Source organism: Rhinolophus ferrumequinum, chromosome 22 (genome assembly GCF_004115265.2).
Source record: "Rhinolophus ferrumequinum isolate MPI-CBG mRhiFer1 chromosome 22, mRhiFer1_v1.p, whole genome shotgun sequence".
Taxonomy (NCBI): Eukaryota; Metazoa; Chordata; class Mammalia; order Chiroptera; family Rhinolophidae; genus Rhinolophus; species Rhinolophus ferrumequinum.
Genome location: NC_046305.1, coordinates 15495581 through 15567669, shown reverse-complemented (window position 1 = coordinate 15567669; position 72089 = coordinate 15495581). Strand labels below are relative to the sequence as shown.

At 43.1% G+C, this 72089-nt stretch overlaps 1 long non-coding RNA gene across 1 annotated transcript; it reads right to left on the bottom strand.

Annotated features, from left to right (window-relative positions):
- Nucleotides 1-46829: 46829 nt before the first annotated feature.
- Nucleotides 46830-65159, bottom strand: LOC117014931 (uncharacterized). Its single transcript, XR_004421649.1, has 4 exons — nt 64782-65159; nt 53130-53283; nt 48202-48385; nt 46830-46955 (listed from the first exon to the last, which is right to left on the bottom strand). It is a non-coding gene; the product is annotated as an uncharacterized LOC117014931 (long non-coding RNA).
- Between the last annotated feature and the right edge of the window lie 6930 nt (nt 65160-72089).

Here is a 72089-nt window from a genome sequence, read left to right as displayed (position 1 = left end):
CAAGTTTAACTGATTTAGCCTGAATCACCGTGCAGATGGATGAAGATTATTCTGGAAGGCAGACAGATGACTTTATCCAGAGTCAGCACGGAGCCAATAAGTTCACACTTAGGGCACCCTCCCCACTGCCCCACTCTGCCCAATCAACTGCCAGCAAATGTCTCTTCCTTTACTATTGTAGCAGTTCCACCATATTCAATATTCACATGCTTTTAATACCATGGCGGATCTAATACAAAGCAAATCAAAGATGTTTAATCCTTGCTCTTGCAGGAGTTCACAATTCAACAATTTTTAAATCATTGGGGGATCTGTTTATTTTCTAGATCTCACCAAGCTGCATTCTTATAAATAGGGATCATAGGTCCTTCCAGTTGGGTCAGGATGAAAGGCCACCTCCACTGTGCTCTCTGGGCGTTTTATTTCCTGACCCCACACATACCCCATTGTCTTGTACTTACCTAGCTGTCTCACCTGCTGCCCTCCTCTTCCCCACCACAGGCTCCAGGCCAGGAGCCCCACCGCCTGCAGGCCTTACATGCAGGGATGGTTCATCCATGTCTGTGGAACAGATGTATGCCCCACCGCTGGGTGTCACGACTCTGCTTTCCTGGATGTGTCCCAGGACAAGAGAATGGCAGCACTTCCTGTGAGGAGCTGGTGGGTTCTGCTGAGGAGTCTGGATTCTGCTTCAGCCCATGAATCAGTGGTCGGCTCTTTCAGGGAGCAGCCATCTCCAACATTCAGGGCCTGTCCCCACTGCTCATGTCAGAGGGTCTCGGGGTGGCATATTAAGTAATCGTGAGCACAGAGTGGAGTGGGGAGGAAGCTGACTCCAAGGACTGACTCCAGGGGTGATTTTGGCCCCCAGAAAACTGCCCTGGAGAAAGGACATCTTCAGTCAGTGCTCATTGGTCAATGATGTCCTCCTTATCCCCCTCGAAGCACTCGAAGGAAGGCTGCTGTCTGCTGCAGCTTCTCTTGCCTCCCAAAGTCTGACACCAGACCGCTGAGGAAACAGCATTGTACACACTGAGCTCCCTTGGGGTGGTGCTCAGAGCAAGAATTTGGGAACACAAAATATTTCCTTAATCCCTGGGGTGACGCTCCTGACTGGTAGCAGTGGAGGAGACATCTCAGCAGGGGGCCTGTGATTTCCCCAGCCTTCTGTCCCCTCCCTTCTGGCAGGGATACTAGTAAAGCCAGGGGCCAGCCCTCTGGACTGCTTCCTCCAAGGGACTGGTGGCTATTCTTGTTGGCCAAAGCCACGACCCAGTGCTCAGAACTGCCGTGAATTCATGTGTGAGAAGAGCATGTCACTACAATAATCCTAGGATTAGCTCCGCTCATCGAGCAGTGGTTCTGCGCCAAGCTCAGTGCATGGCTTCCCTTATTTCATACACCCCTACGAAGCAATCACTCTGATGCCTGAGTTACTGATGAACAGGGCCTATGGATTTCTCCGTGTCCCACACAGGTTAGTACTTTGTAGAAGCAGAAATTCGAACCCAGCATAGAGCAGGTGCCCACGGAGCGTCCTGTTCCCATGTCATAGCACTGCCTCTCTGACGCTTGATAAGGGAGCCTTGGGAGATCAGGCCCAAGGAGTCACCAAGGCAGCAGGATGGAGAGGGAGCAGAGTCAAGAGTTCACATGGAGAAAACTGGAAAGGTTACGTGAATGCTTTATCCAACAGAGGCTCCAAACACGGTGGTGGGCTCCTGATTAAGCTTCTTAAACAAAACATTTCTTTCGGGAGACCCAGGGATGGGGTGCACGGCCCTCGCAGGCTCTCCAGGAATCTCTTCTCTCCTTTTTCCTCTCTCTCTCTCTCTCTCCTCTCTCTCTCTCTCTCTCTCTCTCTCTCTCTCTCACACACACACACACACACACACCACGTTCACTGACATCAAAGGCACAGACAGCCTTCTTTCTGTTCCCTTCTATTTTCTGGATTTCCAACAATCTGCAATGTATCCCAGAGAGAGTTCAACAGACTGAAATTGTAAAACTAAAGTCAGCGGCAAGACCCAGAGCGGAAGCTTCAGAAGAGAAAAATCTTTGCTTTTATTACTGAAAAGTATCTCAAGAGAAAAAAAAAATTCTTTCTTTTCAAGCCATCTGAACCAAGCCCAGAGCCAGTGAACCGGACAATACAAAACATCAGATGTGAGAAAGAATATGGCCAACTGTAAAGAGCCACACACCCCAACTTACCCCCTCCACCTTAGAATTGACCACTTCTCCTCAGCCCCCACTGCAGGTGACAGATTTTTAAAAATGATTCTTACAACTCTTTATTGCACATATAATACTTAATATCATTCTCTCCCTTTTTAGACCATAAGCTACCTAAGGGGTGAGTTTGTACTTTCAATTCCTTCACATGGTGACTACAAACATAGGAACTCAGTTGTCATTTGCGAAATAAATCCATGGCTTTTTTTTGTTTTGAAGGGGGGTGCTCCAAGTACCAAGCTAAATAGAACATATTGCTTCTTCCTATACCCGAAATCTGTATTTCAGTCATCGTGAACTTGAACTGTCGTGAACCTAGAAGCTCTTCTTTCAAGGCAGTGATGAAATGAGTCCAGGTTTGGAAGTCAGACAATGCCTGGTTGGGGTTTGGGTTGTGTTTTTTTTTTTAGCAGAAAGTCCTCTCAAGAGGCTTTATTATTGTTTTTTAATGACATATATCCACATTGTGACTCACAGCTAAAGAACTTTCAAACAGCAAGTGTGGCAAAGAGGGGTGGAATAGGCACCCCTTTTTCAGATGCCACATCAGCATCAGAGAGGGGAAGTGACTTGCCCAAAGCCACACAGCTACGGAATAGTCGAGATGGGCCTAGCCTGAGAGTTTTCTGACCTGGAATGGTGGTTGTTCTTTGGGTTTTGGGTTTTGGCTCTGCAACTCACTTAAAGGTTACTTGACTTTTCTAATCTTCAGCTTCTCGTTCGTAAAACGGGAATTGTAGGAACCTCAGGGAACCATCGCAAGGTAGAGTATTATTCTCAACACAACCACCACAGTGATTCTTTGAAACTATATGTTAGACCATGTCATGCGCCCGCTCAAATCTTTCCAATGAGGTATCATTTTGTTCTGAGCAAAAGTCAAACTCCTTCCATTGGCCGGCAAGGCCCTACAGGATCTGAGCCCCAGGTACTGCTTTCCTCTGCCCAGACATGCTGGCCTCCTTGCTGGTCACTGAACAGTACCCACTGCCTTAGGGCCTTTCCATTGGCTGCTCCCTCTGCATGGAGCCCTCTTGTCTAAGATACCCATGTGGCCAACCTCCTCAGCTGCTTCAAGTGTCACCTTCTCAGTCAGGCCCACCACCACCACCACCACCACCTGATTTAAAATTGCGACCTGAATCACCATCTTGATTCACTGTACTGTGACCTATTATTTGTCCATGGCACTTATCCCCTTCTAACATGTTTTCTACATTTTAGCTTGCATAATGCCTGGATTTATATATCGACCAGGGGAAATATACCTATCGGAAAAGAAAATTGCATTACCAGTTTAAAGTTCAGCATTCTCAGAAATGGGATTGTTGAATTATATGGTATTTCTGTTTTAAAATTTTAGGGTTCTCCATATTGTTTTTGATAGCGGCTGCACCATTTCACATTCCCAACAACAATGGACAAAGGTTCCCTTTTCTCCACATCCTCATGAACACGTCTTTTTTTTTTCTTTTGATAATAGCCATCCTGACAGGTGTGAGCATAAAAATGATACTGAAGAACACAAAGGTCAATATTTCCATGCTAGTGGCTGGAAATATCAGACTGTAGATGTTTTCAAGCCAGCAGACATGTTGACTTTTGGTTGCGCCTTTTCTTTTCTTTTTCCTATGTCAGTGTAAAGGGAATTCTTTCAAAGTTAAGTGTGTGCCGGTGCACAAATTCTGCTTGTTGACAGTTAACATAAGTCACAGTAATGACTCATGTCTCTACTCTTGGAAATGCAGAGAATGCACAGAATGCAACAATCTTGGATAGAACCAACCATCAGGACAAGTTTCCTCTGACTGTCAAATCCAATGTCCCCTGTAGGGTGGAAATGCACCCGCATGGCCCTCCTTTCTTTAAACCTCCAAGCATTAGGGCATGGCTCTCTCATCTCTTATCATTTTTTTTTCCCCCAAATCAAGCATCCTGAATGCCGCAGAGAACAGCCCCAGCAGTTGATGACGGAATTGTCTTTATTGTCAGTCTGGAGTTGTGCCATTCTGTTTTTCTGTAAAATGCTTTACAGGAAGGCACGCTTATCACGTCACATTAGAAAGTCAAATGGCTCTTTTATAAATTCTATACTTCCTTGATTGGAAATCATGCCCAGATGCCAGCTCTTTTACCATGCCAGTAATATATCTTCTGCAGAAAATGTGAATTTTCTTAAACTTCCGATATGCCAAACCCTCCCCCCAAATTAGGGTACAGCTGGGGTTGGTGTAGCCATGGTGACAGCCAAGTGTGTTTTGTCTAGCTAGGGTGGGATTCATACCCAAGTTTAAGTACAATCAAGTTCAAATGGTAAACAAGTGTAAAAATTAGTCCTATAGGTCAGAGGCAAGGCTGCAGTCAGGATCCCAAAGCCCGGAGTGGGACTTATGACCCAGAAGAGAAAGTGTGTGGCATGGAGGAATAATTATCTCAAAAACTAGAGAATAATGCAAAAGTTAACGAGTGAATGGGTCAAGCTACCTCAAAGGGCCAGAAGCAGGGCAGAGGTGAAGGCAAAACCTACTGGGCAGTTATTAGCAACTGAGAATGCAGTTTTTAGGTTTGTTTTCTTTTTAAAGAAACTTACTGAACACCACACAAAATGGATCAAAGACTTAAATGTAAGACCTAAAACCGTAAAACTCCTAAAAGAAAACAAGGAAAAAAACTTCAAGACATTGGTCTTGGTAATGGTTTCTTGAATATGACACCAAAAGCACAGCCAACAAAAGCAAAAATAGACTAGTGGGACTATATAAAACTAAAAAGTTTCTGTACAGCAAAGGAAACAATTAACAGAGTGAAAAGGCAACCTACGGAATGGAAGAAAATATCTGCAAGCCATATATCTGATAAGTCATTAATGTCTAAAATATATAACAAACTCCTTCCATTCAAAAGCATAAAACTAATAACCTAATTGTAAAAATGAGTAAAGGACTCAAACGGACATTTTTCCAAAGAAGACACACAAATGGCCAACAGTTATATGGAAAGGTATTCCAACATCACTAATCATCAGGAAAATTCAAATCAAAACCACAATGAGGTATCACCTCACACCTGTCAGGATGGCTATCATCAAAAGAAGAAAAAAGATGTGTTCATGAGGATACGGAGAGAAGGGAACTTTTGTATATTGTTGCTGGGTATGTGAAAAGGTGCAGCCACCACGAAAAACAATATGGAGGACCCTAAAAAAATTAAAATAGAAATACCGTATAATTCAGCAATCCCATTTCTGAGTATTTATCCAAAAGAATTGAAATCAGGATCTTGAAGAAATATATCTGCAGCATTATTACAATAGCCAAGATGTGGGAACAACCTAAGTGTTCACCGACAGATGACTGGATAAAGAAAATGTGGTATGTACACACAATGAAATATTCAGCCTTAGAAACGCAAGAAATTTTGCCAGATGTAATAACATGGATGAAACTTGAGGACTACGGTAAATGAAATAAGCCAATCACAGAAGGACAAATACTGCACGACTCCACGTATACGAATATCTGAAATAGCCCAACATATATGAGTAGAAACAGAGTAAAACGTGGTTGCCAGAAGCTGGGTGGGGGGGGGAGCTGCTAGTTAATGGGCAGGGTATGAGGTCTCAGCTGCGCAAGACAATTAAGTTCTAAGTGTCTGCTGTACAACACTGAGCCTATGCTTTACTGTATTGAACACTTAAAAAATTGTTTTAAAAAACACTTTGAAAAAGGGTAGGTCTCATGTTAAGTGTTCTCACCACTACCCCGTTTCCCCGAAAATAAGACCTAGCTGGACCATCAGCTCTAATGTGTCTTTTGGAACAAAAACTAATATAAGACCCAGTTTTATATTATATAAGACCAGGTCTTATCTTATAATAAAATAAGACCGGGTCTTATATGAATTTTTGCTCCAAAAGACGCATTAGAGCTGATGGTCCGGCTAGGTCTTATTTTCGGGGAAACACGGTATATAAAAAGAAAAAAAAATGTATGGATTTTCTCATCACGCCTGCATGATGTTTATAGAAAATCTGAAACGATTTTAAGCACAACAAAGAAAAAGAAAAAAGGAAAAACCATTCACAATTGTACTCATTCCAATCACCAGAGAAAGCCACTCATACTGTTTGAAAAGTTATACACCTCTAGAAAGCAGTGTCATCATGAGCAGTATTGCGATTTCTCAAACACTTATTATGTGCTGGCCACTGATTTAATGGCTTTACATGTAATTACTTCACTTAATTCTCAAAACACTCCTGTAAGGGAGGAACGACTATTAACTCCATTTTGCAACATGAGGCAACTCAGGCACTACGTTGGGGTCCCGTTACAACTCTACCCGCTAATAAATGGTGGGGTCAGGAATCCAAACTAGATTGTTTGAGCCTCGTGCTCCCACATCAAATAATTTAATTTTAGAAGAAAAGGTACATTCACATGGCTCATAAATCAAGAAAATGTGAAAAGGTATAAAATAGAAGGTCTTATCCCATTTTCCCCTCTTCATCTGCCCCATGCCCCCAATGTCCTGGGGAACCACTTTTAAGAGTTTTGGGGGTACCCTTCAAGAGTTTCACGTGCAAATACAAATATGTCCTGCACTTTGTTTATTTTTGATTTGCTTTTTTTTTTAAAAAGAAAATAAATGTTAGTTTTAGGTTCACAGGACAACAGAGTGGAGAGCACAGAGATTTCCCATGGTCCCCTGCTCACACACGCACAGCCTTCCTGATGATCAACAGCCCCACCAGGGTGGCACATTTGCTACAATCGATGAACCCACACTGACACGTCATAATCACCCAAAGTCCCTAGTTTACGTGAGGGGTTTTCTATGCAGCGATGAGATCCGTTGGTACGAGTGCAGGCGTGTCTATAGGAGAGGGACCACATTTGGTATGAGTGCAGGCGTGTCTACAGGAGAGACCCCACATTTCACAACCGTGCTGGGCTATGGCTTCTTGGGCAATGACTGCTTATCTATTGCATGTGTAATCCAGTGTGGATCACAGGTACGTCATAACTGAGGCGTGGCTCTCTGTAGTCAGACAGACCACAGGTCTCTGGGCTTCAGAGACTCCCTGGGGGCCCCAGAGGAAGAACTTCAGACTCTGCTTTGAAGACGCATTGACTTTCTGGTTCCTTCTCATCTCTGGGCTTTCACACAGGCCGGACTGCTTGTCTCTCACTCTTCCCCTGGCTAACTCCAGCTCACCTCAGCCTAAATGCCACCTTGTCAGAGATTCCCTGTCTCCCCTAAGTGATATTGCTTCCCTCTTTTACTCATTCTCATAGCTCCCTGGACCTTGCCTTTGTTGGACCTACGATAACCCTAATTCTTGGTTATTTATGGGATGATCTGTCGACCATTGCTCCATGATGCCGTGACCATGTCTGCTTATTCCACTGTGTCCCTGGCACCCAGCCCAGTGGCTTAAAGCTGGTATGTAATTGATAGACATGTGTAGAATAATGAAGTTCAGATCGTTAGGCAACTGTCTCCTTGTCCTTCAGATTGATTCCACCTTTCATAAAAATGCTTTAAAAGTTTAAAGTCTTGCTTGCATTGTGTCAGATGTGAGAAAAGGCCAACACCTTGAATACCTCTGGATTTGGGGACAGGACACTTTCAGACAGAGAGGCTAACCATTAGCAACTGGACTGGAGAGAGTGTTTCTTTATATGTTTTCCATGGACCCTTAGATTGGCCGACAACTGAACAAGTACCAGGGCCCTAGCCTGCCATAGTTTCCAAACATCCTTTGAATACCGTCCCTCGTCCAGGTCACAGCTCAGTTCTAAAGATTGGGAATCACCACTTTATATTCTGGGGCTATGACTACTAATCTCTGCTAACTTCTGAAGGGATGAATTAAGGGAGGTGACTACACAAGTTACGGCATTCTGGGGTGGTGGTAGGAAAGACTGGGAGGAAAAGCAAATGGAATCTTGCCTCCAAATTACTATACTGTTGCCAGAAGAGGGAGAGGAGTGACTTTCAATTCCTGGGCAAAGGTTAACCTTCTAGTAAACAACTGAATGGAAAGTTGTAGCTGTCATGACAAGCTGATGAGCTATGTGCGATACACAAAGGAATTCCAAGAACAAAAGGAATGACATTTGTTGTTATAAAAGTTCATGTTTCTGAATATTGGGGAAACAGAGAGATCACCAAAAATGTTGCCAAATCTCTTGTGCATATTTTCTGTATAAACTTACTCTGATTCAGGATCAACAACATTTTCTTTTCCCAAAACCTTTTCTTTCATAGAAAGAAAACTGACTCATGAGCTACGGCAGAAGAGGTCAATGATTTTGTTTAATTACTTCTCCAGAGGCCTGAGGAGAAACTCGGATAAATAAAGAGATGGTTTTCTATAAGAGAGCAAGCATGCATATATTAACACGTGACCTCCCCTCCCACAGAGGCCATGAACGACAGAAGAGGGAAAAGAAAAAAGCCTTGTTACGTTTTGCCTCCTAATGAGCATTTGTGTTTCAAAGATTAAAAAGCGACTTATTAGTAGAACTCCACAGGGTCAGGAAACTTCACGTGAAATAAGATTTGATATTGATAAACAGTTGCTTCCTTCCAGAATGATCCTTTCACTATGTATGCAACTTCCTTACCCCTGTGCAACCTTTCCTTCCTCATCACAAGTCGCAGAATACATATGACATGACATTAATGAGGTCTTTATTAATTATCTACTAATTATCTACTAATTATCTACTAATTAATTATCTACTTGTAGATAATTCTTGCTTTATTACCATTTGTAGCTATGGGGTTAGGCAGAGGCAGTATGTGGATATGACTGAGAACAGATTTTGGGGGCAGGCAGATGTGTGTCTCCTCCTAACTGTGGGCACTTGGGCCACTTACATAACCTCCCTGAGATTTCGTGTTTCCATCTGTAAAATGGGGTCATTTGCATGGATTAAATGAAACAATGGATATAAAGTGTTTACTGCATCACCTGGCGTGTAGTTACCATACGAGAAACGACCGTCATTATTACTGTTAGTATTATTGGGCACTACAGAGAAGACGTGGTCCCCACCTTGGACAATTCTAAAATCCAGTGGCACGACAAGACTTGGGCAAGTACTAGGATAACTGGAAGGTACTACATGAAGCCTGCTGCAGATTATTTGAATGGGCTGGCGGTGTATCTTGCCACAACATTTGATAATTTTATGCAGTAGCGGATGGAACAGGATCAGACTTTTCATTACGACTGCAAGATAATTTCATTTCTCAGAATTATTAAAAATTTCGCCTTCCCTGAAAATTGGGGGTGGGGCCCACCTGACCCCCTTCCTTACTTTTTGTTTGATGGTTGATGGCATCATTTTTTCTAGTCAACTTCAGTTTAGTGCAATGTGACCTGAGCCACTAGTTCATGGCATCAGGTAAGATGCTCTCTGTTGGATGTGTTGGGCGTTATAGGAACAAGCGAAATACGTTCAGAGACCTCTCTGAAAATAGTATAAGAAGATAGTATATTCACAAAGCAAGAAGAGAACACTCGGTCACTTCTAGTCCTCTGGGAAGCAAAAACCAAGATCAAGTGTGAAGTATAAGAGATTGGGGGTAACACTTATGAAAGATGAAGGGGAGAGGGAACAGGAGTAGGTAGGGAGAGGCTTCAGTCTGTGATGCAGGTCTAACAGCCTTGAAAGGAGAGGGGGTAGGAAAGAGGATTGGAAATAAGAGCTTCAAATTGCAGTGTAGTCCGACAAAATCTCAGCCTGCCCAACGGGGTATTCCCAACTGGCAGCAATGATGACCAGGCTCTAGAGTCCCCACCATACTCAGTCACTGCCTGGGAGCTTTGTAGTGAGTGAGGGCTCGGGTTGAATGTGGCAGTGGGTTCCAAAGGTACTTACCTAGAATCTGTCAGTGAACCACACTCATTCCAGCAGGTTCTGCTAGAAGGCAGATCTGAGCGGTGCACCTCTATGGTTGTCACAGACGTCTGCAAAATGGGACAATCAGAGAAAAAGTAAGAGCTCTCTGAGATTAAAAGAGCAATTACTGAAAGTAGACCTTCGACTGAAGGCTTGAAAATTGTAGTTGAGAAAAATCTCTCAAAACACAGAATAATTTGAAGACATTAAAAATATATGACATTTTAAAGTAGACATGAGAAGAGCAATCCAAGAAAGCCATTATACTATTAATAGGAGTCTCAGAAAAAGAGAAGAGAGAGAAGGAAAGAAATTATATTACAAAGGGAAGAGAAATTCCTAGAACTGAAAACTGAGTACTGTATTCAGCACAATAAACTAAACAAAGACCCACACCTGGATACATAATTTGATCACATTATTTAACGTTACCAAAATAACTAATGGAAGGATTAAAAATAATATGAATACTAAATATTGGGAAGAGGATGGGAAAGAAGAGGTTAACGGGAAATAAATTTTCATTTCTCATGAGTTAATTGATAAAAGTGATAATCAGGATAGAATTATAATTATAGTAACTATACTTGTGGAAATAACCAGCCAAAGAATTAAATACAGAAACAATTAAAAGAGATGAAAATAAATCAAGAGCTGGCGGGGGTAAATATCAGTGTTAGTGAGTTTTCCTGTATTATTTGATTTTTACCAAGTACAACTATTATTTGATAAAAACTAAAATTAAAAGAAAAAAAACTCTTAATGTTGTATTATTTAAGGCAAGAGTGGTTGCCACAGCAATTTTGTAGCATGTACAACCTAGGAGAGTGGATTGTAAACTCTTTTAGATCCTCTGTCACTTCAGTGGGGCAGAAAACTGTGTGATTCATATATTCAGTATTTCCTCTGCTGCACCCTCTTCCTTCTCCCCCCAAACCAAACTCTCCCTCTCTCTAACACCACCCCCCCACACACACACAAAATGCCAGAATGAATAAGAAAATTGGCATGCTTCTTAAGCAGACACAAATATAGTAGTCACCCTTTTTAAATGCCTGTCATAATTAAATTATTATTTCATGTCCAAAATGAAAATGTGCAGACATTGGCATATTGTGAGCATTAAATTTGGTGACATAACAATTAGAAGAGAATTCTATAGCCACTGATCTGGACATCACCCAGGGCTCAAGCCTGTTCCTTTCCCTAGTCCTCTTTTCAGGCTTTTCAGGGCTCAAAAAAAAAAAAAAAAAGAAGAAAGGTACAGTTTTAACCTCACTTTTGGTTCAATAGTCAATAGGGAAATGGCTTCAAACATATAGAAAAACTGAAAGAATTAGACAGTGAACACCCATAAACATACTACTACCTAGATTCTATAACCATTAATATTTTAGGTTATTTGCTGTATGGCATATCCATCCAAATGTCTGTCCATTCATGTATTCATTCAAGCCCCTGTTTAACAGCATTGTATCTTAATGGGCTAATAAAGATATATTTTTAACAATAAACCCAAATCTTTTATATCAGTGTTAGCAAAGAACCAACTGACAGAGGACTCAACAACAACTAGTGGTTGCACCAGACTCTTTTGGTTAATGTTTTGAATAGAAGAAGCTTTTAAATAAAGCATTTGTTTCGCACAGAAAGTAACCAACCATCTGTTCTTTCTGACGTGTTCTTTGACTCCTATCGTTTCTAACTATGTCTCTAAAATAGGTTTTTCAGAGAACTGCTTTTGGAATGATGGGGAAGAGTTCTCTGGAAAAATTTTCATTGACTGAAGTGACCCCAAACCAGAGGAGTACATGGATGGAGCATTTCCTAGATAATAATAATAACAATAGGTTTAGGAAAATGTCCAAAATCGGTTTCCCAATTACCACAAAGATTTTCCCATCCCGTCACCAAACCCTGGAGGAGTCTACGAGTCTAAGTCCCTAAGAGAGAGACTTCCAATCTTTAGAATCAGATCAACATTTCAGCCCCTGAGGGCTATTGGGATACCGAGATAACTTACATGCCCCAAGTTGCATTCCATCCTTATTGACTAGATTTCATTGTGAGATTTGTGGTTCTTGTTCAGGTCCCTGAATTCAAGATTCAAGCAACCGGGTTATTGCTGATTTGCTTACTTCTTGAAAGGAGATGTTGAGATAGTGGCTGTCACATTTTAGGTGCAAAAGTAACGAAGCAGAAGAAACCTGATGACCATTTTTGAAGTGGAAACACAAGTAGTTTATATTCAACTCTAAACTATGGGTAATCTGTTCTCGGTGCCATTTGTCTGTGTTCCGACAGGGTTATTCATTTCGGCATTACATCCTCATGGGTGAGTAGGGATGCAAGAGTGTGCTTTGGCAGTACTAGAAATTACCCAAGTGGTTGGAGAAAGCTTGTTGAAAAATAAAAAGGAGATTGAAGAATAATCCTGGCAGGACGGGAGGGAAGGTCTAATCTGTATTGTGAAGATCATAAAAAGAATTTTTAGGACATGTCAAAGAAGAGGAAGTCAAGATGAAAAGTAGGTGACAGCATAGGAGAGAAGCATGAGCAACACTTAAATAAGTTAATATAGACTGAATGGAGAGTGGGTATCTCTGAGTTCAGCTGGGAAATTCTCACGTAACCAGGTATGATGTGATAAGGCCTGGCCTGGCTGATAGGATATAATAAAGACAGGGTGAGTACAAGGGACAGTAAAATAGCTCAGGAGAAGCTGATCTGACCCCATAGCACATTTGCTTAAGCCAATCAACACAGCCCATCACTGTAGCAACACTGTAGTCACTGGTTCAGAGATGGCCGTGTTTTCATTGAAATGTTTGGGAAGGAAAGTCCTCTCTCCTGGATGGTGTGCCCTCTGGATGTGAAGCTTGGAACTGCTGCAGCCATATTGCCACCATGAGGGAAGACAGTCTTAAGATGAAGCTGACCCGTGGAAGGCAGACAAATCAGGCTACTGAGGACAACACTGGACAGTGGAACAACCTCCCCTGAAATCTGAATAACGCCTGTGCTTAACAAAGTTGACCTCATCATTAAATAGCTACAAACTGATAATGGTGTAGGTAGAGCCCAGAAGACATCGCTAGTCTAGGTAATAGCGCGATTTTTACCTCCTTATCAGAAAATAATCTTCTATCACATCCTCTGGCACACAGACAACACCCAATTCAAATATAAGACGGAGGGAAAAAGAAATCTCATTTCATGCAACACGTATTATTGCTGAAAACCCAAGGCTAGAAGCAAAGGTAAGATATTCCGTGTTTGTGTTAGCAGAGTGCGGGTGGTGGTGGTGGCGGTGGTGGTGGTGCAGTAGTGGCCTTGAGAGGTAAGGAGTTGAAGTAGAAAAATATATGGTTATATCTCTCCACGTCATTTACTCTTGTGACAGAGATAAAATACCTGAGCAGGTAGGAACAGTGATCAGCAAACAGGTTTTCTCACATTTTCTCTGCTGCTCTTTCAAATTCTTTCTGTTCCTGACAAAAAGAGGGGGAAGACAGTCTATTTCTCTTCTAATTTTTCAGGGCAGAGGAAACTATCTAAAAGGGAAAGTAATATTTGATCGTGTAATATTAGCATTCCGTTCTGATGTTGACTTTTTTAAGCAACCACTGTATTCCCAATAGCTTCTTTCTATTATTGGTAACTCTGCTCTCTTTTTCATGTGGGGATAATAAACCAACATGGTCTGGCTGAGATGTTCAGAAAATCAGCAAATATGAACTATCTGAGAAATACTCAGGTACTAGCTGGGTAGAGAGAAGAAAATACAACCTCAAAGAAATAAAAACTGCATTTTCCTTAGTCTTCATTTCCAGGGCTTGTGTGCAAGGCTAGTGGACAACTTGTCAGGGAGTGATACCCAGGAGCCCTGCTAGTCCTAAACAAATCTCAGAGATCAAACAACGCACCATTCTGGCTAACAAACAAGGTCATAAAGTGAATACACTGATTTCCAAGCGACCATTATATGTAAGAGGGAGGGAGATTTTTTTCTTTATGAACTAAAGACATTAGCTTTTATGGCAGCTGATTTTCTTCTGAGAGCAGTAGTGTATCCCATTTATCAAGACAGTGTATTGCCGCGAGATATCTGTGGTGTTACCGGGAGGCTGAGAGTTATAAATATGGTGCAAATTAAAAAGAATGGCCCACTAATGGGGAGGAATAAATGAGGTGAACAGGGTGACTGCAGAAAGGAAGCAGCATCCTCAATGCCTGTGTCCTGTGGCGAGTTCCTACATAGACGCACGAGAGTAAACAGTAGAAAGGTCAGGGATTAGCCACCAAGTCAATATCCGGTGACTTCCACGGCTTAGCCCAGAAGAACACGGGTCAAGGCTATCACTGAAGTCATTTATGCACAAAGCACACAAAAGAGAGAATCTCTGCCCTCCTGTGATTTATACTCTATTTAGGAAGACATTATGCACAAGAAAGATGGGATGGCACGCCCAATATTGACACGGAAGGGCTGAAGGGGTTCCAGTCCGGGTGTTGTAGGAGCTCAGAGGACTGCAGTGGGCTTGGGTAGTTGGGGAGAAAGAGGTGGTTTTGAGCTGGGTGTTGCAGAGAGAGTAGTGCTGAATGGGTTAGTGGGGGGAAAATGTGTGAAGGGAAGTCAGAGAGGGAGAAGAAAAAGACAGATGAGGTGGCCCCCTCATTGATTCTGGGACATCCATGGGCCCCCCCTGCATGCACACAAATTATTCCCTCATCTCTGCTTTTCAAGCAACCATTTGTTTACCAATGATTGGAATGAATAAAAAAGACAAAGTGCCAAAGAAGCCTTCTCGAAATCCTTCAATCCAATAATTCTATTGCAGCTCTGGCTTTCTGTTACTTCTATGTGTATAACCGCTTTCTTGATGAAGAAGATAAACAAAAAAAGGACACCATAGACGCTAATCATGACAGTAGATGTTCGGAGACTAAAACGCAACCTGTTCTTCTCAAGAACATCATCATCTGAGATCTGAAATCTCTTCAGCTCCAATACAAGATATTTCAAAAAGAGTTTTCTGGACATCTGCTTAGCAGGAGACTCCAAATCAGAAGTTAAATGAAGAAATTACTCATTAAGCACCAGGACAAATCCATTCCCATGTCAATCTTGGTGGTCATCTGCCATATTGCAAACACAGGCCTCAAAGTCATGTGGACAGATGGGAAAAAATGATAATATGGGAAACGATGACTACATCTGCTGGAAATGTCACAGATCCCGGAGGTCTTTCCTGGAATCGCTGGTTTCCATCTGCTTAACGAGCAACACCTCTTTAGGAAGGCAGTCATTGGTGTCATCTGGACTGTAGAGTCCTCGTAAAGATGAGTTCGATATCAACTCAACTGCCTTTTAAGGCAATAATCTCCTCATCACTTGAAATGCTGCAGCCATGTATACCAAGCTTACGTCATGATCTTATCCTATTTATCTCCTTCCTTACCCATAGGGCAACCTCTGCTGACCTCCTGTCTTAGAGAATGACACTAGTGTCTATCCAGTGACCTAAGCCAGTAACACAGACGCTTCTGTTTTTTCCCTCACTGCAATTCCCACTCCTTCCATTTCTACTCTCTTGGTATTTCTCCTGTCTGTCCCTTCCACACCATCTGTATTGCTACCGCCATTGTTCAGATGCTCACCATTGTGCTGCTGGTGTATTACAACAGTCTCCTAACTGACCTCCTTTGCTCTTCCACAACCTACTCTCCACAATGAATCAGGAGTTATTATTCAAAACCACAGTTCTGTCCATGTTACTCCCCGAGTGTGAGTCTTGCCTTTTCCTGTATGCTGCTTTTTGGCTTCCTGTCTGCTTCCTGTTCCTGGGAGCCGCACTCACCTACGCTTTGCACCTTCCTGTAGTAGCAGCTGAAGCCACTTTGCAATGTCTCCAGCCCTTGCAGAGAGAGCTTCATGTGCTCCCCCAAGAGACTACAGCATGGGCCAGCACCCCCTCCTCAGAAGTCTGGGTCCTGGCCCCTAGAAACCCTTCCTCCAAGCTTTCAAGTTTTAATAATTCCAACCTCTTTCCTTGTTCCCCCACAGAGGTGCAAGCTGCTTCCTGCAGGTGCTGTTGAGTTCTTTTGTACATTTTTAGTTACCTAGTGAACAACAACTACATCTGCTTAACAATTCATTATATTAAATTTACTTAGTTAAAATAGCTGGTGTGGTTTCCATTTTCTGAGCACACGCCAACAAACGTTACTGAACCAAAGAAATCCTTTACCGTGAGGGTGTCAAATTCAGGTTTCTTCCCATACAAATAGTGATGGATTAAAACATAGTTTACAAACATGGATCCATCACAAAAAAGTTTACCCCCAAAACGTGCACTGAACCTACCGTGTTTTTGCAGGTAACTTTATTCAGTGTACCTTCCCTCTCGAGGGCTTCAATTTGACATCATCGTTTCAGAGAACTCCCAGCTAGTCAATGTTGGTTACTTCCGGCAGGGCCTCGGCCAAACCTTTTATTACTTGTCTCACTCTGGCCCAACCATACTCTTACCTCTCACTCCAGTCCCACTGTGACTGGGCCCACCGTCCTGACCATCTGATGTATTCTCTACTGGTTTGTCACTTGTATATGTTTCCTGCCCTTTTCGCCCCCAGCCTGAGAGCAGGATGCTTTCATCTGTTTCTGTGAATCCCCCCACAGCTCAGTAAATGTTATACAAACAAACAAACAAACAAAAAAATGAGGGAATGAAGTGAATAATCAGGGAAGGGAAAACCCATTTGCTTTGAGTTTCCACTATTTATTAAGTGGAGGCCTTGGTCATAACAGCACTTGATAAATATTGCTGATCATTCATCAGTATAATGTATGACCCTCGTTTCTCGTGAGTGCTCCTGTTTGGCTACTATTATTTGGATCTAGATATCTTATAGGAAACACTATTTTAATTTGCACGAATTGGTGGCAGAGGCAGTCATAGCAGGAAGAGCATGAGTTAGGAGTCAGAAAAACCCAGATTCAAATTTTGAATTTGCTACCCACTACCTGTACGACCTGGGGTAAGTTACTTAACCTTTCAGAGCCTCAATAGCCTTGTCTGAAAGTTGGAGTTATAATAATAACGCACACTTATTAAGTGTGACATACCAGATGTGTTCTAAGTGTTGTACATATATTAACTAATTTAATCTTCACCACAACCCTCTGAGGTATTTACCGTTGTTACCACCCTCTTAGAGACAAGGAGACCAATCTCAGAGAGGTTAAATAGCCTGCCTACGATCACCCCGCTAGGAAATCTTGGGGTCCAGACTACAGCCAGGCAGTCTGGCTCCACAGCCCAGTTTTCTAACCATCTGCTCTATTGTCTCTTTCGTTTTGTGATTACCAAGAATCTCATTCAATGAGCTAATATATGTTGAGGGTGTGGCCCATCTAAACGCTGCATAAATGGTGCTATTCTGGCACCTGGGAAAGGAATTCAGAAAGAGTTTGGATTCAGTCGCTTCGGCGCAGATTAGATTTACCACTGAAGTGACCTGGCTGGTCCGATGGTTATTTTTGTTACGAAGAATTTGGCAAAAGCCTCTGCCTCAAATAGTAGCAGAATAGTTTCCTGCCATCCTTAGTGGACAACTTGGTGACAGGTATTGGGTTCTATCAGGTTTATGCTGTGTTCTGTTGCTAAGGAAAAGGTGTGGTCGTCAGATAAAAAGGCATGAAAATGGAGCCATGCAAAGGAGGCTTCCTGAACTGCGACTAACACAGCACGATTATCCCTTTACGCCGCTTTCTGTTTCTCCCCAGTGCCTGTCGCGACCTGAAAATATATTGATTCATTTGTGGGCTATCTGTCCCATAGAGCCAAAACTTGACCTGTTTATTTCCCTTTGCCTGAAGCACTGTCCTGCTCAGAGTGCGTTCTCAGTAAGTACTTGTTGAACGGACAACGGACAATGTCTTCAGCAACAGCTTCCCAGCAAACACAGAAAAATTCTTCCTATACTATTGCTCATGCCCTTTTCTGACAGGAGTTGATGAGATCATCTTAAAATCCGACCAAGGGAAAGCAGGTCCAGATACAGGGCAGAATCAAAACTTCTGTTTCCTTTACTGCTTGAGTACAGGGTGCAGTTTTGGACAGGACAGCCAGACAAGAACTCAGAAGATACAACGTGTGAAGGCATCTGAGGGAAACATGGAGGTGGGCTGATGCTGGCACCTTGAATAAGGCCTCTGTTGAGAAATGCCTTTCAGAATTTAGTATCAGGAAAAACGTGGTCTCTCTCAAAACACAAGGAGGACTAAAGAATTCTGTGCTGTCCTGTTTTTGCTTTGGCTGCTTGGAAGCTTAGAACCACACGTAATGCTCAGTAATAATAGTGACATTGGCCTAGGCTATGGTTTTAGAATCTCTCTCTCTCTGATATAGATTTCTCTTTTAATATTAATAATTTACCGTATCTTTCTGATATATACATAATGTTTCTATGTTAATAAATGTATATATGTTTCTTTTATTGCAAACCATCTCAGATTTAGAAGGTAAAATATAAACAAATATAAATACACCAATAAAGAGAGAAGTCGTAAAGAAAACCAGGCACAGCAGGTCAGGCTTGGGGCCCTGGAAGAATCTCCCTTTCCTAGCCCCCTGCATGGCATTCATTTCTGTCCCTTCCTACACGGGCGGACATGTTCCCCAATCATGTCCCTATCTCTGCTTTGGCAATCATCTCCTTCTACCTCTTTTTCTATGTCACCCGTACCAGCCACACATCCAGCAAGTCTTTTCCTGTGTTCTTCTGTTTACACTTCGTCAGGACTCCCCATTGCCCAGCAGAGAAAAATCCATTCAGCCCTGTGAACTCTCCAGCCCCCTTCTATGTCATGTCCCCCTCCAAATTTATGTTTGGTCAATGTGATTCTGTTTCTAAACCTGTATACGAGGTCGGACAATTACGTTCGTGAACTCATCCTTGAAAAAGTGCTACATACCTCATTGCTGAATGTCTCTATGGTCACCTTCGAAGTACTCCCCTTGGGAAGCTATGCATCCATGCCAGCGCCTCGTCCACCCTTCAAAGCAATTTTGGAACTCTTTTTCTGGAAAGGCCATCAGAGCTGTCGTCATATTACCCTTGATGTCCTGAATGTCATCAAAATGTCTTCCTTTCAATATTTCCTTTATCTTCGGGTTAAAAAAGAAGTCATTGGGGGCCAGATCAAGGGAGTAGGGAGGGTGTTCCAATACAGTTATTTGTTTACTGGCTAAAAACTCCCTCACAGACAGTGCCATGTGAACTGGTGCATTGTCGTGATGCAAGAGCCATGAATTGGTGGCGAAAAGTTCAGGTTGTCTAACTTTTTTTTTTTAAAGAGTTTATTGGGGAAGGGGAACAGGACTTTATTGGGAAACAGTGTGTACTTCCAGGACTTTTTTCCAAGTCAAGTTGTTGTCCTTTCAGTCTTAGTTGTGGAGGGCGCAGCTCAGCTCCAGGTCCAGTTGCTGTTGCTAGTTGCAGGGGGCGAAGCCCACCATCCCTTGCGGGAGTCGAACCGGCAACCTTGTGGTTGAGAGGATGCGCTCCAACCAACTGAGTATCCGGGAGGCAGCTCAGCTGAAGGTGCCGTGTTCAATCTTAGTTGCAGGGGGCGGAGCCCACCATCCCTTGTGGGACTCGAGGAATTGAACTGGCAACCTTGTGGTTGAGAGCCCACTGGCCCATGTGGGAATCGAACTGGCAGCCTTCGGAGTTAGGAGCATGGAGCTCCAACCGCCTGAGCCACTGGGCTGGCCCCAGGTCGTCTAACTTTTTCATGCAGCCTTTTCAGCGTTTCCACATAGTAAACTTGGTTAACTGTTTGCCCAGTTGGTACACACTCATAATGAATAATCCCTCTGATAGCAAAACAGGTTAGCAATATCGTTGCATCAAGTTCACGAACTTAATTGTCAGACCTAGTCCAATGCCTACTGTGTCCTGGAGTTATAGAGCCATCAAGCTTAGCTCCCTCTGTGAAGTCCCCCTGACCCCCTCAAGTTAACCCCTTTTCTATCCTACCTGTGTCCCCCATTTATTCCTTTTTCATTTTGCTCCAATCCCTGCTGTTGGACGGGGATTGCTGACACTGATGGATTATTTCCTCTGTGTGACTCTGAGTTCATGGAAAACAGGAGACATTGTTCATTCATCTCTGTGTCTCCAGGGTACACAGGCGGGCACGCAGTGGGTGCTGATATATTTATATGTGTGCACGTGTATATAATAATTTTTTAATTGAGCAAATTAGGACACGAGAGGGAGAAAGAGCCCTCAAAACAGGGCTTTTCTCATAGTATGTGCTCACGAAATCTTTGTTTATTGGAAGAGAAAATGAGGTTTAGAGATACCCAGTACTTGGGATAGGGAAAGGGAAAAGTGGTGGATGGGATGGGTACGTGAGTGACAAATGTACGGATGTGAGAGGAAAGCTGACTGAGCAGCTGAGGTTTGAGCAGCAGGGCATGCGTGACCGCACGCCTGTGAAGCACTATTGCTTTAAAGGTGTGGACTCTGAGCGGAGGAAGCCTGAGGTCGCGTCCCAATCCCAGTCCACTTACCAGCTGTGTCACTTTGGGCAAGTTACTTAAACTTTCTGAGACTCAGCTTCTTATATAAAATAAGAATGAAAAGTACCTCGTTCACAGGTTATGATGCATTGGCAATGAGACGATTCCGTGGTGTGTAAGGGACACAGAAAGGATGCTATACATGTTACCTCTCAGTGGCTAGGTACTTGCAGATTCATCTTCTAATTCACAGAAAGAGAATTAAGCTTGTTCATAACGCATGCTCCGCTTCCTTCCAGAAAGGACTCAAGGAGCCGCTCCCCACCTCACCCCCAGCAACAAGGCTGTGGGTGCAGTCCACTTGACAGTGACTCATGGGTTGTCTTACGACAAATCGGCTGTTGCCTTGAACTGTTATGTAAATCCTATACTGGCTTTAGCCTGTTGCAGGGTAGAAGATGTTCAGTGAATAGAGATAAAGAACTACCAGGCCACCTTGGAAGCAGAACGGAGGAGGTGTCCCAGGTGCTGCAGGGTACTGGTTTAAGGAGCTGGGAACAGGCGCCTGGAGACAAGGAGACGCAAAAGCTATGGGACAGGGAGGGGCCACCAGCATGCAGACCATGGGGCCAAGGAATCAAAAGGATTTGTCCTATTCAACTTCGAGATGTAAAGAAGAGCGAGCCTTAAGGAGAATCTTAAGCAAGAGGGTGGGAGGTCCCTTGACCTGACGGAAATCTGAGGCACGTGGCTGTTCACCACGCCTGTTACGAGGAAGGGAGCCTTTGTTCAGGGGATGACACTGCCGAGCAACATAAGTGTCCTTTCCAGACACTGAGCTGCCCAAGAGGATATGGCGTTTCTGACAGGTTGAGAACGACTGGCCCAGAGGATGCTATTGTTCCAACTCTTGCCTTGTTTCCTAGTTTCTAGATGGTTCATTCTCTAGGGGTCTGTTCTTGTAGCCTCTACAAGGTCTACCCAGTGGTAAGAACACTAAGGTATCTAATCAATGTCTGCTGGGTGACAGACAGACACCTCCCAGTTCCTCTACCTGACCGGACATACTGATTCAAGAAGGGCAGCAAAGCCTCCTAATCATGATAATTATGGATAATCATAGCCCCTGGGTGCTTAATGGGTTCTATGTCCCTTAAATCAGCTTTTGAGGCTTTAAAGGTATACCTGACATTGCTAACTATGAAAGCATCGTCACCGTTATTCGTACGTGTGGAGTGTGCTTGCTACACAATGTTCAGTATCTCATGGACCCTGCGTCACTCATAAGATGGGTGTTCTCATTCTCATTGTAATGAGGACTCAGGGGCTCAGAGAGGTTAAGGAACTCGCATAAGGTCACACAGCTAGTAAGAAGCAGACAGTCAACTGGGCTTCTGATTTCTGTCCTTGCCCTTGGATAAGTTTCCTCTCATGAACACTCCCAGAAAGCCATGTCTACGGAGGAGAGGAGCAGGGAAGGGGGATGAGGGTAGGTTTGTCTTATCCTTCAGCAGACTTTCCAGGTGTATACATCAATCCTGGGCTGCTCTGCGCATGCGCCCTTGCTCTCCAGGTAGCAGGCGAGCACCCTCCACCACTGGTCTCAACGGCGACAGAACAGAGAATGAGAAGGTGGGCTCCGGCTTGAACCCAGCAGGGCTGCAAAGGGCAGCACCTGTGGGGAGGGAGGAGAAAACACCAGAAAGATGGGACGGAGGCAGCCAAGGTGATCTTACTGATTCAGTCTCAGTGTCTGAACCTCAAAGCGGCCTCCTAAATCTGGACCAAATCTCCTTTCAGCTACTGTCTCCACTCCTTCCTGTGTGGCTGCCACAGCCACACATGGCCCCTGGCTTAGAAATGCTACATATGCTTCTCCTAATTGATACGTGACGCGGCATCTCACAGTTACAACAGCAGCACTTTAGGGGCTGTCTCTCCATAGAGGGAAAGGCAGATGACAAGCGAGCTTTTGTCTTTCATATGCCATCTAGACTGTGACATGCCCCAGTGGACAAGTCAGGCGTCAGTGGTTCTCTCCCTTCAGTGAGAGATGTGACATGTGTCAGGAAAATGAGCTGGCTCCCTGTTCATTTTGAAAGTGTGCTTCTTGCCCAGTGTCTGGGATGGCTACCAGGTGGCTCACTTTGCCTGACGGGTGTATTTGCCTGAAGGGGAGGCAAATCCCCCAACGCTGACCCCAGGACAGGTAACTGGATATTAAAGGTCCCAGTCTTGGCTAGACACCGAATTTATCCTGTGGCCTTAAGCAAGTTGCTAAACCTCTCTATACCTCTGCTTCCTGGATTATAAGACAACAGTTCTGGAGTTTGTCAATAGTCTTGGGCAAGAGATAATAAAACGAACTGTGATACACACCAATAAATATTCATCGAAGCTGACAATGCTGATGTTTTTGCAAATATTAAAATGCCCTAGGAAGAAAAGCTTGTCTGATTCTTCTGAGTGATTTCCATAAAGTTGGGCTGGCTCCCAGACGCTATCATGGAACTATGACACAAAGAGACTGGTATGTGCAACTTATTCTCTTAGCTCATCCTGCTTTATTTATATTTAGATGGCTGTCTAAGGGAATGCCATCAATATCCCATTAGTCATGATAAGGGGTTGGGGGTGGGGAAGGTGTCTCTATGTCAGGGTGAGTCCTTGACCTGCGGTGTCAGTGTCATGGCAACACCAGCACGGCCCACCAGCTGGGATGTCAGAGGAATGGGCTTCATCCTGCTGTGGGACCTGGAGCTTCCCAATCCAAGAGTCTAGTGAACTCCAGAGGCTGAAGGTTAGGCCTCACAAATTAAGGCAGAGCTGTACTCCTTGAGGACAAACGTGTATTACAAGTTCAAAGCCTTCCTTCCCCATTTTCTTCAAGTTCAAGAAAGCCTATTGCTGCTGAATTTGAGTTAAGGATTTTTCTCCAAGGCTGAAGTTAGCCGTGCATTCAATAATCTTGTACTGAGCACATCGTACGTACCGTGAGCAATGCTCTCTTCAGCACTGCAGATACGAAGGATGAACAAGGCATGATACCTTCAGTAATCATCAGGACATGCAAATCAAAGCCCCACCGAGACACCACCTCACCCCTGTCAGAACGGTTATCATCAAAAAGACAACAAAGAAGTGTTGGTGAGGATGGGGAGCAAAGGGACCTCTCACGCACTGTTGGTGGGATTGGAAAGTTGCGCAGCCCCTGTGGAAAAGAGTATGGAGGTTCCTCAAAAAATTAAAAATGGAATTACCATATAACCCAGCAATCCCACTTCTGGGTATTTATCTGAAGCAATCCCAAACACGAATTCAAAAGATGCACCCCTATATTCACTGCAGCATTATTTACAAGAGCCAAGATATGGAAGCAACCTAAGTGTCCATTGATAGAGGAATGGATGAAGAAGACGTGGTACATATAAATGATGCAATATTCCTCAGTCACAAAAAAGAATGAAATCTGGCCATTTGCAACAACGTGGATGGATGTAGAGGGTATTATGCAGTGAGTAACTAAGATAAAGACAAATACCATACAATCTCACTCGTATATGAAGTCTAAAAAAAACAAAAAAAAAATGAACAAACAAAACAAAATAGAAACAAACTCATAGATACAAAGAACAAACTGATGGTTGCCAGACAGAGGAGAGTATAGGAGATGGATGAAAAAGGTGAAGAGGACTCAGAAATACAAACTGCCACTTACAAGGGATGGTATAAGTCACCAGGACATAAAGTACAGTATAAGGAATATAGTTAATAATATTGTAATAACAATGTGTAGTGTCAGATGGGTACCAGCCTTCCACGGTGATTCCTTCGTAAGGTACATAAATATCTAATCACTGTGCTGTACACCTGAAACTAATATATTGTATATCAACTATAATTAAAAGATAAATTTTGCAAAATCCTTAAAAAAAAAAGACATGATGCCTGAATTCCAGGAGCTTACAGTCCAGTCCCGAGGACTGACCAGAGACAGACAATCGTAGTACAGGGTGCACACGCTATGGAGAGGTAAGTCCAGGCGCTGAGGGAGACAGACGAGGGGCATCTGAATATGGCGGAAGGAATGACTTCTGCTTAAAGATGACTGATCAGCCCACATGGTTAACTTCTCTCTCTCTCTAAGAGATCAGAACCAATGATTATAATGGAATAAAATTATAAGTCTAAACTCACAATGATGTGAATAAGGGAGAAGGGCCTTCAGATAAGAGACTTTTAATAAAGTTATGGGAGAAAGTGGATGGAGGAGACGTACTAAAGAAGCAGGCTGGAGGAGCAGCTGCCCAGAGCATTGAAAGGTCAGTGGTGACGGTGGGGAGGCGGGGACGGGTGCAACTGAAAAGTGAGGCTCCGCAAGGCTCGGAGGTTAGAACTCAGGCCTGACAGAACCGAGGGCTCCAGGATGACGGGCCTCAGAAAAGAGGATTCCCCGAAAGCCTTTCTGAGACAGGCAGCCTCTGAGACCACCTCGCTCCCCTCTAGCATATTCAGCAGCTGAGTAGCAGTCTCCAGAAGAAATGAGGCTGTGCTGCAAGCACTGACTGGCCCCAGAGAGCAGACCTGCACCTTCTAGCACTTACAGGTCCTTCCAAGGAAAGCAAGGCGTCTACTCCATCGTTCTAACGTGGTAGTTCTCAAATGAGCGTTTTGCCCCCTCCCAGGGGACATCTGGCAGCATGTGTAGGAGGCATTCTTTAGTTGTCTGGGAGAACAACCACTTGGGGGAGGTGCTGCTGGCATCTGGAGGGTGGAGGCCAGGGTCGCTGCTAAACATCCTACAATGCGCGGGAGAGGCCCACACGACAGAGTCTTCTGGCCCCAAATGCCAACAGTGCTGAGTTTGAGAAACCCTGCACTCCAGTTTATAACGCCACAGCCACAGGCCCCAGACAGTGCTCCACAACCATGTCAGCATGTCGCATTTCGGTCACCATGGATCTACTCAACCGAGGGCCTGGCCCTGTGGGTGCTGTGGGGACGCTTCATGGCAGATCCATGAGATGGGCACTGGAGCACCGGAAGATGGGGGTTTCAGTGGTGCTCCGGCAACTCTGAGACGGGACAACCACATTTTTAAAAAAGACAGCATGGGAATTAGGACAGAGCAAAGAAACAGCTCCTGTCACGGGGCTATGGATGACAAAGGGTTGACCACAGTACCCACTGATGGCCAGCAGAGGGCAGCTGGGGCAACAGAGCAGGAGGCAGGGAGTTTCCGCCCTCCAATGAGACAACTGCGACGATGACAATTCAACATCAGAGTTCAACGGGAATTCAAAGCAGGAGACAAAGAAGGCATTGCTCACTGACTCCAGGACAACACGAACTTCACATGGTTGGGAGATGAGCGCATGGAAGAACCGGGAACCAGGGGTGATCGCCCAGGGCCTGCAGACCTGGGGATCCGGTGGGAGAGTCCAAATCATTGCCAGGAACTGGCTCACCACAGAGCAAGGGGGAAAATCCTCTGAGATGCCGCCAGGTGAAACCTGGGTGCCGGCAGGGTTCGCCTCCCCTCTAATTGGCCACTATTTTGCTTTTTCTAGTCCCATATGTGGTATGGCAATTAGAGGACAGCTGAAGAGATTGACCTGTGGGGCGTGCAGTGATGCGAGTGCATCTGGAAGGGGTACATTCAGAGCAGGTGGGAAAGCAGAACCTGGCTTTGGCTGCAGGCAGGCTTTTCTATGTGCAAGTTCCTGTCCGCCAGTCCCAGCTGGGCCTGCAGAGCCACCGTCACACTCCCGTGTGTTCTGTCTGGAGAAACCTCCTTTACAAGTCACTCTGTACGTACTTTTTGCTTTGTAGAAATCAAGCAACAAAGAACAGTTAAGATACATCTAGGGGAGTTTTCAGGGAAAGCCTGGAGGTATTCTGGGACAACGAAGGTGCAATTCTGGCCATCGACCAACAAACAGGGCCACCCGCTTATATTCATGTTTATCATCACTGATGATAGTTACTGATTCATTCCCCAGGTTTATTTCATGGAAGTACGATGTAGAATCAAGTGTGACTATCTCAGAAGTCTCACTTATTCACAGTTACCTAGCCAAGGAGGTGATGAGGAGAAAGTTGAATGCCCCGGGAATTTGGCCTGCGGCAGATATAACATAACCCCTCCCATGCTTGCAGGATACAAAATGCTGACCTAAGCTGGAAAGCCCAGAAAACCGATACACAGAATTCAAGTACAACATTCTGATGTATTTGCTGTGCTTTTAAAAAAAAAAAAAAAAACAAAAGCACAAAGAAAAAACGCGTTTTGCCTGATACGTATCAGAACCAAAAACAAATAACACTCCCATACACATTCTGTAAGTACAGGGCACTGTCCTAAGAGCTTTATTTGTTCTGCCATTTAATACTCAGAACAGCCATTTGAGTTAGTCTGATGCTAACAGGTGAAGAAACCAAAGTTCTAAGATAGCACTGGAATAACCTAACAAGTTTTGTTTTTGTTTTTTGGTTTTTTTCCAAGTGCCTTGTATGTCAGGAACTGAGTTAGACTCTGAGGGAAATAAACAAAATGACACAGTCTCTCTGCCCTGCCATTAAGGATATAGATACGTACGCTGACAATTACATACTAGACATACTATAATGGAAGTGGGCCTCCTGGCATCTGACAAGAGGACAACGTCACAGTGAGGTGACAACAGCTGAGTCTTGAAATAATCGGGATTTTCTAGTTCTTCAGCCTACTTGATGCTGTATGCCTCTACTGTTGCAAAGTGATATCTCCAATTTCCGTGGAAGCTCCCTGCAGGCTAATTAGGGTCCAGTTTATAAGTTTAAAATACGTAGCACTTGATAGTCTCTGAGGCATGCCAGCATCTACTTCCTGCTGGTCAAATTCTGTGTCCCAGCAAGGACATTTTGGGGATCTGAAGACAGGGCAAGACTGATAAAATAGTTGACCAGCTGGATGTCACCACTGTTTCTTCTTATCCAGAGGCTACATTCACCTGAAACACCACATGGGGCAACCGAGCCACTGATCTCTTCCACTTGCCCTAAACTGTTGTCACTTTGGGGGCTAACGTGGCCCTCTGCCCCTAGGTGGGTGGTTCTTAGACCCGCCCCGCCCAGCCCACCAGTGGCCTTGTCTGACCTCCTCACTGGAGGCCATTTCTGAAGAACAGTCAAGGACGCCAGACTAACATCAGGGCATTAGGCAGTTCCATGACGCCAGGAGCTCTGCTAAGACTTCTCCAGCTTCCACATTCCCTTTCAAAGCTGAAAGGGAAAGTCAGGGCTATATGTGAGAAAGCAGATTTTAGCCCTGGGTGTCCCATGGTGACCACTGCTGCCATCACAGAGCCAACTCATCACTGTGTTATTAGCCAGAACAATATTTACTGTCACAGCACATAGCAAAGCATGCTTCTCACGCCACTGGATTACTCTGAATAAAATGTTAGTTCATAATATGTGCTCTAGTTTCTTTCAAAGACTTTAAGTCAAGAATTGTTGGTGAAGAAGTCAGTGGAAGAGCAGCAGATAGTAAAGGTGGCTCGCGGACTCTGATTCCACAGAAATCACAAAAAGCTCCCCTCCAGCCCCGGCTTTCCTGGACCTTACAGAATATTAATGTAATGGGTTCATAATAGGCAATATTGTTCATTTTAATTAGGATCCCACAATTAAGTTGGGAGAGATCTATTAGGTCATCTGGCTTATCAGCCTCCCTATCCCCTCTTCAATGCAGAATTGTTCCCTGGGGTCTACGTGCAAATGCATGGTTTGGTCTAAATTTAAATGGCTTCAAGTATGAGGCTTACGTCATTCCCCATGGGAAACTATTACACAGCCTAATGGATTTCGCCATGATTATTTTTTTCCCAGAGATTCAACCCAAATTTCTCTTTGCTTGAGTGTGTCACATTTTTCCTCATTATATATCCTCAGATTCAGAAAAATCACAAAAAGGACACTGAGCATGACTAAGTCTCTATTTTTCTACTCTTTAGCCATAAAGATGGACTCTCGGTCCAGACAACTTTCTTCGTTTTGTATTTAGAGGTAAGTTGGGAAATTCCTAACCCTTTTTACCCATTCCTAACCCAAGCAAGAGACTCTCTTTTCCTCATAAAAGGACTCCACAGACTCACCAAGCTGGGGACAATTTGGAGTTCCCGTGGTGGTGGCTATTTGGCATGATTCATGCCACCCTGCCTTGTCTGACCCCCATATAAACAAGCATACATTTGTCAAGGCTTGAGATATCCTGTATCTGTTGAACAGAGGAAATGTTTCTGCCTTTTGGGGGATGGAATCTAAGACTTTACCTTCATGAGCACCATTACCAACAAATTAACATATTGCGTTTCCTTGGATGACACCCAAAGAATCTTAGAACTTCAAGCTGGCTAGGTGAACAAAGAGATTCAGATTCTTTACACATTATATTCCACATAGAGGCACATGCCTACACAGAGAGAAGCAGCAGAGCAGCACAGAAGAGGGAAACAAAAGAGAAACAGGAGCAGAGCTGCAAAAGAAAACACACCCCACGTTCCCAATCCCCTATTTATAAAGGAGAATTGAGTCCCCGGCACGGCAGGACTGTCACTCTTTAGAACTTCTTAATTAAAGAGGAAGGCCTCCCTGGTGATTTTTCTTCCTTGGGTTTGTTTTTGGCTATTATTATTGCTATCCTATGAGAAAGACAGCAGTGCCCTGCTCTCAGAGGTCATTCTTCTGAGTACCACCCGATGCTGGAAAAACACTAATGAAGTCAGAGCACAGCCAGGACTGAATTGCAGCTCCTCACTGTCCTGCAAGCAATGGTCCCTAAGTGCAAGTCCCTGGAATTATTACATGAGGTGGCAACTCAGGTTGAGTGAGATGGATGGGAAGGAAACGACTCTCCAAGTGTGACTGAATGACTGAAAGGGCCTAAGTGTACCTAGGGGACTGGGCCTCGATGTCCAGTGACAGGCTCATTCGTCCACTCATTCTTTCATTGTTTCCACTTTCATTTCTCGCATGCTGCTCTGGAGCCAGGCGCTGTGCTAGGTACTAGGGATAGCTGTCCTGGCCTGTTGGAAGGAGGTGGCAGGTCACACATCAGCACGTTCACAGCAAACAATCACCCTTTCACCTTCGTTTGTGTTGGAAGTAAAAGCCAAGTTAAAATCTTTTAAAGTGGATTGCACAATCCTGTAAAGATGTAACAAAGTGAGGGAAAATAACAAGGAACACTTGTCTGCCCAGCATCTAATTTTATCAAAGCTTAACATTTTGATCTATTTGTTTTCGATTTCTCGAAATAATAAACTATTACAACTATAATCAAAGTCTCCTTATACAGCCGCCTGTAAGCCACAGGTAGCCATCATCCTAAACACCCTAAATTTGATGTCATATCATTCCCATTCATATTTTATACTACTCTTCACATGTCTTATGTGTGAATCCATAAATAATAAAGTCCTATGAAGCAGGACTGCTTAACACGCTTTTCAACTTTCTATAAATTGCATCCTATTATGCTTGTTCTTCCGTGAATTTGCTTATTGACATTCAACATTATGTTTTTAAGATTTGTACATCTTAGTACATGTAATTCTAGTCCACTCATTTTAATTCCTACATACTATTCCACTGTATGACTATAGCATAACTTATGTATCGACCCTTGATGGTCACTTAGGTCATTACCCCCTTTTTTGTTGTTGTGTTACTACCACTGCTGCAATCAACATTCCCCATACGATGTGACAGTTTCATTAGCTGACATGTCTAGAAGTGGATTCTCTGGCTCACAGTGATTATAACACAGTAGGATGGGACAATTTTCACCTATCTATATTCTTGTTTATACTTACTTACTATGATCAGACTTCAAACATTTTGGTCAACATAATGCTATTTTATGGTTGCTTTGAGTTTTAGTTAGTTCCTGGGTAGCTGAATCATCTTGCCCTGAGTTTATTGGCAATTAATAACTATTATCCTTTGCTTTGCCTGTTTCCCTTTCTTAAAAAAATTTTCCTTATTGAGCTGTAGTTCTTTTCGAATTCTGGATACTAGGCCTTTACCAAGTCTCTGTGTTTTCAATATTTTCTCCTAGTCTCAGGCTTACCTTTCATCTCTGTGCCTTTAATCTTTGTTTATGATTTCATTCACTAAAAAGAAGTTTTAAATTTAATGTTAGTGTAGTCCAATTTGTCCCTCTTTTCCCTTATGGTTTTTCTTTTTTATGTATTGTCTAAGGACGCATCCCCTAGCCCATAAGTCAAAGACGCTTTCCTGTATTTCCTTGTAAAAATATTACATTTTTGCTTTCCAGTAGAGCTTTTTAATGCACTTGGAATTGATTTTTGTGTGTGATGTGTTTTTATTCTTCTCCAGATGGAGAACTAATTGTCCATCATTTTCCTGCTTTGACATATTAAATTTTCACTTACATATGCGTTTTTGTTGTTGCTGTTGTTCTCTAGTCTGTTTTTTTCCTACTCCTGCACCAGAACCATCTCTCTTAATTGCTACAACACTATAAGAAGCCTTGATATTTGGTGAGGCAAGTTTCCTACCTCATTCTTTTCTCAAAATTTCTTTCATTATCGTCTATCCTTTGCTCCTCCATATAAATTGTAAGGTCAGCTTGTCAAATGCCATGAGACGAGACCCAGAACTCTAGACTCCGAGCTAGTTTATCTTTGCTCTGACCGCGATTACTGTCCTGAGCCTTAAAGAAATGCCAGACATATGCCAAGTGCTTTATATACATTGACTCATTTAAACCTCATAACAACCCTACGAGGTTAGTAATTATTATTACCTTGTTCTAGTTGAAGGGACTGGGGAGCGATGAGATTAAGTAATTTGTCCACGGTCCCCAGGTTATTACCAGGCATAGGCAGAATCCACCTGATTAAACCCCTGTTAATCATATGCCACGGTTTACTTGCACCTCCCAAGACGTACAAAACATTTTTCACTTACTGTCAAGGCAAGCAAATTAAAGTGACTATCCTCTTTATTTTACCAAGGAAGACACTAAAGCAAAGACAAGGAATGCAATGTGTCTAATATCCTATACGGTGTCTAGTGCAGAATGGAACTTAAGTCGCTTGACCTTCTCTGTACGAAAACCCCTTCTTGCGCGCCCACCACCCTTATTCCTGCCCACCAGCTCTTGCCACTGTCCCTTCCAGGTCAGACAACTGCAAGGCACAATCAAGAGGCTACGGCGAAGCGCTGGTCTCCACCGAAGGCTCCGTCGCCCTCAGTGGGCCACGCGCTGAGCAAGTGGAAATCAACTCTACAGATGAAATGGCTTCCTCGGCCTGTGGTTTCTGGGGTGGTTAGGAACACTTTCATTTCCAGGAAGTAGCAGAAAGAAAAGAGCTCTCTTACCTGTGACAGTGCTTGCCAAATGGGCACCGACCTGTGCAGCCTGAAATCCTCCTGCCACTTTCCACTCTGCAGTGGGTCTCTGTCTGGCATCGTCCCCGCAGACTGAAAACAGTATTTCCCTTGGGCCGGGGGGAAACTGCTGCCGGGAAGCCGAAAATACTGTTTTCCTCCCAGTTGCTGGAATCCCCGGATGTGAAACCCAAGTGCAGGTTGGAAGAGCCAATTGTATTTATTGGAAAAATCTGGGTGTGAGTGGACCAGCGCAGTTCAAACCTGTGTTGTTCCAGGGTCATCTGTAGTTAAATAAGGAAACATTGCTTAGGAGAAGAGAGGGTTGGAAGCAAAAAGAGGGTTATAAGGAGATACGCATTGACCCAGGCTGATGGTGGGAAGACAGACCCCATTCAGCAGCAGCTTTCCTTAAAAGTCTTAACTGGGGCACGAAGGTGTTCAGTGACAGCCTGGGGTCGTTGTGTCCTTATCTGTGAGAGGATGCCCACCGAAGGGAGGGCGGGCTGCTCAGGGAAGGGACTCAGTGGGGTCTGGGAGAAAGAACACAAGCCTATGAACGGGCTCTCGCCCTGCTAGGGATCTGGGGGCACCTAACCTTCCCGGAGGCTCCAAGGGAGGAGGTGGGAAGGGCAGCAGAGGAGAGTCACAAAATAAACCAAGTGTACTCAGATTCCTCCAAGGATACTGTGCATGCCTGAGGGCTTGGTCTCCTCCCACTTTTTCCCTTTACGTCATATATGTGAACTTATTTAAACTAAAAAATAACCCAAAACACTTCACCCATTTCCTTTTGCCCCCACCTCTGGCAACCACCAAACTATTGTCTGTATCTATGAGCTCGTGATATATATATAATTCCATTTATAAGAGCGATCAGACTACAGTTATCTTTCTCTTATTTCACTTAGCATAATGCCCTCAAGGCCCAGCCATTTTGTCACATCACTTTTTTTTTTTCCACTGTCTTGAAAGAAGCTTCGGCAAATCACATCATTTCTTCACATGTCAGTCCTTTATCTCCAAGGTAAGACGGTAGTACTGCCCGCCCTAAAATGGGGCAACAGATGTGAAGGCTACCAGAAGGTACTATTGAGTTAGCACCTAAAGCGATTAGAGGAGGGTGAGGACTGGAGGGGATTTCAGATGGAGGCTCTCCAGTGCTCCGCGCTCTGCCTCCACAGCTGCAGGGACTGAGGAACCCCGTAAGCCAGCCCCACACCTCAGAGGAATTACGATGCTGGCTGGAGGCCGCAGAAAGGAGCCTGGCCCAGCCCTGCACTCTGGACGAGCCTGTTTCCTACTAGTTGGATGTTAATGAGGTAATTATTGTGTGTGTTTATGCACCTGTGCCTTAGTTGCACGCAGCCTGTGTTCCTTCTCCAAGCAATGTGGTTTCCTCTGCTGTTACGTTTCTCCAGCAGGAGGGGGGGGAAAGAAAGGGGAGGGGACGGAAAGAAAGCCGGTTTTCCTTTCTTTAATTCTGGCTTTAGTTTCTGACTTTATCCCTGGTAGTAGTATTTATAGTTTTAACCACCATAATAGTAGCAACTAGTGACTGTATTTCCTGAGTACCTACTCGGATCTCAGGCAATCTTCAAGTAAAGTTTTAAACCATTCTCCCGTGTGCTTGCTTTTCTGAATAATCTGTGAGCAAATGAGACGACCACCTGGGCCTGTGGAGTGTGTCACCAGGGCCACACCATAGGCAGGTGGGGAATCCTCCTGGAGCACTGGGACTGGTGTTCTTTGAGCTCTGTACATTGTGGGAGCTGTGGCCACAGGACAGGTTGCCAATGAAGAAACATCCAGAGCTAAAGTCAAAAATATAATGTACTCAGTCATCTAGCCAGGAATTATCCAGCAGTAGCTCTATGCAAGGAGCATCGCAAGGCACGACATAAAGATATACAAGGTGGGATCCCTTCCCTCAAGAACCTTCCTCACTGGTAATGGAGAGATCTCACACACACACACACACATACACACACACGTAACCAGATACCCTAGAATGTAATGTCTAATAAGTGGCACAAACCAAGCGCTCTAGGCCTGTCTGAAGAGGCGCGAGGGATCTGGGGCTACAAACCTAGTAAAAACCAGAATCTGTCACCACTTAATGCTGACAAAGCATTTTCAAAGCGTTTAGGCCATTTGATCCTCCCACTAAGGCAGTGTGGTTACGACTATCAGATGCTGCATACCCTGTATGTAACAAATGTTTTGTAATGTCCTCTTTACTATTACAAAATGAAATTAACGGAAAATACAACTTCAATACACACAAGATTTTTTTAAAAGATAATTATCTACAATAAAAGGAGAATTATTCAAAATTTAAAAACCTGGTGATGAAGCATGGGTTCAGGAACTCAATCCAGTTCTTCTGGTATCACTGCCATGATAGTTCCAGAATCCTCTAAAGTTATTTTTTAATTAAAGACAATTAAAATTAATATTTACGGTGGCCAAGACATGGAAACAACCAAAATGTCCTTTGATAGATGAATGGGTAAAGAAGTTGTGGTATATATACATAATAGAATACTATTTGGCAGTAAGAAAAGATGAAATAGGACCATTTGTGACAACATGGATGTATCTTGAGATTATAATGCTAAGCGAAATTAGACAGAAAAAGTAGACTGATATGTGGTATATAAACCGAAAACAACAAAAGAACAAGATGACTGAAAGAACAAAGACTCATAGACATAGAAAATAATTTAGGGTTTACCAGAGGGTAAAGGGGGAGGGGAGAATGGGGCTCTAGAAGAGGGTAAACGGGGTCTAATATATGGTGATGGAAAGAGAACTGACTCTAGGTGGTGAACACACAATGTGAGATATAGACAATATATTACAGAATTGTACACTTGAAATCTATGTAACTTTACTAACAATTGTTGCCCCAATAAACTTTTATTTAAAGAAAAAAAATTAATATTTAAGAATTCCCTAATGTCATCATTTTTCTCTCCTCAGAAAACAGGAAAACATTGTTTGTTTGTTTTAAATCACAGCACCCCTTCCTAGCAAGCCTTGTCTTGCTGTATCGGTCAGCTCTACTCAGTAACAAATAACCCCGAATTCTCGGTATCTCATAGTGACGCTTATTGTTCACTCACATTACTGAGGGCTGTGGGTAGGCTGCAGCTCTGTTCCAGTGCATGGCTCAGCTCCAAGCTGTAAGTCAGGTGCCGGCCCTCACCATGTATCCTTTTCCTTCTGGGTTCCAGGCTGAAGGATCATGGAGTGTGCTGTTCCCAAGGCAGAGGGAAAGAGCCAGAGAGCTGCGATAACCCACAATGCCTCTGAGAGCTTTTGCATGAATGATCTACACACAGTCACATGGCAATGATCAGAGATGTATAGTTCTCTTATAGGGAAGGGGAGGAGAATAATTTCAAACTGCAGTGCAGTCTCCCACTGCTCATCAGATTCATTATGGTACTACAAGCAGTCCTAATAGACTTAAGTAGGCACATAGAAAAATGTTTTCGCCCTCTTTCTTGAGACTGAGAGTCACAGATTCAACCACTGACAGAGCACAGTGGGAACTGTGGCAAAGAGGCCATTCCTCATTTAAAGGAGCTGCCACTACCAGCCCCAGTAAGTGGCATGATATGGAAATGAAAGCCCATGTCCTCCGAGTTTCAAAGAAGTCAGATAATGTTGGCAACTATTTTCATTTTAAAAATAACATTGCTCTGCAGGCCAAATAAAACATCCAACATCCAAATCTGGACCAACACTTAAAAGTTTTCCTCCTCTGCGTTAGGGAAATTTTAGGGATGTGGTGAACTGGGTGGGGGCATTGCTCTGCCAGCAAGGGGGTGACAGATTTTTTTCTTATGTGTTTCAATGACTCAGAGAGAGTCAGTGTTCACCCGACCCAGAGTCACTCAGACTCCATTGGTTGACTTTGAACTCAAAGTCACGGTCTCACTCATGGTCTTCAGTTTTCCTGCTCTGAGCTTGACTCTGAGCTGTGCCGTCTCCCAAGAGACGCCTTTCAGGCTGATTGACTTAAAAATTAGAGCTCAGATGGTAAAAGAAGGGGGGAATAATAGGGCGAGAGATTGCACTCATTCGCCTCTTTAAATTTTAATATGGAGTGTGATTTGTTAAGCAGGGGCGGTCCCGAGGTAGTGAGGGACATCAATAATTCAGCAGAGGCTGTCAAGCTGCAAATAGCCCCATGGTGCCCAGCTGATGCTCCTGGTTGTGACACGGGCTCTTTCAGGCTCTAAAATAAAGGGTCAGGTTTCTACCATCCAGCCCATTTCAGTCCTGTCCTTCCTCATCTCCCAATTCCTAATGGAACGGGAGACCCTGTACTGGAGGCTGTGACCATGTACAGACACAGAGGCTAACAGTCCATAATGCTATGGACAGCTCGAGCGTGAACGTTCCCTGGGAACAATGATGGATGCAAGAGCTTTCTCTCTTGGAAGGATCTTTAATACCACCCCCCAATCAGATGCATTTCATGCCTACCCTCCACCCCAAAAATGAATGTCACTCCTCACTATTTGTCATATTTCATTTCTCCCCTTCTTCAAAACCATTCTCAAACTGGGCACTGGCTACCCCAGATGGTGGCATCCTTTGGCCAGGGGCAGATGGATATAAAGGGATCCAGCCTAAGATACTGGAATATTTAAGCCCTGAATCACAGAAATCCATACACCTTCTCCCACCAACATGCACGACTTGGGCAAGTTTCTGAAGTCTTTGAGCTTCAGTTTTCTCTGTAAAAGATGAAAATGCCTACCTCACTTCAGGATCAAATAAGACAAGACACATAACATGAATATATTGTGCTTATTTTTACAACTTTCTGAATGGATTTCCAGTTGTCTCCTTCCCCACCTACCTGTCCTGTGTGTGTGTGTGCCATTTAAGACCAGATGTCGCATGGGTGAGACTGGGGGGTAGTCTGATTGGGGGGTAGTATTAAAGATCTTTCCAAGAGGGAAAGCTTTTGCATCCATCATTGTTCCCAGGGACCGTTCACGTTCAAGCTGTCCATAGCATTATGGACTGTTATACCAAAGCACCAGTGACTCAGCTTCTGTCTTTAACCATGAGGAATAGAAATGGATGAAATTAATGTCAGCCAAACGGTACTAGGGGCTGTCTTGGGCCTTTGTCTTAGGAAAGCAGGTGACAACCAAACTCAGTGTCCACAAACTTAGCTTTCTTTGGAAGACCCACCAAAACATCAGTCCCCACGGGCAATTGGCAAAATCAAGATGACAGTCATTTCCTGTCACTGTTGCTGGGCACACACAGAGCTTTGGACCCTATGGAGCCTCTTCACCTAGCAGGTCAGGCCCAATAACGTGGCGAGAGCAGGAAAGGGGGCAAGTGTTAACCCAGTGGGTTCTGCTTAATGCACCACATTTTCTGGGATGGAGTTCATAAAACATTAGCAGTTGATGCTATTAGCCAGCAGTAGGTCTGGGAAATACTGTTCAATGGTTTTTCCATTTCTGAGTGAGAGAGCTGAAGATTAATGCTGTGATAAGAAAAGCTTTGTTCCTGGCAAAGGGCACGTCTTCTCCCCCAGGTTGTGTGGCCACTCGCTTGGGAACAGGAGGCAGAAGCAGAGCTGGGGATGAGGGTGGAGCAGAGGGAAGCATTTATCTCTTGGAGCAAGATAAAAATAGTCTACAGTTTTTAATCATTTCTATATTGCAATTCCCTTTGACCCAACATAGAACTTCAGTAAAGTGTAAAGTCCTTATGTCACTCTGACAAGTGGTGTCATGTAGAATAAAGAGATGGAAAAAACATCAAGGAGTTTTATGCTCCCCTATTCACACCTTCACCGGTCCCTTCGTCAAGGAGGCTGACTCTTACCTACTGGTCCGGGATTTCCAGGTAGTGATCGGTTGTGACATGAATGGTGGCCAATAGCAGGGCCAAGAATGGCAGTTAGAAAGCTCAGGAAAGACGGACAATCAGCACTCTTGTTTCCTCACACACACATGGGAGGTAACCAGCACAGAAATGAGGGGCTGGGAAGAGGCCCAGGGAGGGCAGACAAGCTGATGCTTAAGTTCTACCTTCATAGTCATAGGAAGAAAATCAACATTTGAAGGATGGAATAAGCATGGGATGAATATATAATAATTTTACTTCTCCTGGGAAAGTCCTCTCTCTTCAGAAATATCTGGACTGGCCTGTCACAATGCCTCCCATTCCGTTAAGTGTAATTTTTTGGTTTACAAACCCCTTCCACCTGGACAAAAAGTACATCCCGTTTTTGACGTACAAGTTAAGAATGGTGCAAAGGCAGGCACAAATCCCTCGGCCCGCCCAGTGTGTAACATCTCCTCTGCCCCTATGTTAACCACATTCTCGCCATCTCCTTCCTTAGTTAGTACAACTGCTAAGAGTCCTTCCTCCCAGACTCTGGGCTCCCAGACTCTGACTCTGCCCTGTTCTAGCCCCTTCTTCACAGAAATGGTCTCTGTTAAGGCTAGTCCACATCTCACTCCACTGCTTCAAACTTCAAAGGCTTTCTAAGGGCCACAGGGAAAAGGCGAAACTCAATGACACGGGCTGCAAAAGTCTCTGCCCACCTCTCCAGACTTATAACTCACCCTCATCATCACCCCCACTGTGTGAACCCTTGGCAGGTCCTTAGTCCGGCCCCACGTCTCTGTACCTACACCTCCGGCTGCCCAACGGGCCTTTCCTGTTCTCTCACCTCCTCTGGACAAGCCCTACGAAACCACCTGGTCTGGATGTGGGGTTCCTCCCACAGATTCCCACGGCATTGTGCACACAAGTCTGTGACAGCACGCGTCACTCTCCGTCGTTATTGCCATGGCTGTTTCACCGTCCCTATCTCCCGCTAGACTGTATATTCCTCGAATGTTATATTCACTTATGTCTCCCTGGCATCTTGGCACGGCGTAAGGTGGTCCCCAGTAAGTATATTTTCAATGAGTACATTCATTACTTTGATGAGAAAACGAATACTCAAAGGTGTTGGGCTTACTGAAGGTCACTCAAGCTATTTATTACCAGGGTCAAACAGGCGTCGGCAGTTTTCTAGCTAAGATATTAGTGTTTTCTTTTTAAACAGACACAAAACCCGTCATGAAGGAAATGGGTGTCTACATGAGAAAAGATACCATAAGTGGAGTTAATATAGATATGATTAATTGGGAGAACATATTTGCAACATGTACAATAGGCACTTCTCTATATAAATGCGTAGAAAAGGGACTGAAAGCGGCCTGTTGGACTCATAACATGATTATCTCTGAGGCTCGGAGTGGGGAGAGGCCTGGCGGTGAAAGGGACTTGCATTTCGATTGTTTGAATCTTTTACAATACGAAAGTACCTATGAATTATTTGTGTGATTTTGAAAAAGCGAAGGCAATCAAAACTCAAATCAAACATCTGTTCAACTGTATACAGGGAATGTTTTCCAATTAAACCACACTTAACAGAAGCTGGTTTAAAAGCTGCAATACCAACATAAGAGTTTATAAGGAGGAAGGTTTCTTTCTAGTGACTGGACTACCTGTATGTATTATCAAAAGAATATTTTTTCTAATAAAAATGTGTAAGAGACTACTTAGTGAACAGAAGCGATGTGTTAATGATGAAATCAGAGCACACGAAGTCAGATGTACTTGAGGGATGTTTTAATCTGAGCCGAGGTTTTAACTCCAGGGAATTATCCAATTGACCCTAACACTTGGGTCTCTAGGCACAGCCTCTCTTTCTGATAATAGCTGTCTCTCACTGTTCTGAAGAGTCACTTGAGAATTACTAGCAAACTCTCACTCTTCCACTGTAATTTTGAGAATCTACATTAGATCTCCATTTCCTCTTTATACAAAGCACTGCATCATCCGTGTCCACCCTCTTTTTAAACAGAGTCTATCAGACCATCTTCCATCTCTTTTTGGTGTCTTTAGTTTCCTGGCAGTGGACAGAAGGTCATTTGCATTCCCACAGTAAAAATAGAATAGAGTGGGTAACCTCAGAGGCATTTTCTGCTGAACAACTGAGTCCATTCATGGTGGAGAAAGAGCAGGAAATAGGACAAAATGAAGAAAGGTATTCAAGACCAAAGGGACAGTATGTGAAAAGGCAGGGAAGCAAGGAAAAGATGGCAAGAGTCTGATTGAACATAGAGTGGGGTAGGTGAAAGACAGCCCTAAATTCTTTGGCACTCCCCATAAAGGGTGGGGCTTATGTGTGCCTCTGGGTGGGCTGTGTGCCTGCTCGGCCAATGGAATACAGCACAAGTATCGCTGTGCCTGTTTTCAGGAGTTCTCTTGGAACCCTCTTGCAATCCAGCCACTGTGCTGTGAGGAAGCCCAAGGAACCCCACCAACAGGCCCGAGTGGAGAGAAACTGAGGCTCCTTGGCCGACTACCCTGGGTAAACTCCCCGCTGACAACCCTCTTGTCAGCCGTGTGAGTGAGTCACCTTGGAAATAGAGCCTCCGTTAAGACATCCCAGCCGATGCCACATGAGCAGAGCTGAGCCCTGTCCAAATTCATGAGCAAAATTAATGATTGCTATTTTAAGTCACTAAGTTTCCATCAATACTCAGAAGAAATAGGTAACTGAAGCACGGAGGTACAAAGAGGGGAGAATCGGATGACTTCCAGGTCGCCAGGCTTAGGTAACAGGGGGAAGATTCCTTTCTCAAAGGTAAGATTTAGACGGAAAGCAGGTTGGGCGAGAGGGAGGGATAGAGGCGGGAATTGCAGGGTGATAATAAGTTCAGTTTGGGACCCATCGTGCTTGAGGGGCAAAGGGCTTTTCATTAGAGATGGGTAGGTGGACACCAGCTGAGGTATAGAGCTCAGCTGGAGACAGACAGACAGGGATCTGGACCGGAGCTAGAGATTTAAAAGTGATCATTGGTGGAGGGAGAATGCATGATCGCGACTACAAACACCTAGGGGAGACACACACAGTGAGATACTCGCATACACAGAGAAGAGGGCTCAAGGGGAACGATCACAGTTAGGGGGTAGACAAAAAAACCCCAAAACACGTCTGTGAAGAAGCCTCAGAAGAAGCAGGAATAGGGAAGTGGGGCAGAGACCTCGTTCTTTCTGCTCCAGGTGAGCAGGGCTTCTGATCACAAAGGGAAGGCTTCATGGAACCACCCAGGTTCAATTCTTGACATTGGACCCAGTTCAATGTCAGGCAAGCCTTGGCCTCGGTGCCCTGCTTTCCTGCTTATAGGGGGGTGGGGTGGGGCGGGGATAAGCTCAGGCTGAAACTAGGAGCATTACAACCAGCAAGCCAATTTTCCCTCTTCTCTCTAAGCTAGTTTAGCCTTTCCTTAGCTAGGTGCCCAGGCTTCTCTCTCTCTAGGAGCCCTGGGAGACAGCCCTGACTGCGCTCTGGGGAAAAGGACAAGGAACCCAGAAGTGCACTGGTGTTCTCCCCTTGAGCTAAACATCAAAAGAGGCCTCTTCCATTTCAGGGGAAGCTTTTCTTCTCCAAGCTGCCCACCTGAACAGATGGGGCAGCACTGGTTTACTGACGCAGTGGAGCAGTAACTGTAGGAAAGAGCAGATGAATATTTCATGGACACCAGTGCAGTTAATAAATCATGAGGTGTTGCACACAAGGGCATCATCACTCAGTCTACCCCAGACAGTGGTGGCTCGGACGGGCACATCCAGTCTGTGCTGAGTGTACAGGGAACCTTGCGTGTCTTTTCTATGGACCTTGATTCTCAATTCAATATATACAGAGGAAGGCTAGCAGTTCCGCTTTTAGCTATCGCCAATTAGATGGATAGACTATAGGAACATTTACTTAGAAATCAAAGAGATTTGGCTTCTGGTCCCAACTCTGGGGACCAACCAATGGCTAGCTCTGTGGCATTGGACAATATACTCAATCCCTCTAAACACTAGTTTCTTATCTCTAAAATAAACGGATGGATGGATTGGTAGTCCTGAATTTTCCTGTCAGTTTTATGATTCTATGAATCCATGGGTTTCTTGAAGTGACTCAGGGTGTGGAGCGATCTGTTTCATAAATATTTATGGATAAAAGATTCTGCACTGTGTGCTTTGTTTGTATAGAGCAATGAAAACCTTTCTTTCATGTCTAGGAAATGCATCTCCATGCACTTAGGTATAACTTTTAAAAAAGAAAAACGAAAAAAGAGAGAGAGAAAGAGAGAGAGAGAGAAGAAAAGTGACAACATAGACCTACTCAATAATTAGCTTTGGAAATAAGTACAGAATTAATAAGCAGCATTTTGCCAGATAATATTTGAGGTTCCCTTATTTATCTATTTGTGATTTAAACCTTTAACTAGATCTCAAAGGAATTTGAGCTGATTACACCAGTAACGAAAATGGCCAACAGCTGGTTACAGACACAGAAGTTTCAGCCTTGTTAAAATTGGCAATATTAATAATAAAAATAATTCTACCACTACTGCATGTTGACTCTGTGTCAACCCCTCTTTTCAGATTTAAAGATGGTGGAGCCCCACATGGTAAGCATAGAATTTGGGGCCATCACAATCAAATCTCCCCAACAGTGTTTCTCATACTGTGTGTCTTGGAACACTGGTGTTCCAAGCAGATGTGCTGTGATGAAATGGAAAAATACTTTCAAGTCTTAAGATAAACAACCATTTTATCATGAGAGTGATAAATATTGAAGCAATGTTATTGCCTTACCTTTCAAGAGCAAATTACTTTGTTTTTTATTCTACATTACTTTGGAGTTTTAGTTGTTGTCCTAACAAAATACACTGTTTTTAAAGAAACATTTTCATAAGCCTATGCATACAAATATCATCATCGGTGTTTTGTGATATCAAAGTGTGAAGAAATGTTCTGTTACAGACTACGAGACACTTCATCATGTAATATAGAAAGTATAAGAGTTGAGCAGAGGTCTTTGTAGCAGCACAAAATCTGGACATTGTCCTCTCCTCTAGATTTGGTGGCCGTAAAAACATTCCCATGCCCCGTCCCTAACACAGGGCTGGCGAGAGTAGGAGATACCATGTGCCAATTGACATTTCATAGACAATAGGTTTATGGTGAGAAACACTGTTCCAACTGGATTGCTGAAGTAGCTGAAAACAATGATTGAAGATGTCCTCAAAATCAGAACTTTAAACAACTGTAAACAGAAACAGAATTCTCTGCAGGTGGTATTACCATCCTGAAACACAAGAATGACCATTCTGATGCAAACCAGCTTAGAAACAGAACAGAATACACAAGATGGATTGATGGTTAAATGGTGGTAGTCTTTAAGAATCTCTGCATGCTGTGTAGACTCTCTCTGATCTTAATTCACTCCCTGGACGTCAGCCATCTTCCCTACGGAATTCAAACCCGCTTTCCATCTCGAGCCTAGATTTTTCGCCTGAGCTCCCAACTCTACCAGGCAACTGTGGATGTCTTGCAACCATGAATATTTTCACTTCATCCGTCCACCTCGCCCCTCAAGTCAGCTCTTGCCCTTAATTTTTCGTCTTGGAGAATGACACCGTCATCCACTGACAACATGGGAAGTCTTCAGTCTTCCTTCTTCACACACATTTAATCCATCCCATCTATTTTACCTCTTACTTATGTCTCCAGTAGCTCCCTTTCCTTTAACCCCCTCTCGTCATTATATCAGATCAGAGCCTCATAATCTCTTTTGGTTCCTTAAAGCTCATTTTGACTGGTTTTGATGTACAGTGACTTTTAGTCAATTCTCACCAAGGGGAGATTGACCTTTCTATAGTTTTTATCTAGATTTGATAATGTCATTCTGCTTTTCAAAAAATCCTTCTGTGGCTTTCCATTGCTATTAAGATGCCGTATTTCATGAGTTGAGCCCAGTTTACCAGTTCAGCCTTATTTTACAAAGCTCCCATCCTACCATAAGCTATATTCCAGCCACAGTGAATTGCTTGCAGATCCTCAAATATGACATAATCCCTATCATGCTCACAGCCCTTTGTCATGGTCCTTTCTCTGCCTCCCAAAGTCCCTTATCCACTTAGCTAACTTCTTCCTCCAGGAAGCCTTCCCTGAACCTCCCAGTCAGCCTTAAGTGCCCCTGTCATCTATGCCCATGACACCCTATGGTCCAGTTGATCAAAGCCTGTTGCACACTATTGGAATTGCCCAGATGGAGAAAAAGCATGTAGAAAGAAGCTTCTATTTCTTCCCCTGGTATTTTCTGATACCCTGACCTTTCCCCCATTGAGAGCAGAAGGGCAGTCTATGCTCACTACCCTCCCGCGTCAGCCTGTCAAATAAAAAATTCAAAGAGCAGGAAATGAGTTAATATTAGCTTTCTGAGTTTCCTGAAATAGACTCAAGTTGGCAGTTCGTTATTTAAAGAATATTTTTAAGGATCAAAGCCCAGGTCCTGAATGTCTTGCAGCACAAAGTTTATGCGCTCAACAACTGATTTGGAAGACCCAGTGGACTGGAGCCAGACCAAAGGGGGCAGAAGCAAAAGAGAGTAAGCCACTGGCAAGTGGCTCTGAGGATGGGTGAGCGTGCGCAAGGAGAGGCTATGGGAGACGTGGCCCAGAAGGGAAGGAGAGCATGTCAGTTTTATTTCCCCCACACAAGAAGGGCAGTAAAGGAGCTGGGAGGGGTTTGGCGGCCCTTCAGGGGCCTTTTATTGGGGAATGGGAGGGCACCATGTGTCCTGTATAAATTGGTTAACTGGAAATCAGACATGTACCCAGCCAGACACGACAGCAGACGCCCACACGCTAAACAATGATGTTCCTCTCACTGATGTGGAACCGATGGAATCTAAGTGCAGCCCCAGGGAGAAGGGCAAGGGGGAAAGCCCTGAATTGTCTATTAGTCTGAATTAACTTCTCACTGGACGCAGAATGAGAGATCAAGAGAGAAACCATGTATGGTTATAGGAAAACAGTTTGCATCTTGCTATCCTGAATGTGTGGCCTGGGACTCCCACTTGAGGCAACTACTTAAAAGCCAGCTTTCTCCAGGAGACTGGGGGCTCCTTGAGGACAGTGACCATTTTGCATTCATCTTTGTAACCCTAGTCCGGGCATAGAGACAAAATAAATGTCTGGTCAAATGAAAAAAATGAATGAATAAGCAAACCTGGATGAGAAAGGATGAAGGTCTAGACAGAACTGAGGCAGAGTAATTTTCCTGGGTCAGATGTGGGAATTGCTGGATGAAGCCGCTCACACCTGAAGGGGACATTAGAAAGACAAGGATAAGCCCTCATAGTAGGAGTTCAACTCCTGACCCAAAGCCCTCTCTGGATCATTCCACCACCTCCCAATCACTACCCCCACCCCATTACTGCACCACCACCACCACCACCGGTCACATCCCTGGCCAGTCATTCTGGAGCAGCATTTCCTACACTTGCCAGGTCGTCAGAGTCATCTGGGGATACTTATTAAAAATACACATCGTCAGGCTCCTCCCCTGGAAATTCTGGGATGGAGCCCAGGAACTTTTATGAAGTAACCCGAGGCCAGTCCACAGTTGGGCAAGCTTGGGGACTGTACTGGAGCAGTGCTAGAATTTTATTTAGTTAGCATCAGAAGAATCTGGGTGCTTATTACGATCCAGACTCCTAGCCCGAACCCCACAAAAGATTCGACTTCAAAAGCCCTGGGGCAGGGCCCTAGGAATCTGCAATTGAACCAATACTCCTAAGTGACTCTGATGGAGGGACCTATGGGCCCACTGTGAGAGACATTATTTTAGAGAGAAAACCCACCTGGCTTCACGCTCTGCCTACAGCCAGTAGGATCCCGAGTAGCCCTAGTTCTACCCCATTCTGTGATAGGTAGGCCAGGGAAGGACTTTGGCCTTGGGGAAGTCCCAGCAGCCGTAAAGCCATAACCACTGGGCAGGAGGGGAAAAGAGGTAAGCATGGCCACAGCAGTAAAGGTAGATCTCACACGTAAACAAACAAACAAACAACCCGGCTGCATTTACATCAGGTGCGGGTAAACCAACCTTTATATATAAATATTAATAACTAGACAGGAACAATTGCTTACTAGCCTGCTGAGGCCTTACCATGCACTAAATGCCTGAGGTATGCTATCTCATTTAGTCATCGCAAAATTTTAAATTTACATGTTGGCTAGGATAAGAAACTTATGCAAACTTGGAGCAGGTAAGTGGCAGAGAGCCTGTTCACCAGTGTAGGGCTTGTTGACATCAATGAACGTAGTTTTACACACCTTGGTGTGCTGCCGCTAAGAACATGGATTTCTTCTGAAGTCAGGACCAAGATATCCACAAATGCAATGTTATATATATACTAGGAGAAGGGTAGACTAATAAAAAGGATGCTGAATTGGATCACAAACATCCCTTTGTGGTAAAAAGAATCCATCCCCATAATGTAACAATTTTGTTGGCTCAGATTTTAATAAATGGTGTTTTGTTAAAATTATACACCTGTATGGTCTAAGAGGACCCCAGAACTCCCCATATGTGCAAGTAATTGAAAGATACAGAAATGATATAAAAGGAAACCTGCGAAGGATCTGAGACTAAAGAATCTCCCATTCCCGTGGAAACGCTGCCACTGAGATAAAGGGGACAGCTGTGGGCACTGTGATGGTCCTCGGCCTAGCGCCACCTTCAGGGAGCCGGCTCCGTCCTTCAGCGCAGCCCCTGCTGCTCTGACGCTGCAGTCTTCCCACCCAGGTGTCCCGGCGTTCCAAAGCCGGCAGGGCCCAGGGCTGTGTGGTCCCGTGCCCTGTGTGGTCCCCATGTGGGCATGCAGTCATACTCCAGCCCGCTCCAAATGACGAAGCTGCGCAGGTCCCTCCCGAGCAGCAAGAAGAGGCGGGTCTGACCTCTCCGTTTCGGGGAACTCCTGTGTTGAGCGCAAATAGCTATAATCAAAATGCCTCCTGTTGGCTTAGCAAAGCCTTGGAGGAGGAGTTTACAAAGGCTAAACACACGTTTCCAAACCCTCATCTTCGAAGCAATCCTTTAAGATAAAAATCAAAACAAACACACAAAACAGAAACAAAGTCATAGATACAGAGACTGTTTTGATGGTTGCCAGGTTGGGGGTAGAGGGGTTAAGGGCTGGGTGAAAAAGATGGGAGGGATTAAGAAGCACAGATTGACAGTTATAAAACCAGTCACAGGGATGTAAAGTCCAGCATTGGAAATAGTCAATAACACTGCAATAACCATGTATGGTGTCAGACTTATTGGGGTGATCACTTTGTAAGTTAAATAAATATCTAATCACTGTGTTGTACACCTGAAACTAATATAACATTGTATGTCAAGTACCATTGAAAAAAAATTTAATGATCTAAAAAGATATACTGATAAACGTCTAGTGGCCTGTGAGGGGTAAATGGAAGAAGAAACGATGTATCCAGGTGTGGTGGCTGAGGCAGAAGCGAAATGTCTGTGTATCTCCAGCCCTTCCTCCTGCCCCGTCTTCCACCCTCCGCCATCCCTTCATAGCAGTTCCTTGTCACAGAAAGAGCTTTGGATCCCTGAGAAAGGCCTTCATTTTGCATTTGGTCTAATCCAGTCATAAACAGATAAGATATAAGTGCTCTCCGCAGCACTAAGTATGTTCCCTTAAGCTCTTTGAAGATGGATGATAAGAATGATAACATAAAAGTAATCCCCAAACCACAGGTAACCTCAAACCTCCCTACTGTCAGGAAGCAGCCTGCATAATTGGTTCCTAAACAATTGAACTCTCTGGTTCTTTCGTTAGTCACTTTATTAACAAGGATTTATGGGCTACCATCTGTAAACCCATCACTGAATTGAGCAAGAATCAGAAATACAAGACCTGGACGGGTCTTCAAGAAGCACATTGTTTAGAGGAGAAGGTCAGATTCATATTAGGTGGGTGCAAAAGTAATTGCGGTTTTTGCAATTTTTTTTTTTTAACCTTTTAAACCCCAATTACTTTTGCACCAACCTAATCATTAGGGGATAACGAATTGCAAGGCAGTGGGATTCGAGTTCTACCTTGAGGAGAACTAGAGAGATGGAATTTTTCTTTAGAAAAGAAAAAAAGATGGGGTGAGGGGGACCCGAGGTATCAAGGGGAGCTTCATGGAGGAGGCAGGCTTTGAACTTACTAGGATTTGGAGAGTAAGAGGAAAAAGGTGCTGAGGGCATTCAGTGGTGGAGAAGAGGAGCAGAGGCGTCTCTTCTTTTCACTTATTAAAATCCTTTTCAGCTCTGGCTTGCCCTTTGTACTTCTACATGAGGGCTATGAAGATGAATGCTACGGACTCCTCTGAGCCTTCAGAGAAAACAAGCCTGTTATATGCACAGAGTTATACAAAGCATCAGTGAAATTACATTACATCAATTGCAGTTAAAGTACTATGGACTTTTAAAAAAGGGAACACCCTATATTCTAAACAGCACGAAATTGAAAAACTAACCTCCAAATAAATACCTTTCACCTTCTCTTTGCTTGGACACATTTAAGATGTTCACTTCTGGAGGAAATAATTAATTGTATTGACAAGAGCAAAAAACTCCTTTGGATGTGCGGTGATTTATTTCCTCTGTACAATATAAACCGAACAGCTGCATTTAGAGCAGCTCCAGAAGATTCTGTTATAATTACAGACATTTCTGCCTGCCATTTTTCTGAACATTTGAAACACTGAAAATGTAGCTGAAAAGATACTTTGCATCATAGTTGATTGTGAAGAGGCAGTATTCTGTGATGTTAGGTGGAAACGATATTGAAACCCTACACCTGCTTGCAAATAGAATTTTAACTGGCAATTTGGCTTCTAGGTAGTGTATTATGACTTGTAAAATAAATTAATCTTTTTTCTTTTACAAAGAACACAAGGCCACAATCTGTGCCAAGTCTCTTCCCCAGAATTGCTTGGCAGTGTTCCCAGATGTCCCAGCATCCTTGTGGCAGAAACTTGCCAAACCATTTGCTAGGTGGTACTTTTATGTTTTCCTTCCAGTTTAGTAGCTTGCAGTATGTCCCATCCTTCCTAGTATCACTGGACAACAGCATTTTCTACTCTCCTTCAATGTCTTATTTTCCCAAACCTGGGGTCTTTGTAAGATTGACCTTGTTATTTGAGTCTGTTGTTCTCTTCAAGCCCGCATGGTAAATTATTCCCTTAAACAGGCAAATCAAACTCCAGTAGGTTCAGATTCAACTTAAAAAGATCTTCCCCGGGCCAGCTCGGTGGCTCAGGCGGTTAGAGCTCCATGCTCCTAACTCTGAAGGCTGCCGGTTCGATTCCCACATGGGCCAGTGGGCTCTCAACCACAATGTTGCCGGTTCAATTCCTGGAGTCCCGCAAGGGATGGTGGGCTCCGCCACCTGCAACTAAGATTGAACACGGCACCTTGAGCTGAGTTGCCTCCCAGATGGCTCAGTTGGTTGGAGCGCATCCTCTCAACCACAAGGTTGCCACTTCGACTCCCGCAAGGGATGGTGGGCTGTGCCCCCTGCAACTCGTAACGGCAACTGGACCTGGAGCTGAGCTGTGCCCTCCACAACTAAGACTGAAAGGACAACAACTTGAAGCTGAACGGCACCCTCCACAATTAAGATTGAAAGGACAACAACTTGACTTGGAAAAAAAGGCCTGGAAGTACACACTGTTCCCCAATAAAGTCCTGTTCCCCTTCCCCAATAAAATCTTTTTAAAAAAATCTTCCCCAAACTGTCAAGTTTCTCAAGATGTGAATAGATATTGAAGGAAATAAAGATTCTGATATCAAATAAACAAAGGATATACTGCAAACCCACAACAGTCTGTATTTAGGGATTTATAATGCATATTAGCCAAGAAAAAACTTAAGAGAATTCAAGTAGGAAATGGTCTTTAATTCAGTTCAGCAAAACTGGTTTGACTACAGAATCATCTCCTTCTCTCTTTTTCTTTCTCCCTCTCTTTCTTCCTGTAAGATCCCTGTAATAATGAAATCATAATAGTAACAATGATAATGATAAAAGCTAACATGTAACAATTTCTACTCCTTTAATAATCAGCCTAGAAATTTTAACATGAATAATTAACAGTTTATTATTAAGTTTTACTCTTTTTCTGAATCATATAATAATCTTAGAATGCTGTCATGCCAATCATCACCCTAAGTTATATGCTATTCTCTCTTGATATGTAGCCTCACACATAAACATAATTTTACCGTTGTACACAGTCAATATTTATGCTTTCCATTTTCACGTATTGCAAATCTTCCTTCTGACATGAAGTATAGAAGTTCCTTTTGTGAAGATGTGGTGGTAAACCTTCTTGGGTTTTTGTCTGAACATGTCTTTAGTTTGCCTTTATTTTTGAAAAATTGTTATTGCTAAATATAGAATTCTAAATTTAAAGTTAGTTGCTTACAGTACTTTGAAAAGTTATTTTCAATTCTTTTGTGTTTCACTGTTGTTTCTGAGACATTAGCTATCAGCTGCTGCAGATGTCCCACCTTCTTTTTTTTTTCTGTTTGACTGCTTCTGTTTTGATTGTTTTGAATTTGTCACTCTGTTGTGGGTTTCTTTTTACTTACGGTGTTTGGCACTTTGGAGAACTTTCTTAGTTTGAGGTTTGGTGTTCATTTTATTTTATTTCTTTTGGATTTCAAGCCTGGGTCTTTATTTATTTTTATTTACTTACTTTCAATCTTTATTAAATTTACTGGGGTGACATTGGTGAGTAAAATTCTATAGGTTTCAAGTGTACAATTCTATAATACATCATCTATAAATCCCATTGTGTGTTCACCACCCAGAGTCAGCTCTCCTTCCATCACCATATATTTGATCCCTTTTTCCCTCTTCTACCTCCCTCTCCCCCCTTGCCCTCTGGTAACTACTAAACTGTTGTCTGTGTCTATGAGTTTTTGTTTGTTTGTTTGTGTTGTTGCTTTTAGTTTTATATGCCACATATGAGTGAAGTCATATGGTTCTCGACTTTTTCCATCTGACTTATTTCCCTTAGCATGATAATCTCAAGATCTATCCATGTTGTTTGCAAATGGCAGTATTTCATCTTTTCTTACGGCAGAGTAATATTCCATTGTACATATCTATCACATCTTCTTTATCCAATCATCTACCAAGGGTTGGTGTTCTTAATCCCCTCTGGAAAATACTTAGTCATTATGTCTTTTAAGATTGTGTTTGCCCCATTATTATTTCTTCTTCAAACGTAAATTATATGTATATTGTACCTGCTAACACTTCCCTCCATGTTTCTTAATCTTTTTTTCACATTTCCCTTTGCTTTGCCTCTGTCCCACATTATGTGTAACTTCTTCACCTTTATCTTCCAAAGCACTAATTGCTTCTTTAACTATGCTTAATATAATTTTAAATCCATCCATCTAGATTCGATTTTCAATTATAATTTTCATTTCTGGAGATTCTTCCCAGAATGTTTTTTATTCCAAATTCTATTCCTTTGATTTATAATTCATACATATTTATTTTTTATTATATATTTGGTACCTGATAATTCCAATATAAGTCTTTGCATGTGTGATTCTGTGGGGTTGCTATTTTATTGAATCTCGTTCGTGATTGTGTGTTTCCTATGTGTGCAGTGATATTTTGATAAGGGCATGGAACATGGAACCTTAACTATGGGATTTCTTTGAGGCTTGGTTGTAAAGTTTGCTCCTTCAGAAAGGAAGATTGTTTGTTTCTACCAGAAAGGGATACTGCCCTATAGTGTAATTACTATAATACTTATTATAAAGCTATAGTAATTAAGATTCTATGGTGTTGGCACAGGCACAGATAAACACAGCTCAGAAACAGACGTGCACATATGTGAAAAGTTGATATATGATAGAGGTAGCATTGCAAACACTGGGCAAAAATGGTCTACTCAATAAATTATGCACGATAATAAAGAAAAAGAGACCCAAATGGGACTACACCAAGACAATGTATCCTAACCACATGTGATTTTTGATGAAAAGGGAGTGTAAGAGAGCTAAAGTAAATATCAGTCATTCTTACATGAGACCCACATTTTGGCTTTGGGATAGGTATAAACCCAGACAGTATATGAAAAGCTTACATGTGTATGCCTCAAAAATTATAGGGAAAATAGGGATTCCACACGCAAAAAAAATTTAAACTGTTTTTCTCAATAATAGTCGGCAGTAGTAGTATTCACATGCTTTTCTGTGACAATCATGTGTGTCATATGAGATAAAGCAAATGAATAATTGTAGGATGTTCTAATTGTATTTTCCCCTGTATCTTTGAGAACCAGGATTCTCGATGTGAAATAAAGGAGATGGTGATATAATATAAAAGAGGTTAAAGAAAAATCCTGTATTTCTGAATTTAATTGGAAATATCAGAATAAACAGTATAAATTCATAACATATTCTCTCTCTCTCTCTCCATTCACGCACTGAAAAGGCCTACAAGCAAAGACCAACCAATAACATAGGGCATACTGTAGTCTTGAAATGCCATTTCCTATTCAAAGAAATCAGTGTTTCTTTAAGACACGGGGCAGGAAATGAACAAGAGGACCCTAGAACATCTTGACATATCAGATACTAAGGAATCTATTAAGGACCAGCAGAGTAGGGCAAAAGGCCTCAGGAGCCAACTTAAAGAGGTCCCCACTTCGTTCTATTCTATTCCATTTCATTCCATCCCCACATTCTTCTGCCCAAGATAGGACAATTTGAATTTCAGCAAGGATAAGTATTGCAATGGATGGGAACTATCAAATATTTTAAGTCCATGCATCTCTAGTGACATTTAAAAAACTAACTGGATGATAAGCAACTGAATTATCACCCCGAAAACAGGTTAAATTAAAAGAAATTATCAAACACTTATCCTTACTTTTCTTTAAGAACTGTACCACTAGAAAACTAAATAACAGATGAAGAGAAGCTTCTCTTTGTAAAATTATTCCAGCCAATAATTAATAAAATTTGAATATCACCATTTTGCTAACCTCATAAAAGAACAATAACTAGATACTATGTATCCATTGATGAAAAAACATGCCATCCTTTGATTCAAAAGAAATCAAACCTGAATCTGGTCAAGCTCCTGGATCCAGCTTCCAATTTTCAAGACACACATGGGTCATGTTGAACTGAACCATCGGTGGGCAATCTGCAAAATCCAGACTGGGAAACTCAGTTCAAATGTCCAAGATTCTTCAAAAGAGGAATGGAGGAGTAACCTTCAGATTAAAAGACACTCAAAACACATACCAAGTTTTCAAAAGAACTCACACAGAATGTATATTTTTGTGTCTTGCTTATTTCACTCAGCATAATATTTTTGAGATTCATCTATGCGGCTGTGTATATCAGTAGTTATTTCTTGTTTATTACTGAGTAGTAGTCCATTGTGTAACTACATTACAACTTGTTTATGCATTCACTTTGTTGACAGACATTTTGAGTTGTTTTCAGGTTTTCGCTATCATGCATACAGTTGCCATGAAAACTTGTGTATATTTGTGTATATTGTGAAATATGTTTTCATTTCTTTTAGGGAAATAGCTAGGAGTAAAAGTGTTGGTTTATATGGTAAGTGTATATTTAACTTGATAAGAAACTGCCAGACTGTTTTCCAAAACGACTGTGCCATTTAACTTTCCCACGAGCAACATGTAAGAATTACAGCTTCTCTACATCTGGTCAATACTACTCACCACTGGTCAGTATTTCTGGTCATTTTAATGGGTTTGTAATGGTATCACATCATGGTTTTAATTTGAATTTCCCTGAACACCTTCATCCCTGTGGAAGCTAACAACTCCCCAGCATTCTTTGCACAGTTTTGTGCAATTTCATTTTATGCCTGTACAGCCCCGTACTTAGCAAAGACTCAAAGGGATCTTTATGCAGACTTCTGGAGTTTTCGTTTTGTAAAGCTTCCTCATCTCTGGAACTTCCTAAACATGTTTTTAAAATTCAACAAATTAAATTCATAATGATGGTTATTACTTTAAAAGTATCCTGTAACACACAACTCATCAGATTATCATCCAAATGATACTATGCATTATTATGTTATTCATACTGATAACCAATGTCTATTCACTTCAGTCAAGAAAGTAAATGAAGAAATAAGTATCATTACTTTGGTATGCACTAATCAAGTAATTTCATTATTATCCAAGTGATAAAACACATCACCCATCTCAGCCTTGCCATGTCACTTCATGCAGCTCAGTGACAATTTCCAGGTAGCAGCAGCAGCTCCTAGCGACATTCCCTAGCTTCAAGTTCTTGCTCTCTTCAAGAGCAAGCTTAGGCCTAGGCCAAGTGAGGTAGCAAAATGTGCCCGTATCTCAGTCTGGATTCCCAAAATCAGACTCTGAGAAAAGAATTTCAGGACGAGGAATTAGTTTGAGAGGTAATTCCAGGAAGGACATTGAAGGAATACGAAAAGAAGACATGAGAGGGGTAAAGCTAATAAATTGTCAGTGAATCCACTGTGGGGTAATGGGACTTCCTCCTTCTGTGACATTCTGAGGAAAGGGATGGAACACACCTGAGATCCGTCCTAGAGTCGGCTCCGGGCACAGTTGGCCTGCTCCACTCCGTAGAGCGTAAGGAGCATGGCCAAGCTCAGTCCTACAGCTAGACAGTGGCCTCAGAGAGTCACAGGAATCCATCAGAGTGTGTGGGAACCACTAACAGGTGACCTCCAGGGAAGGCGGAGAGGATGTGGGTTGGGCATCCACAGGGCCCCCCTTTCCTTGGAAACAGGCACTCCTTCAAATCTCTTTTTCTGTTTACCCTAATCAAATCCAACCACACTAACTTCAAAAAAAGAAGGGTAATATAAGTCAGGTACTCACTAAAGGAAGCTTGACGCTGTGCAATACTGGAGGGGGTGGGGCGGACGGGGGGGAGACAAAACAGTTCCGAACAGTTGCTGAACGAGCAAAGGTTAACAAAACAGTCTGTGAGCAAAGCAAACTCTTGGCCTCTTCAGCAGATGCCTTCCTTTAACCTTCTGTTCATCTGGCATGCGGGCTGTGACGCAGCTGGGTCTCCATGGCATTCAGACTCATGGCTACTGTATTTGTGTTAGGAATGCGTACGCGGCGTGTGCTGTTTCAAGGAAGAGACACAGCCCTTATGTCTGTTCCCAGTGGATAGTCATGGTCATTTTACTCTCAGTTCTTCAGTTTTTCCTCTAAGGGATGTGAAGGGAAAACAAAAAAGGCTTCCCACAGCACATTGGGTGGTACGAGGACTCTAATCAACCCAATAGCCACGATGATGAACTTATTTTAATGCCTGAAAGAACGTCGCCCAAACCAAAGCAATACAATCACCCTTTTATCGTTAACGTTGATTAAGCGAATCCTCAGAGAAACAGTTCTCAGGATAGATCCAGTGGAAGGCAGGGTTCAGGACCCCATGGAGAATAATTTCGTGGATGCATTCACCCTTGCCACCTCTAAGTCCTGAAGTCCCTTGATAGGAGAGATGCCTTTATTTCTGCACAATGAGAGGTAAGTCTGAATTACAAATAGTCCTATGATAGGTAACGGTCTTATGGAACTCCATTCATTCATTCAATAGTATCAGGTCCTGTTTGAGATGCTGGGATATTAGAGTGAAAAAAAATAACCAAAATCCTTGCCTTCGTGTGGCTGACAGTAGTTAATTGTGAGAGACCGACAATAAACAAACATATAATAATCAAGTGGTCATAACTGCCACGGCTCACAATAAATCAAGTTAAAGGTTATCAGGAATGCAGAAATGATGGGTTTTTATTTATAGAGGTGACTTTTCTAATAAGGTGAGTTTTGAGTACAGTAAAAAGTAAGAGTGGATGCCCGCCATGCACACATCTGGGGAAGGGTGTTTCAGACTGAGAGACAGCATGAGCAAAGACCCCTAGATAGGGCCATGACTCGTAATTCAAGAACAGTAAGGAGACCTAAGAGCAAGTAAGCAAAGAAAAGTTACAGGAGAAAGAGGTCTGAGACATGTTTGGGGTGGGGTTAGGACACTAGCAAAGTACATAGAGCCTATGAACCAGGGAAGAAATTTGGTCATTGCTCTGAGTGACATATGAAGCCATTGGAGGATTTGGACTTTATATTTTTAAAAGCCCTCTAGTCACTGTCGTAGGGTAGAAGTGGAGGATAGAGCAGTTAGGATGCTATTATAACAATTCGGGCAAGATGGTGGACCAGACCAGTGCAATAGTTGTGGAGATGGTGAGAAGGCATTGAATTGTATATATGTTGGTAGCGCAGCAATAGGAGTTTTTCGTATGAAAACAGGGATAAAGATATGAGTCAAGGACAACCTCAAGATTCTTGACTTAAGTAAGGATGAAGTTGTCATTTACTGATACGGGGAAGACTGTGGGAGAAACAGGTTTGATAGGGGAAACCACACCTTTGGTTTGGGTCATAGCAAGTTTGCGGTATCTCTTAGACATCCAGGTGAAGATGTCAAGTAGGCAACTAAATACATGTGTCTGGAGTTCTGGAATAAAGTCCTAACAGGAAATGTAAATTCAGGAATCATACCTAAAGCCATGTGGCTAGAAGGAGGCACCAAGACAGCGAGTGTCGTTATGGAAGAGACGAGATCCAATGACTGACCCCCAGGCTTAGAGTTAGGGAAAAGAGAAGGAACCAGTAAAAGAGACAGTGAAGAAGCAGCCACTGAGATAGAAGGAAATTCAAGAAGGAATAGTGTACTAGAAGCCATGGTAAGAAAAGTTTTCCAAGGTGGTGGGAGAGTCATTATGTCAAATGCTGCTTATAGGACATGCAAGATGAAGATGGAGCAGTGATCATTGGACTTGACATCAACATCATTTGGGTGTTAGTGACCTTGACAAGTAAGGGACAAATGGCTGATGGAGGATCTTCCCCTGAAAATAGATTTCTTTATAATAAAAAAGGGGGGTATTGAGCACCTGAAATAGATTGAAGAGGAAAAAGATGAGGAACTTATGAAGAAGGAAGTCTGAAGGTAAATAAAACAAATTTCATTAGCTATATGCAAGATTGCTCACCTCCCTTGGCTTCAATATTGAGGAATGCCAACTGAGATACTTGGTCTCTGTCCTCAGTTTTCTTCTCTGAATAATGGGGATATTGATTGTACCTACCTTACAGGGTCATGGTTGGGATTCAATGAGTTAAAACATATGAAGTATTTGGAATACTTCTGAACATAGTAAGTTCTTAATAAATATTTACTATAATTATTGTATTGTAATCATCACTGTGTTTAATATTCTTATTTTCCCTCTAGTGTGGAAGTTTCATGACTCTTTACCATCGTTGTCATCTTGCTAAGAACCAGCGATCTCATGTGGCAAGTTGTAGTGTTGTACTCCTGTGGTAGAGCGATTTCCTTCCTGCCCAAATATCAGTCAATACTTCCTGTCTTCTCAGTAAGAGTCCATTTTAGGTCAGAATAAAGTAGGTTTACAAAAACGGAGTTGGGAATGCTTTTCCCTTGGATGAGTAGTCCTTTATTGATAACCATGGATTGGTAGAAACAACAGGGCTTTCATCTTGGGTCCACTTGGCTTGAGATAAAACCTTCTCTTAGAAAACTTGTCCCCGAGTTTGCTGTGGCTTTGGAAATGGTTATGCTCACAGTTTATACATTTTTTTGCCTGGTTGTTTTTGAAGTGTATACACTGTCCTCTCCAGCTAAAATTGCTGGGTTGACTTTGTTTCATCTGGACTTTATATTACACCATAATGATTAATCCACTTGGTCTGTGCCAAAGTCAGCTAGCATCTAAGTACCACTTGTATTTTCCACATCCAATGAAGTAATTCTTCCTAGCTGGAATCTGTACTTGGTAAATGTCCAATCCTTGTCTACAGTGCACTTGGGACTTTGGGTATAACATCCTAAAAGTGAGAGATTTTAAAATTTAATTTCTTGCTTTCTTTCATTCTCCTAGCCATTTTTCAAATTTGAGGAGGGAGTTTTATGGACATGGAGCTGGGATTGATAAAACTCAGAGGGAAAGACAGGGTCAAGAGAAGGTGACAATTAGTTGAATTCAATCTCCTGTGTGACCAAGATGGCAGCACAGAGCCACCTCTGTGCCAAATCATAGTCCATGAGGAGATCACGCTACAAAGGAGGAAATGGGGACCTTTGGCCTCTTCTGTCCCATTTCCTCAGGACACTTTCCAGACTCTTTGAGGAGTGTGTGTGTGTGTGTGTGTGTGTGTGTGTGTGTGCGTTCTGAGTCAGGTAGCTTTATTTGTATTTTCCAGGTGTGGAAATTAAGGTTTAGAGAGAATTAGTACCTCAGTCAAATCACACAACCAGTAAGTAGTAAAACCAGGATTTGAATTCAGGTCAGCCTAATTCCAAAGTCAGCATTCTTAAACTCTACTTAATATTGCCTCCTGATTCAATCTTTTTTAAGTGTACATTTCATTGGTTTTTGGTATATTCAAGAGCTGTGCAAATATCTTCATGATCCATTTTAGAACATTTTATCACCAAATAGCACCTCTGCACTCTTTAGCCATCACCCCCTAAGCCTACCATCACCCCAGCCCTAGACAACCACTCATCTACTTTCTGTCTAAAGATGCATTTATTTTGGATATTTCATATAAATGGAATCATACAATATTGGTCTTTTGTGACTGGCTTCTTTCAATTAGCATAATTTTTTATTAAATATATATATATATTTTAGAGCAGTTTAGTTTCAGAACAAAATTAAGAAGAAGCTACAGGGATTTCCCATATGCCCCCCAGGAACACCCCCCCACTAGAGTGGCACATTTGTGACAATTGAGAATCACCCCAAATCCATAGTTTACATTAGGGTTCACTCTTTTTCTGCATCTCGTGATGTGATCATGAGATTTTTCTTCTTTAGCCTGTTGATATGATGGATTCCATTAATTCTTTTTTGAATGTTGAACCAGGCTTGAACACCTAGGATAAATCCCACTTGGTGATGGTATATCATTCTTTTATACATTGTTGGATTTTATCCTTTTAGATTTTTTTATTTTTTATTTTTTTGAGGATTTTTGCATTTATGTTCATGAGAGGCATTGGTTTGTAGTTTTCTTGTCCTGTAATGCCTTTGGTTTTGGTGTTAGGGTGATGCTGGCCTTGCAGAATGAGGAACTTAAGGACTCACTCTGCTCCCATCCTCTGAAAGAGATTGTAGAGAATTGGTAGAATTTCTTCTTCATTTGGTAGAATTCACCAGTGAACTCATCTGGGCCTGGTGCTTTCTGTTTCTGGAAGATTATTAATTAGTGATTCAATTTCTTTGGTAGATACAAGCCTATTCACATTGTCTATTTTCTTGCATGGGTTCTGGCACATTGTGTCTTTCAGGGATTCAGTCCATTTCATCTACAGTATCAAACCTGTGGGCATAGAGTTATTCATAGTATTTCTTTATTATGTTTTATTATCCTATAATGTACATGGAATCCATAGCGATATCTGTTATTTCATTTCTAATAGCAGTAATTTGTGTCTTCTCTTTTTTTCTTAGAGGGGCTAGAAGCTTATTGATTTTATTGATCTTTTCAAAGAAGCAGCTTTTGGTTTTGTTGATTTTCTGTTTTAAATTTTATTGACTTCTACTCTAATTCTTATTACAGTTGACTCTTGAGCAACATAGATTTAAACTGCGTGGGTCGACTGGAATCCACATATAAGTGGACCCATGCAGCTCAAATTTTAACTTACACTCAGATTTTCAATTGTGCTACAGGTTGGTGTCCCTAATCCCTGAGGTGTTCAAGGACCAACTGTATTTCTTCTGCTGACTTTGGATTTAATTTGCTCTTCTTTTTCTAATTTTCTAAGATGGAAACTTAAATTACTGATTTTAGATCTTGTCTAAGATATGCATTCTGTGATATAAATTTTCCTCCAGCACTGCTTTTGCTGCATCTGACAAATTTTGATAAATTGTGTTTTCATTTTCATTTAATTTGAAATCTCATTAAATGTCTCCTGAGATTTCTTCTTTGACCCTTGCGTTATTTAGAAATCTGTTGTTTAATCGCCACATATTTTGGGATTTTCCAGTTATCTTCCTGTTCTTGATTTCTAGTTTAATTCCATGGTGGTCTGGCTGTGGGGCAAAGGGAGGCAGGGAGGCTTGGCTGCCAGCTCTCCACCCAGATGCCGCAAAGCCAAGCCTATGGCTCAGGACCCTGACTTCACACGCACGTCGTAAGGCCAGTCCTCCCATCCACAGGCAGGCCCTGAAAGCAGAGACAATTCACACCAGCTCTCCATGAAAATCAGTCCAGTCCTTCATTCACACACAGGAAGGGAAAACCATTAGCACAAAAGACAGGCCCGAAATGAACAACAGAACAAATGAACATAAAGGCAACACATAATTCAAGTTAGAAAAGAGAATCTTAAGTAATTAAGAGATTGCATCCGTAAAACAAGAAAAGGTTTTATCTGAGAATACGAAAGAATTCATGGAAATTAAAAATATCATTGTTAAAATAAAAAGTTCAATAGAAAGACTGGACCAAAGAGTTGAATAAATCTCCCAGAACACAGCAAAAGGGCAGAGAGGTAAATTAAGAGAAGGATGAAAAAAAATGTAGATAAATAATATAAAAGGGCCCCAATCCACCCAGTATATTTTCAAAAGGTTTGGAATTTATTAAAGAAAAAAAATAATGGAGGACGTTTTTCCATGGCTGAAGATAAATAAGAAACTTATGAATGGAGGAACCTATAAAGTACCCAGCAAAATTAATTTATAAAAGACCCCCACTTAAATATATCCTTGTGAAATGTCTTTAGCCAAGACTAGAAAAATTAATGCTTATGAGGTGGTGGGGTGGGCAGGACAAATTCGCCTGCTGGACTAAACATTAGGTTGGCATCAAATTTTTTTCATTGAGACACGAGAGAAATACCTTCAGAATTCTGATGGAAATTAATTTTGAACAAATAATTCTATACCCAGCAAAAACTATCTACCAAATGGGAGAGTAAAATGGTAAAAATACAGTCCTTATCTGAATACATGATGCTTCTGGAAATAAATTATTTGAGAATTTATTCCAGCGCAATAAAGAAAAGAGAAGGAATTAAATAACAATTGACCAAATCCAACTGCTCAATACAAAGGAAAACTACAAAAATAAAAAAATCCCTGCAATAAACAAATGAAGAAACAAACAAACAAACAAACAAAACCCCAGCAAAATGATATTGAAAACCAGGCTTCAAAAATAGTACCTTAAATTAGATTAGCAAATCAGGAAGCTCTGGAAATTATAGCTTCCAGAAGAAAACAAATTTCCCCTGAAGTGCTGCAGATTATAGATTATCTTAGTGAAAAAGTGAAGGCGCATGATAATAACACACTATAAAAATTCAGTGCTCTACTTTCTCTACTTCCTCCCTCTCCCTCCCGATTTAGGTATGTACATTTCTTTTTCTATTGATTCAGGTTAAATGACATAGAATTACATCACTTTTTCTATGAGTCCAAACTTACATTAAAATGTAAGCTCTATGCAGGCAGGGATATTTTATCTGTTTTGTTCGTTGATGGATCTCTAGCACTTAGAACAGTGCTGGCACAGAGTAGGTAATCAATAATGTTTTTTTTCATTTGAGTAGAATGAAATTGATTATATAACGAATAATATCCATTTAATTAAAATATTATAAACTCTGGGTATTTTTATACTTAATAAACAGCCAAAACACAGAAAAATTAACTCTGTGAGGAAGTATAAATTCTATAAATTTTGACAACGTAAAATTAACTAGTTCATGAACTGACGCTGTGACATTGGAGGTGGCCAGAAGGAAGCAGGGGAAGGTAGCGAAGTTGAGACAGACTGTCTAAAAGCAATGGGTCAAGAAATGGAGAATTGACTAAAATGTGTAAAGCTATAGAACTAACAGAATATTAAAAAATGAAATATACCTGGCCACGGTTGTCAAAAGGAAGTTTATTTTAAATAAGCCAAATCCTCGTCTTTCATAAGGGAGCCCATCAGATACACTTCGAGTGGATACATCGAAAATAAAGAGATAATACATTATTGTTGTGGAGGTTAGCCTCAGAAAGATTAAAGATAGAAAAATTGTGAGCTGTTACTTCTGGGGAATGCCACGGAGAAAGACCTTTGCATTTTTTTCCCTAATTACTCTCCATTACCAACTGAGTTTTTATTGCTATGCACCCATAATTTAAAAGCTATATTTTCAATTTAAAAATAATTTCTAGAAAAAAGAGCTTTTAGGACAGAAAAAAAAATCATCCAACAGTTTGCAGTTACATACTGTCTACCAGCAAGGACCATCAAACATTTTGCAAACATTATCTGATGGGGAGTGTCAGAATCTACATTTGCCAGATGGAGAAATTCAGACAAAGATGGAAGTGACTTGCCCATTTTCTGTGCATCTGTGACCAAACCAATGATAAAACCCAGGCTTCCCCGATACTGAGTCCAAAGACACATTTGGGTTGATTTCTTCTTAGAAAACCACCACATATTGGTATGACGATAGCTAAGGAAGAAATCCAAACTAATAGATAGCACACTCTGTGTTTAGGGCTTGGAAAACGCCTGTATTTTTCCATCCAATAATCTGGTGCCAAAATGCACATTGCCTGTCAAGAAAAAGGCCAGTGATTCTGTGAAGCACCTGGTGGGAATATATATTATTTCAAGGAGTTGTGCCTGTAAAGATAAAATATAACAATTTCTGTAACCACCACAATTAATTTTTAAGCCTCACTGTGCATATAAAGAGTTCTGCCATTTTGTGGCCACTTTGGAAATTACACATGGCTAATTAGCTTGATAAGTAATTCTGATTACTCGGCCATATGCCTCTGTTATTAAATCAGACTACTAAGCACAGGTGGAAAGGAGGAAAAAAATGTTTGATCTGGCATGATTTTACCTATTGGTTTCAGTCTTAATGTGAATTTAATTTTTTTTTTTTTTTTTTTGGCCTGGCTTCTCTCTGTAGCTAAAACTCCGGAGGGGAGGGTGGTCATTAAATGATTATAGTAGATTCCTCTCGCTTGGTCAGTAGTCTCCTCCTCCTTCCATCCGACCCCCAAAACCACACACTAACACTTTCGTTAGATTATTATGGAACAGATAACTGAGGCCGTCCCTTGCCCATTCTTCTCCAGCCATAATAGCCTCCGGAAAGTACCAGTCACATCCCTGCTTCGGTCTTGGCACGTGCTGTTCCCTCCAACCAGAATACGCTTCCCTGACCCACCATATTCTCAACCTTCAGATCTTTTCTCCAATGTCCTCTTCTTAGTGAGGTCCTGTCTGGACGTATGGAATGCAATCTTCTTCTGTTTCCTAGTCTCCTTTTTCAACTTGAACGTCTCCTTAGCATTTGCTGCTAGCAAATATATTTTATATATTCCTTATCTTCCTTGTTTATTGTCCAACTCCCTTGCAAGTAGGAAGCAGGGAGAAGGAATTTTTGCCTGTGTTATGTGCTACTATATCCTCATGCCTAGAACAGTGCCTGGCACATAAAAGTAACACCATACGTATATATCGAATAAGTAAGTGAATGAATGTGAATTCTTCAGGGAATGGTAGAGCGGATGGGAAAATGTCTTCTTAATTTTTTAAAACCAGGAAAATTACAACTCCCCAAATTATATTTCTTTTATCTAACGTCTCTCCTCTACCACCCAAATCCTTGTCGTAGCCACACTGAGCTCGTGTCTGGATGGCTGCCTCCTAACTAGCATTTCTGCACCTATCTCTGCTCTTCACAGTCTCTTTTCTCCACTGCAGCTCCGGTGGTCTTTTTAAAGGGAAAACTTGACTGAGAGCAAAATCATGAGGATGGTCTAACAGGATCTATCTTCTTCCTACCTCTCTATCTTTGACTCACACATGCTGTCCCGTCATCCACCTTGCTGGCTCACTCGTGTTCGGTTTCTTAAAATGGCCGTGACCCTTTCCTGGCTCAGAGCCTTTCCCAAGCTATTCCCTGGGGATAAAGAACATCTTTTTTACCCCTTGGCCTAGTCAACTCCTATTCACCCTCCTGATCTCAGGGCAAGGATCATTTCCTCAGGAAAGCCTTCCTTGAACCCCCACACTCAAGTTTCTCTGAAATTGGATGCTTTTTCTTGAAAACACACAATACAGTTTATAACCCTATGTTTGTGTGATTACTTGTTTCATGTCTGCCTTTCTCAACAGACTAAAAGCTTCGTGAAAACTTAAAACGATTCAAGGGATCATTGGGCGAAGTTGAGCCTCAGGTTCAGATAAGCCCTTTGTAGTTGAGACTTGCAGTGTCAAACAGGAAACCCCTGAAGAAAAGTGCTTTTGCATAATGAGCGAGTCTTCCAGGAAAGACTCAGTTCCGATATTTCTGTGCCTTTCTAAAGCCGCAAAGGTCTCTAAACCACTCCGTCCGTGACCATCACCAGCCCATTAGCAGAAGACAGTCCGAGATAATATTTACATTCTAAGGAGGCTGTATTGCAGAACAGCACCTCCTGTCCTTCTTGCATTGTCATGATTTATACAATCAAGTATTGCTTTAGTGACAGTAAATAGGAACAGGAATGAACCCAGCACGAAGAGAGCAGAGCTGATTCACTCAAGGTAGGATATTAGTTTTCTATTGCTGTGAACAAATTGCCACAAACTAAGTGGTTTAAAGCAAACCAAATTTATCATCTTACATTTTCCATGGATCAGGAGGAATGTGGGCACAGCTTTCCTGGATTCATGCTCAGGGTCTCCCAAGGCTGCAGTCCGAGTGCCGGCCGCACTTCTTATCTGAGTCTCGGGGTTTCCTTCGAAGCTCATTCAGGTTGTTGGCAGAACTCAGTCCCTTGTGAACTAGCAGGAATGAGTCCCGAATTTTCTTGCTAGGTGTCCGGAGGGGATCACACTCAGCTCCCAGAGGCCACTGGCCTTGTTTGTGACATGGTCCCCATAGGCCATTCACAACATGGAGGTTCGCTTTCTCCCAGGCCAGTCACTTCTGTGACTTCTCTTCATGACCAGTGGAGAAAGCTCTCTGCCTTAAAGGGCTCGCCCGACTAGGTCAGGTCCACCCTGATAACCCCACTCTTGCCATATAACATAACACTCAGCCTAGTCACAGGTCCCCTCCCCCATCAGAGCAGGGGCCCCTGCCTACCACAGGCAGCTAAGCCAGCTGAGAGGAATAACAATACACGACTGAGTGCATATTCACTGTCAGCACTGGTAGGCTGAGTGCGTTTCAGCATTTAATCTTTAAAATAATCTATAAGGTAAATTCTACTGTTTTCCTTGCTTCATAGGTGAAGAAACTGAGGCTCAGAGCCCAGATGACGAATTTCACACAACCAGTCAGAACTGTCACTTAGATTTTGAACTCCGCTCTTTCTGACTCCAAAACCGATTCTTACCCACGGTACGTCATCACAGCTGGTCCTCCTATAACCACTGGAAGGATGATTATCACTGTTTTATGCCCGTAAACAGTGGTTGGGGTTGATCAAGTAACATAGTCCAGACCACCCAGTTAGCAAGTGACAGAGCAGTGGCCATCCATCTAATCTCCCCTTTCGGGCCCCCACTGCTGGCATCCCATGTGATTGAGGGCATCTCAAATTGCTTGTCTCCTAAAAGAACACTTCGTTATGAACCCTCCCCAGACACAAGGGGTCCGGCATGCATGCCTTCAGGCTCCAAGGCGTGATCAAATGACATAACCAACGTTTTCAGGTCTATTTCTTTGAAGCTGTAGTGAGTGAAAGCAGAAGTGTTTTAGTGTCACCTGAGGAAAGTCAGCTGAGCGAAGGGCACCTGGAACTCACTCCCGCAGAAGTTTCAAGAGACTTAGCACCGGAAAGTGCTCTTCCCAAGATGGTAAGACGTGAGTGATCATTAACTTCTTTGCGTTTACACCTTTGAATGAAAGGTGTCCTAGGGTGAAAGCCAATGATTATTCAGGGGTTGAGGACTAAGGTCGTTTTTTTCTCATTATTTCTTGCAAGGGGACAACACCACTTTGGTCCCGACCCCTTTAGAAATCCAGTTCCATCATAAATGTCATCAGAGCACCCCTGCCTTGTCCTTTGGCAACCAGAGGCCAACTTCACCTGACAGTGGTGTCCTCCTGATGGTTTCTTTGGATGGTTTCTTTCTCCCATCCAAGTACTAACCAGGCCCGATCCTGCTTAGCTTCCGAGATCAGATGACACCGGGCGTGTTCAGGGTGGTATGCCGCAGACTTGATGTTTCTCCATGCCAACAGTAAACCTGGTGCAGAAACAGCCCTTAAAAAGGCACAGTGGTCTTCAATGCCGCAAGTCTGACGCCTCTGTCCTGCAACTGTGCTTCAGGCAAGAAACAGAAAACAAAGCTATTAGAAAAGTTTCATTTCATTTCAGTGCCGTGCCAGGTCAACATCTGGGTTATAACGATATTCCTCTGTCAGCCGCCACAGCTCCCATCAGGCATCTCTTCTCCCAGGGCGGCAGCCCCCCAGGCCAGAGGCACCACCTTCAGGACTAGGGGTGCTAGTAGCTGCCCTTCGGACCTCATCCCCCGGGGGTTGCACCATCCCTTGATGGTTCTTGCAGCCCTGCCCACACCTCAGTAAATAGCTCCTTTAAAAAAAAAATTCTTCGTTAACCTTTAATTAATGAAAGCGTGCCATCCATATCCTACCAAGAACCCTGGCTGGCAATCACTTGAAACTCTTACTGGAATTAGTGATTTCAACAATGTGTATTAACTGGTGTTAAAAGCATTAGTCCCAGGGCTGATGGGACACTAGACATTTGTTTATTGGCAAAATAACACCACACAGTTTACTTTCCAGTCACAAGGGGGAAAACATAATGCTACAACAGAAAGTTAAGATTGCCGTTTGCTCTAATTGATTGGTCAGTGCTGGGATCCCTAATGGTCGTCAACAAGAACATATATATCTTAACGGCAAAATGCAATACTACAGCTCCTATTATATAATCTCGCCGACAGGGTTTAACTTGAATTTACCATGCCTTCACATTTTTAATTCCAGTTTGAAAGAAATAAATGGGTTAGAGAAACAAGTGTAAAGATACTGCAAAGAAGCAACCAGTCAAATCCAAAAGATGGGATGTTCCAGAGATAATTGGCCAAACCTATTTAATAAGCATGGTATGATGGTTAGGCTTGACAAGGGAGCTTAAGAAGTATCCGTGCAATGTACTTGCCTGAAATGGTCCCTAATTGGACAAACCAGCTAGAAAGGACATTGGGGGATGATTTAGGTAATCAAGTATATGGACTGGGTATTAGATAAGATGTACTGACATGGAAAGTTTCACATCATTAATTTTAAAAAAGCAATTTACAAAATGGCATGCAACAATTTACAAAATAGTATTTTTCTCATTTTGTGAAAAGTTATGTGTGTGTGTGTGCACGCACGTGTGCACGCATTAAAATTCTGGAAGCATATACAATAAGATATTAACTGGTAATCTTTGAACAGTAGGAATAGTGTATTTTTATTTTTAAAAATTTTTGTTTACCTATACAGGTATTGCTTCGTAATTATAAGAGGTTCTTAATTCTATATGAAGAAAAGAAAGTTCTCAGTATATAAGTTGCAACCAAAGCCATGGGAGTAAATGTATATGCCCAGGGAAGAGACTGTGAAGAATAAGAGGACTGAAGGATCAAGATTTCAGAGAGAAGACTGGGGAAGGAGGGCAGGTCAGGGAATGAGGAAAAGCCAGGAGAGAAAAGCAGCAGCAAGAAGGCCAGGGGAAGAGTGTTTCCAGAAGGAAAGGAAAGTGAAGTGTCGCCAGTGCTGCAGCTGGGCAAGCTGGATGAGGATTAAAAGGAGGCCACTGATTTACAGGGGGAAATCCGTGGAGACTTTTGCACGCGGAGGGGCAAGGAGCAAGAGATAGCTCTAGTAAAAAGCTGGCAATAGAGGGAAGCAGGGGTACCCATCTTTGCACACAGAGAAGGGTGAGGAGGAGTTGCCATTCAGGTTGTACTCTGGGCAAATGAAAACCCCAGAGCACTCCTTTCCCAGAATGTAGTGTGAGTGGCGCCCCTTGGAGGACGGCGGGAAGACTCAGGAAGCAGGCAGAGGGAAGCATCCTTTGGAAACTCAGAGCGAAACAATTCGCAGACTAACTGGAAAAGTCCCTTGGGAATGGAGAGACGGAAAATCTAAGAAGAGAAGGAAGGATCGTTTATGGCACAGGAAGCGCAGGATGCAGACCCTCACGGAGGAGGGAACACGGGAGAGGGCCCATGAGCCGCGTGGGGGAACGAGGCAGGCTTCCTCTGAATCAGAAGGGAAGGAGCCAGGACCTAAACCATGCAAGTCTCACCTTCTGTGGAAGTCACCAAACTGGTGATGATTAGCAATTACAAGTATACTGTGAAAGCAGGTTTCCACGTGGCAGTGTGCTGGTTTTGGAGTTCTGCAAAGTCGTATTAACAGTCACTGGGTGGTGTGGGCCTCACATTATGGGGGGAGGCGGCTGCCAGCATGATAGGATTTGAGGGGTGGCCAAAGACCGTCACCCCAGGAATGTATCCAAAAGCCTTTTCCTAATGACAACACAATGAAGTGACCAGACAATGCAATGTGAGACAACAGGTGAATTTATGGGCCATCCATTCTGTCACATAGTTTTTGAACTTCAGTTTGACTTGCTTCAGTGAACATTTACCTAATACAGGGCAAAAAGGCCACTGTTATCAGTACAGCCCATGACATTTCATTGGATCAAAAATCCATCTGGAGAAGGGGCTGGAATATTCTGGGACTGTGCCTGCAATGAGAAATAGAATACACTTGTCTGTGTGCCTGGAACAGAAACTGCATCCCTCACAAAATAAGTCTGATAGAAGAACTACGATGCAATGTTTACTATGACCATTTCTGTTTCTATATTCTCTTCCCTTCACCGTATCACTGGACCGGAAAGCCCCAATGCCTTCTGGCCTCTTCTGCCCCACGGAGTCCTGCCTTGTTGCTACTGACCACATAACAAACCGTCCCGGGTCAGAGGTACAGTCAGATGTGCAGGAAATAGTCCAAACCAGGGCTTTGAGGAGACCACAGCTGTCTTCCGGGGGATTCAGCAGCTGCTCAGGGTCGAGCAGCTCAGAGTGCATTCATTAGTCAAAGGTTATTATTCCCAACTGCTCTGCTTGCTGTGTCGGGTGGATCTGGCACAAGCTCTTGATTTGGGGGTTTTCTTTCTGGTGCCTGTTTGTAGACACTCATCTTTCCAACACTACCCTTCAAGCGATACCTTGCAGGAGAAAAGCGGTAGCCCCTATTTCCCTCACAGCTTTAGGAACTCTGGGGCTTTGCACAGATGTGTACAAAGTGTAGCGACTCCAGCCAAGAGATTAGAGTGGGAAGAAACACTGCAATGAGGGGGCGAGCTGGAAGGTGCTGGGCCATTAATTACAGCTCAGTGGGGATGGGGAAGGAAACAGAAACTCAGAATGGAGCTCCAGAGCTAAAGCAAACAGGAAGGTTTAATGAGAAAGTCCCCGAGAGGAAATGACTCAGTGGTTTGGAAACAGTGGGCTCCAGCAGGGCCCCATCCTTGGAGAGGGAGGGGAGCCGGCCCAGAGGGACCCACTGGGGAGGGGCAGGACTTTCTCTTTGGGACCACGACAGAGCAACCAGCCCCATCCTTCACTCAGGTCACCCCCCCACCACACACACACCCATGTCCCTGGAAGGGGAAAAATGGGGAGGGGAGCCTCAGGGCAGGAACAGGTGTTCCATCTGCTACAGGATTGAGAAAAGCGTCTTGACTGTCAGGATGGGAGGGGAGGCTGAGACCATGGGGTCAAGAATCTGTTTGGAGTAGGGGCTAGAATATTCTGAGGCTGTGCCTGCAAGGAGAGAGACACAACAAACGGTTTTTCCGGTGTCTGGAACAAAGAACTTTCTCCGTGAGAAAAAAAAAAAAAAGCCTGCCGATAAAAGGAGCAGGACAGTGCTAACAATGATCATGTTACAGACTCGGGCACCTCGGACAGGGATGCACGTTCTGATTCAAAAACCAGAGGATGGCATTTGACCAAAAAAAAAAAAAAAAAAAAAAAATTCTGGTTTCTGAATTTGTGTACATGAAAGGCCTCACAGTGGTGTAAAATGAAATCTCACTTAGTCATAAATGTAACAAAATGAATTTATTAAAGATGAGAATGTTGCATGAAATTGGAAGAGTCCTGGAAAATCTGGCGTGAATGAACACTGTGTTTTGAACCAACGTGTATCTGAGAAGAGCTGAGGAACAAAACTCTTCCCAAATCATGAATTTATTAGTTTCTTCATGAATCAGTGGTTGGGGGAAGAGAGGGGAGAATCGGTTCCTTCTGTGGGTGAGGGTGGGGGGTGGGGAGAAGCTAATGTCCCCAAAGCAGCTGAAGTGAAAAGGAGCTGGACGCTGGCGCCAGGGACCCACAACCAAGCCCTCCTTCTTCGAATCCTAGCTGTGTCCCGGGCGAGTCTGGCTTCCCCAATCTGCAGCGTCAGGACAGCACTGAACCCTCCAGGTAGCCATGAGCAGGCCAGCTCGTGCCCACTGGGCCCCTAATCCAGTCTCTGGCACAGAGGCGTGTGTGTAAACAGCAGTTCTTTTCCTCCCTCCACCCCCATCTCTGGGACATATGGAAAGATGCCCCAGCTTTGGAAAGACGCCCTGTCACTGGTCGAAACCTTGCAATTTAGCAGACACTTGGGGACATCTTCAGAAGCACCGTGAGGCCCCGCCTTCTCTCTCAGGCAGGTGGGTGAGAAGATGGGGCAAGTCAGGCTGCCTCCTGCTCTGTGCCCACCGCAAACCGGTAAAGGGCCAGGCCCTTCACTGGCTGGAAACAGGCACGGAGAGGAAGCTAAAGAGTCTGGGAGAAAAGAAAGTTTCCTGTGGAATGAGGGGCGAGCAAGAGCCTGGTAATTTTGGAAATTAGAACAAGGGCGATGACGAGGGGAAATGTAAACCCCAGTGAAGTGTGGAGCCCCCAGTGCATTTTGCCCGACCCTGACGAGCAGCCTTGGCAGAAAGCATGTGGGAACCTCAATTGTGCGACAAATGATCGATCTCGCAAGGAACTTCCCAGCTGTGGCTGATCCAGCAGGCAGCTCCGTCAGCGACTTCAAAGGGCATTGAAACGGCCCTCACCAAGGCCCTCCTGCAAGGGGAAGGGGGGGAAATGTGTCATTTCCACCCAAACCCAGCTCTCAATGCTGTCACTTCTTCAGACCCTGGCTTTTTCTAAAAAGGTCTCTGTCTTTGAAATTTCATCATTCATACCACTTGCTTCAATGACTCTGAACTTGGCACGGGGCACCATGGTTTCGCTGCTCCCTGAATCACATGCTTTGGCCTGTATCACGTAGCAGGGCTTGGAGTCCAGCCTCAGAACGAGGTTGCCAAAGTTCCCCACCCCCTCACGATGGCGGGCTGGGGCGCATGTGGTCAGAAACACACTTCTCTTCCCCGAGGTCTCTTTTCTAATTCTAAATTAGCCTTGAACACAGTTCTCAGGCTGGGCCACGACTACGTAAGAGTTCAAGTCGATTCAGATTAATACATATTTGGGCACCTACTATATGTCAGACATGAAGGGGATCCTGAGGTGAGCACCCTTCGTTTCTACTCTCCAGGGACTTGCTGTCTATAGGGGAGCAATACATAGGGTCTCTATAGGGTCTATAGGGGAGACCAAGCCTCCAGGCTACAGGTGGAGGAAGACTACCCCAATGGAAATAGTTCATTGTTCTTGTATCCTTCAAAAGATATTTACCGAGTGCCTATGAGGTGCCATGTGCTTTTTAATACCCTGAGGAGACAGTGAGGAACGAGAATGTGGGATCTGAGGTCAGACAGAACTGAGTCAACGCCACCGTGCTTTCTGGCGAGTCTGTTCAACTCACTGAGCTCCAGATGTTCCATTTTCACAATGGAATCATAGTAATGATAATATTGTCTGCTTGACAAAGTCCTGTGAAG